Source organism: Notechis scutatus, chromosome 5 (genome assembly GCF_049901735.1).
Source record: "Notechis scutatus isolate UNSWTSFEM ecotype Mainland chromosome 5, rNotScu1.2, whole genome shotgun sequence".
NCBI classification, from domain to species: domain Eukaryota; kingdom Metazoa; phylum Chordata; class Lepidosauria; order Squamata; family Elapidae; genus Notechis; species Notechis scutatus.
In genome coordinates this window covers 112,445,093-112,517,181 of record NC_142013.1, presented here as the reverse complement: position 1 = coordinate 112,517,181, position 72,089 = coordinate 112,445,093, and the positions used below count along the sequence as shown (strand labels likewise).

Here is a 72,089-nt window from a genome sequence, read left to right as displayed (position 1 = left end):
AAGAGAAGGACCAGGGGAGACAGGATAGCAGTCTTCCAATATTTGAGGGGCTGCCACAGAGAGGAGGAAGGGATCAAGCTATTCTCCAAAACACCCAAAGGCCAGACAAGGAATAATGGATGGAAACTGAACAAGAAGAGGTTCAACCTAGAAATAAGGAGAAATTTTCTGACAGTGAGAACAATCAACCAATGGAACAGAAGTTGCCTTCAGAAGTTGTGGGAGCTTCATTGCTTGAGACTTTCAAGAAGAGACTGGACTGCCATTTGTCCGAAATAGTATAGGGTCTTCTGCTAGGGCAGGGTTGGACTAGATGACCTACAAGGTCCCTTCTAACTCTGTTAATCTGTAAAAACAATGTCCCAGGATGGTATGATTCACTTTTTGTGACCTTCTAAGAAGCATAGTCAATGGGGAACCTGACTCACCTAACTATGGTGTTACTAGCTTAACGCCTGCAGTGATTCACTTAACAACATTGTCAAGGAAGGTTGCAAAATGTGTCAAACCTCTCTTAACCGCTGTCTCAGGTGTCCAATCAGCATCATGTCTATTAAGCTGGGATGTATGGTTTGTACATGCGTAGATTGCTATTATTTCAGCATTAAAATGCTAGGTTTGTACATGGTTTTCCATTCAGTCCCTGATTTTCTTAGCTTCAGGAATTTGGGTTCAGGATAAGGACCAGAGGTGAGATTCAGCCGGTTCTGACCAGTTCTGGAAAACTGGTAGCAAAAATTTCACGTGGTTTGGAGAACTGGACAATTCCCCCTCTGACTGGCCCCACCCCCATCTATTCTCTGCCTCCTGAGTCCCAGCTGATTGGCTGGGTCTTCTTTGGTGGCCCTGCACAGGAGAATGGAGCTGGAAAGCAGGTTAGTGGGGTGGGGTGGGAAGGGGATTTTGCAGTGATCTTTTCCCAGGAGTGGGGAGGGAAGGGGGATTTTACATTATCCTTCCCGTGCCACACCCACCAAGCCACACCCACCAAGCCATGCCCTACCATGCCACGCCCACCGAACTGGTAGTACAAAATGTTTGAATCCCACCACTGATAAGGAAGAATAATTTTCTGCATCTACCTAACACGGAAGGAGAAAAAATTATCAGCAAATATTGACAAACGCTCTTGTTCTTATTGGTCAAATAGACTTACTGTGAAACAGGAGAAGAAAACAAGTACAAGGAAGCTGTGATCACACCCGTAGCATTTACTCCTTGACTCAGTAAACTTTGAACTCAACCAGTTTATTTCTGCACTGGTGTTTTGTCAGGAAATTGTGGTAAACTTCCAATTTCCTCCTACGCTGATTGTATTGGAACCTTGATTTCAACTTAGTTAAATTTAATTTTAATCTGGTTTCGTTCCCTTGGGGATCTTTTACTTGCATACATTTTCTTAATCGGTTCTTTATGTCTTCTATTTTGTAAACTGCTGAGTCTCTTTTGGGATTTGGTATTCTGTAAATGCAGCTGATGATAGTGTGTTATGATTAATATATTATATATGATATATATATAGACGAACACAATACAGACGAACACAATACAGAAGCCTGATGATGGCAGATGAGATTCTGCTGAAACGTTGCTACAACTTTAAAAGCACAACTACAATGACGTGGGAAAATACCCGAACAAAGCTGAATATCATACATGTAAGTACCCACAAAAAATTAAGAAAACAAATATATATATATATAATATATATATAACATAATATAAAATATAAAATAAATAAAATATAAAATAATATAAAATATAATAAATATTATATATATTATATATATTTTCATATTTATTATATTTTATATTATATTGTATTATATTGTATTGTATTATATTATATTATGCTACGTTACGTTACTTTACATTACATTATATTTATATTAATTGTGATTGAACCTTCCAGAGCAATACCTAAAGAACTTACTTCATATCTGCAGGTATTGAATTTATCAGACCTGAGCACCCTAATTTTACAAAAAACAAAACAAAACAAAACAAAACCCAACCCAACCCCAACCAGTTTTGGAACTGTCTATATTCTTGGATGCCATCTTAATAATACCCAGAACCAAGGTTAGAATGGGAATTATTACGTTTCTTCCAGTCTTAGACTGTGAATCTACCCAACTTCATCATAATAATACAAGGAGGAAGAGGAGAAGAAGCAAGAGGAGGAAGACATGAGAAGATATCAAAGGGTAACCATGTTAGAATTGTGCGGTGGAACTGCTTGCCTTCAGAAGTCGTGGGCGCTCCATCACTGGAGGTTTTCAAGAAGAGACTGGACAGCCATTTGTCTGAAATGGTATAAAGTTTCCTGATTGAGCAGAGACTAGAAAATTTCCAAGGTCCATTCCAACTTTATTATTTGGTTGAGCAGGGGGTTGGTCCAAGATCCTCCCAACTCTATTATTTTATTTATATATAAAAAAGCCAAGTACCACTCACTCATCACAAAATCTCCAGAACCGTAAAGCCTACAAACTTGAAATTTGGCCCGTTCCTCATGGCTTCTAGGGGCTCACTAAGAAAGGATTTTTTGAAATGACCATCAGAGCATTTAGAGTATTTCCTATATTATTATTAACACGCTCTGATGCTAAGGAGTTCTACTCCCCCTCCCCACCTGAAAAGAAATCTCTTCCAACTGCCAGTTGCCTCACATTCCGTTACCTCAGTTCAAACTGCCAGACTTTCCAGTCCTTCACTCAGGAGCAGCCTGGGCCTCTTTACAGTACTAAACATCGGTACCTCACCAAAATGTCTACACCTTCCACCTATGGAACTGCTTCCAGACTTAAGGTGGCGGGACCGATATTTCCTTATATGTTTCAATCACTGACCACCACTGAACCAACGGATTGTGAATTTCTCCTGCATAGCCCAATTACAAAGTTTCATCGCGAAGCATGGGTATCCAACTAGTGTTCTATATTCTATCCAGATGAAGTAAAGAGGCTGGATTAGAAGATATCAAAGGACCTTTGCAACTGTGTTACTCTGAATATTTGCAATTGGCAGAACCTTTTGGTGGGGATGACCAAAACCAACATGAACAGACACATTCTTACAGAAAACCCAATATTAGAGGCTAAGATGTAATGCCTTTAGAGAGACAATTATAATGCCTCGGTAAGGCCACACTTGGAATACTACATTCAGTTTTGGTTGTCACAATGTAAAAAAGATGTTGAGATTCTAGAAAGAGCACAGAGAAGAGCACCAAAGATGGTTAGGGGACTGAAGGCTAAAACATACAAAGAACAGTTGCAGGAACTGAGTATGCCTAGTTTAATGATAAGAGGGACTAAGGGGTGACATGGTAGCAGTGTTCCAATATCTGAGGGGCTGCCCCAAAGAAGAGGGAGTCAAGCTATTCTCCAAAGCACCTGAAGGCAGGACAAGAAGCAATGGGTGGAAATTAATCAAGGAGAGAAGCAACTTAGAACTAAGGAGAAACTTCCCAACAGTGAGAATTAATCAGTGGAACTACTTGCCTCCCAGAAGTTGTAAATGCTCCAACACTGGAAGTTTTTTAAGAAGAGATTGGACAACCATTTGTCTGAAATGATATAGGGTTTCCTGCCTGAGCAGGGGGTTGGACTAGAAGACCTCCAAGGTCCCTTCCAACTCTGTTAATCTCTTCTCTTCTACCTTCATATAGTGCAAAAGGTGTCTCAGTGTTTTTAGACCCATCAGCCAAGAGAGGTCCTTGCCCATATTGTTGCAAGAAAGGAGAAGGCCAGAGGCGAAACCCACCAGCTGACCACCAGTGTGCTAAGAAGCAACTTCAAATGAGGGATGAAGAAACCAGATTTCTGCTTTATCAGAAATCTTTTTTTGTTGTTTTTTGTTTGGCAAAAGATTGCCCAAAAATGCCTCGTACTTGCTTAAAATGAAGCAAGGTTATTTCTGCAACTTAGGCTTAGCAACCCGCGATAAGAAAAAAAAAAAAAAAAAAAAGCATGTTTGATTTATGCAACGGGCGCACACAAAAACATGAAACAATTTTTATTTTAGGCTACGAGGTTGTTCTCTCTCTCTCTCTTTCAAACCTCCCTGGAGAAGTTCTCCTGATTTTTATCATAAAATATTGATGTGTCAACCAGTTCTGAGCTTTTAATTTTCTGTTTTTTGAAGGTTGTAACGGGGAATAAGGGGAATAAGGTTGTAAGGGGATAAGGGGAACTCAGGTATATCAGCGGAAGATCTCAGATTTTCTTATCAATAAACTCCTGACTGCTTCAGAGTTTTGCAAATTTTTTTCTGACATCTGGTTCAGACATCAGATAAACTCTCTTGGCTTAGTATTATAAAGATGCCTTATTTCTTCTGAAACCATTTCTAACTGGGAAGCTGGAATCAAAATTTTGTATCATAATTTACAGAGGATGGTGAAGGGCTTTCCATCTTTATATACCACTTTATAATGCTTTGGTAAGGCCACACTTGGAATATTGCATTCAGTTTTGGTCGCAACGATGTGAAAAGGATGTTGAGACCCCGGAAAGAGTGCAGAGAAGAGCAACAAAGATGATTAAGGGACCGGAGACTAAAACATAGGAAGAATGGTTGCTGGAATTGGGTAGGTCTAGTTTAATGAAAACAAGGACGAGTAGGTGACTTGATAGCAGCATTCCAATATCTCAGGGGTTGCCACAAAGAAGAGGGAGTCAATCTATTCTCCAAAGCACCTGAAGGCAGGACAAGAAGCAACAGATGGAAACTAATCAAGGAGAAAACCAACTTAGAACTAAGGAGAAATTTCCTGACAGTGAGAACTATTAAGTATTTGATTTCTATTCTATTCTATTCTATTCTATTCTATTCTATTCTATTCTATTCTATTCTATTCTATTCTATTCTATTCTGTTCTGTTCTGTTCTGTTCTGTTCTGTTCTGTTCTATCCCATCCCATCCCATCCCATCCCATCATATTCTATTCTATTCTATTCTATTCTATTCTATTCTATTCTATTCTATCCTATCCCATCCCATCCCATCCCATCCCATCCCATCCCATCCCATCCCATCCCATCCCATCCTATTCTATTCTATTCTATTCTATTCTATTCTATTCTATTCTATTCTATTCTATTCTATTCTATTCTATTCTATCCCATCCCATCCCATCCCATCCCATCCCATCCCATCCCATCCCATCCATCCCATCCCATCCCATTCTATTCTATTCTATTCTATTCTATTCTATTCTATTCTATTCTATTCTATTCTATGCAAAAGATTTTACCGAGGAAAGATTAAATTAGATCACATTTACATTTTTTTTCTAGATGCTAAAGCATCTAGAAAATGTCTGTTCTGCATGGAGAAGCAGTGGGCACATTTAATTATTTTCACATCCATAGTCTTATAGAGTCTCCTGATGACCATTTTCTGTTAGATTTGTGATAGGTTGTCATGGGAAAAAAAAAACAATTTTAGGATGATTAGAGTTCTCTAAAACCATTAGAGATATTTTAGTTTTACTTTCCTGCAGAAAAGGTAGACATGACAAAACGGCAGATTCTTTGAGAATCAGACCATCAACACAGTTTACATAAACTTAGAACATAGAATAATAGAGTTGGAAGAGACCTTGGAGGTTTTCTAGTCCAACCCCTTTCTCTAGAAGGAGACCCTATACCAGTGGTGGCTAACCTTTTTGGCAACGAGTGCCAAAATGGGAGCGTGTGGGTGCCGGAAACTGGAAGCGCAGCCCCCCAGCGCGCATGCATAGGAGCACCGGGAACCAGACGCTTAGCTTCCTGGTCTGTGCATGTATACTGGATACTTGGTCTTCCAGTTTTTAATGCACATGCATATTCAAAGACCAGCTGGTGGTGCGTGCATGCACTCTGGGGAGCTGCTCTCAGTTTCCGGTGCTCTCACATGCATGAAGACCAGCTGGCCGGCTTGCATGCATGCACTCCAGGAAGCTGCTCTTTTCACTTTCCGATGCTCCTGCGCACCAAGTCCTGCTAGCTGGCATGCATGTGCACACTGGAACCTAGAGGAGCTACGGGCATCAGCTGGCATGCCTGGAGAGATGGCTCTCTGTGCCACTTCTGTCATGCGTGGCATAGGTTCTCCATCAGCGCTCTATACCATTCCAGACAAATGGTTGTCTAGTGTCTTTTTGAAAGCCTCCAAAGATGGAGCATCCAACACTTCTGAAGGCAAGCTGTTCCATGAAATGATTGTTCCTGCGGTTCTCATTGTTCTTCTTTCTAATGTTATTCCTGTGTGCTATGGGCAAGGCCCGCTTATTTGGGGTAGAATTGGTACGACTGAATGGAATGGAGCTTTTACAGACTGGATACCCTTCCTGATGCCTACACAGAGTTTGCAGCAGATATTTTCTCTTTGCACCAGAGTGATCTTCAGCAGGTTCTGACCAGTTCTGGAGAACCGGTAGTGGAAATTTTGAGTAGTTTGGAGAACTGGCAAATCCCACCTCTGACTGGCCCCGCCAACCCCATCTATTCTTTGCCTCCCGAGTCCCAGCTGATCAGCTGGGTCTTCTTTTGTTGCCCTGCACAGGAAAATGGAGCTGGAAAGCAGGTTAGTGCAGTGGGGAGGGAATGGGGATTTTGCAGTAATCTTCCCCCAGGAATGGGGTGGGAATGGAGATTTTGCAGTATCCTTCCCCTGTCATGCCCTCCCCCAACCCATTACCACCAAGCCACATCCACAGAACCGGTAGTAAACTTTTTTGAATCCCACCACTGCTTTTGTGCCCTAGCACAGAAACATCTGCTGCTACCTAGGATTGAACTCTCAACCTTCCAAGTGGGAGGCGTTTCCCCCCCTCCCCTTCGGCCACCCACCACTCTCTTAAAGAGATAATTGATAGGTCATTAAAAGAGCAGCTCCATCTGTCTTCATATTCAGAAGTCCAACAAGATCATTTATCCAGAAAATAACTTAAGATACACTTTAAAGGATGTTTCTAATTGTATTATAAATTGCAGCATGACTAACCCTTACAGTAAGATGTACACTGGCAAAATTACTCGAGCACTGAAGAAAAGGTTATTGAGCAGGTATTGAAAATCAAACATGCAAAAATGGATACATTTTTGGCAAATCATTTCATGCCCCGCTCTTTCTTGGAGCAATAGATTTACTGTTCTGGAGGCACTCAAGCCCCCATAATTTATTAGAGTCCATTTGGACGGCAGGAAAAAAAAAATCATTATCCACTGAATTCAGGTAGCCTAAATGACAATTCATATTTACCATGAACTTTTGAAAGTTTGCTCACCAAACAATCTGAAATGGATCTCTACCATAAATTTATGGTATTAGGTCTTGGAAGCGCTTTCCAAGAAGATGAAAGAAAGCGAAGAGAAATGTATTTGTGAAAGGCGGTTTTGAACTCAAGGTTGAGATATTTTATTATTTTAAAGAGATAAATATGCCAGCTGGAAGACGGGAGAAGAAGACAATTAGACCAATTATACAGAAAAAGTTGGCATCAGGCTGGTTATGTTTACTATTTCATTGCATAAACGCTAAATAAGATGTTATCGGGTGCACTTTATGGATTTATTTCTGAAAACTTTGAGTACAAAGTGAACGCTGAATTTGGCCGGCATGTAACAAAGGAAAGAAATAATGTGTTTGCTTTATTAGATAAGAGCTTTATCTGCAATATGAAGAAAACAGCTTTGTTGCAAATCTTAAGATCTTTATTTTTTTTCTTAAGTGTTCTATCGGCACAGCTCTTTGATGGTTATTCCTGCCTTTCTCGAAGAATTTCTTTCTCTGTTAACCAGCCTTACTGGAAATTAAAAAGGAAATGACTAAACTGTTTCAAGAAACCAAAAATCAGGCCAAGCTGTTTTGCTTTCTTGTTACTTTTCAGGAATCTTAATGTAGAGTTTTTCAGTGTATGTGAATGCCGGAGGAGGTGGAAGTTAGACAGAGATACAGTGGTGGCAGCTGACCTATCTGAACTTACTTACACATTGTCCAGTTCAAGGTTGACTGAGGTCGGTAAATAGAGGACCCAGATTGTTGGGGGCAATATGTTGATTCTGCAAACTGCCCAGATAATTCTGTAAAGCATTGTGGGGTAATATATAATATAATTTTAAGTGTTATTGCTCTTTTCTACTGCTAGTAGCTAACGGTTAACTTTCTTTCTTTGCAAGTAGATGCCCTCCTTGTGCATTCTGGACTTCTGTGCTGCCCTGCTCCCACCCCTCACATATAGCAAGAGTTCTACAGGTGTTTGTTCAAAACCTCCCCCCCCTCCCAAAAAAAAACAGGCCCTCAGAGAACACCCCAATCACACAGGTCTGCATTCTGAGCTCAGCACAGCAAGAGTCCCTGGGTAACTGAATCCAATGGGCACACACAAAGTCCAGAGAGAATAGTCCATGATTCAAATGGGTCAGGATACATGACATGAGTACACAAAGCACAGAACTGGGCACGGTGCTCCAGCAACACCATTAAGTTCGTGATACAATCAAGATCAAGTGAGGTACTAATGCCACTCTATAAAGCCTTAGTAAGATCATACCTAGAATCCTGCATCCAGTTTCGGTCACCACTCTATAAGAAAGATGTTGAGATACCAGAAAAAGTGCAGAGAAGAGCAAGAAAGAGGACTAGGGGACTGGAGGCTAAAATATACGATGAACAGTTGCAGGAACCAAGCATGGCTAGTCTAGTGAAGAGAAGGACCAGGGGAGACATGACAGCAGTCTTACAATATTTGAGGGGCTGCCACAGAGGAAGGGGTCAAGCTATTTTCTGAAGCACCTGACAGCCAGACAAGGAATAATGGATGGAAACTGATCCAGGAGAGATTCAGTCTAGACATGAGAAATTTTCTGATGGTGGGAACAGTCAACCAATGGAACAGAAGCTGCCTTCAGAAATTGTGGGAGCTTCATCACTGGAGGCTTCCAAGAAGAGACTGGCCAACATGCTATGGCTCATCTTGTTCAGCTTGTCTCTTGACCCAACTGAGGTGCTCCATCAGACTAGTACTATCTGAGCTCCGATCCTGACCAAGACTTTCCTCTGTAGATTCAAACCCACCCTCCTCCTCTGAACTCATATCTGGAAAGGGGTCCAGGGATGGATCCATAGCGACTTCTAATAAGCTGTGATGGCACAGTGGTTAGAGTGCAGTACTGCAGGCTACTTCTGCTGACTGCCAGCTGCCTGCAATTTGGCAGTTAGAATTTCACCAGGCTCAAGGTTGACTCAGCCTTCCATCCTCATGAGGTCAGTAAAACAAGGACCCAGATTGTTGGGCGGGCAAGAGGCTGACTCTGTGAACTGCTTAGAGAGGGCTGTAAAAGTACTGTGAGGTGTGATATAAAAGTCTAAGCGGTATTGCTAATATTTAAGCAGCCTACTTGAGACGAGGAGGCCTTCTTGGAAACCTTGAAGATCTTCCAAAGTCATTTAGCGATGGCTTTGGAAGGCAGCCGGGACGATGTCTATAGTGACCTTGAGCATTGGTGGGTTTCCAATTTTTTTTCTAGCGGTTTTATGAGCACACATGCGCTTTGTGTGTGCTTTGTGCCTGCACACAGGGGTTGAAGACCGATCTCTGTCCGAATGCTGGTGAGTGAGCTGAGGTGTTTTTTTAGCTCAGCTGAGGCATGGCAATCCACTCTGCCACGCGAATCAGCTGAAGTAAAAAAACAAGGGAATATAGGAGAGACAATGGCAGGGCCAGCTGGAAGTGGTATTTGCCAGTTCTCTGAACTAGTCAAATTTTCTGCTACTGGTACTCTAGAACTGGTCCGAACCGGCTGAATACCCCCTCTGACCTTGAGGCTACCATAGCACCGTGCACTGTTTTTGTACCAATTATTCCTTACCGCCCTCCATTCTAGCTTTTTTATTAACGCAATAATGTTCTCAGATTTGCTCCTGCAGGTTTTTCTGCTGTGCTTGGGTTAATAAATTGCATTATTGGTAAAATAATACTAAGGGACACCAGCACAGGGGAAAATACAAATGTAATATTGTGCAATGGTTATTACAACATCAGAGCTGCTGTAATAGATTTCTGTTCTTTCCTAATGTCTCCAGGAAAGTTCCCCCCTCCCACCTTATTAATTCATTCCTAGAACTCTTTCGTTCCTCTTCTTTCTGCAGTTATTATTATATTTTCCTTCTTCCAATTCTGCACATTTACAGGTTAGGTTTTTCACGTCTTCACCCCTCATGATTGCGATGCCTTTTAGAACATTTGAATTGCTATCATCATCATTATCATCATCATTATCTCTATTTTAATATCCCCTTCCCTACAAAATCATACCAAATGTTTACAGAACACTGCAGCATAAAGCGAAGCATTCATACAGAAGAAGTCTATAGGATAGGAGGTTGCAAAAAAAATGTAGGCACCTGAAAAGGTAAATTGGTGAAAGTACAATATTCCAGAATAACAGAGTTGGAAAGGATCTTGGAGGTCTTCTAGTCCAACCCCCTACTCAAGCAAGGAAAACCTTATACCATTTCAAACAAATGGTTGTCCAGTCTCTTCTTGAAAACCTCCAGTGACGGAGCATCCACAACTTCTGAAGGCAAACTGTTCCCCTGATTAATTGTTCTCACTGTCAGAAAATTTCTCCTTAGTTCTAGTTTGCTTCTCTCCTTGATTAGTTTCTACCTGTTGCTTTTTGTTCTGCCTTCAGGTGCTTTGGGAAATAGGTTGCTCCATCTTCTTTGTGGCAGCCCCTCAAATATTGGCAGACTGCTATCATGTCAGCCTTAGTCTTTTTCTTCAATGGACTAGACATACCCAATTCCTGCAACTATTCTTCATGTGTTTTAACCTCCAACACTCAAATCATTTTTGTTGCTCTTCTCTGCACTCTTCCTAGAGTCTCAGCTATCTTTTTTATATTGTGTGTGACCAAAGTTGGAGGCAGCATTTCAAGAATGGTCTTGCCAAGGCAGTATAAAGTGATATTAACACCTCGTGTCATCTTGATTCTACCCTTCTATTAATGCAGCCTAGAATTGCATTGGCTTTTTTGGCAGCTGCAGCACACTGCTGGCTCACATTTCAATGATTTTCTACTAGGACTCCAAGATCCTCTCACAGTTACTACTATTCAGCCACGTACCAACTATTCCATACCTGAGCATTTGATTTTTTCTTGCCTAAATGCAAAAGTTTACTTTTCACTAATTCCAGAATGTACTGTAGCACCACAAGGAAAACCCACCCATGAATGATGGCAAGATGTCTGGAACTCACCACCTGACTCTGTTGTCACCTGCTCAAACTCCCACTCCTTTACCCTCAAACTAGCCTCTATTGACCTCATCCCATTCCTAAGAGGTCTGTAAGGGGCGTGCATAAGTGCACAATTGTGGCTACCATCCCTGTCCTATTGTCCCCAATTATTAGTTCCTGTTTCTTGTATTTAAACTTATGTTTATTCTTGTTTCTGTTATATTGTTAGCTTTTGACAAATAAAACAAACAAACAAATAAATAAATAAATAAAGAGCTAAGCATAAGCAGTAAAATCTCTCTCTATGAATCCAGTGCTTGATTGCATCAGTAGCTATCAAGGTAGGCCATCAATATCTTGATTCTGAGCCGCTTAGTGCCTTAACCATCATCACCAAAAACTTGAGCCTTGAACCTTGCCAATTGCTTCAAGAGACATAGCACTGTCGTCCAGGTTGGAGCTCAGGATGAAACACAGGGGCAACTATTCAGTGGTGGGATTCAAATTTTTTTTATTACCAGTCCTGTGGGCGTGGCTTGGTGAGCATGACAGGGGAAGGATACTGTAAAATCTCCATTCCTACCCAGCTCCAGGGGGAAGGTTATTGCAAAATCCCATTCCTTCCTCACCCCACTAACCTGCTTTCCAGCTCCATTCTCCTCTGCAGGGCAACCAAAGAAGACCCAGCCGATCAGTTGGGACTCAATGGGAGGCAGAGAATTGATGGGGGTGGGGCCAGTCAGAGGTGGGATAGGCCGGTTCTCCAAACTACTCAAAATTTACACTACCAGTTCTCCAGAACCGGTCAGAACCTGCTGAACACCACCTCTGGATCTATTGTATTTCCCATCCCTACCTTATCATTTGTGGGTTTTGTTTTTTTTCAGATGGCACAATTTAAAAGTGAAATCATTCTTTAACACTTTGGAAGAAGCCTCACTGGGTTTGTTAAGAGAGGCCCTCAATATTTTGCTAGGTAGTGGAAAAAAATCACACGCTGACCTCTTTTTCAAGCCACTTTTTCTCACCAGCCAAATCACATGCGATTATTAGGAGCTGTCATTTCCCCTCTAAGTGGATGAAAAGAAAAAGCGAGTTGAATATAAAGTCCTGATTTGAAACAGCCCCAATGAAGTCATAAATATGGAAACCTTCAAGGGCACATTTTCTTCCTGATATTAGAGGATAGATGAAGCAGTATGAGATTAATCGCGTAATCCAGCTGGGCATTTCCATACGCTGTTTCTTATGAGAACACAGTAAAAAAAAATGGCCTCAAATTGTGTTAAGAAGTTTACAAAGCTTGGATGCATTTGCTTAATGAGCTCTCGTTGAAATTAACAACCGCTTGAAGAAATGCAAGTTGTACATAAATAACCCTTAGGTTGTTTGCTTTTGTAGCCCTCTTTTCCTAACATGATTCCATAAACCGAGTTAATTAATTTGAAATCGGCTATTTGTATGTAGGGACTTACGAGTCCGTTCAGTTGATAAAAAAACATCTCGGTCATCTTCCTTGGAAAGTCACGCAGGTTAGTATTTAGAATACTAATATACTAAATACTTTAGAATCCTAAATAGAATGAGTATTTAGAATAGAATGGAATGGAATAGGATAGGATAGGATAGGATAGAAATTAAAGAATAGAATAGAATAGAAATCAAATAACAGAATAGAATAGAATAGAATAGAATAGAATAGAATAGAATAGAATAGAATTAGGAATAGGAATAGGAATAGGAATTGGAGTGGAGTGGAGTGGAGTGGAGTAGAGTAGAGTAGAGTAGAGTAGAGTAGAGTAGAGTAGAGTAGAGTAGAGTAGAGTAGAATAGAATAGAATAGAATAGAATAGAATAGAATAGAATAGAATAGAATAGAATTAGGAATAGGAATAGGAATAGGAATAGGAGTAGGAGTAGAGTAGAGTAGAGTAGAGTAGAGTAGAGTAGAGTAGAATAGAATAGAATAGAATAGAATAGAATAGAATAGAATAACAGAGTTGGAAGGGATCTTGGAGGTCTTCTAGTCTACCCCCCTGCTTAGGCAGGAAACCCTATAGCATTTCATACAAATGGTTATCTGATTTTTTTCTTAAAAACTTCCAGTGTTGGAGCATTTACAACAGCTATACAAAGTATTTGCACAGTATGTTTGCCAAATATTTAGCTTAACGTAGCTGTGCCTTGGACTGCAAAGCCTTTCAACCGGTCCGTCTTAGTGGAGATCAACCCTGACTCCTCTTTAGAAGGCCAGATCCTGAAGATGACTTTGGCCACCTCATGAGAAGGAAGGACTCCCCGGAGAAGAGCCGAATGCTGGGAACGATGGAGGGCAAAAGAAGAAGAAGAAGAAGGGGACGATGGAGAATGAAGGGGCTGGATGGAGTCCCTGAAGCAGTCGGCGTGAGCTTCAATGGACTCCAGGAGATGGTAGAGGACAGGAAAGCCTGGAGGAACGTTGTCCTTGGGGTCGCGATGGGTCAGACATCAGATGCAACTTTGCAACTAACAACAACAAGAAAATTCGATGGATCCTGGCTGTTAGGTTTGGATAGCACCCCAAAGCTTTGATTAATCACACTGACAACCTGGATTCACACAACAATCCATTCAATAGGATTAAGTCTCCAGCACATGGATTAGTCTTTAATTGCAGAGACTTCCTTGCCGTTCGTGGGAGAAAAAACACATCCCCCTCCAGTGATTACTTGCAACCTTTTAAAGGATTTATTGCAGTAGGTCTAACCCAGTCGTTGGGGGGGGTCAAATTTTTTTACTACTGGTTCTCTGGGCATGGCTTGGTGGGCCTGGCAGGGGAAGGATACTGTAAAATCTCCAGTCAGAGGCGGTTTTTGCCGGTTATCTAAACTACTCAAAATTTCCGCTACCGGTTCTCCAGAACTGGTCAGAACCTGCTGAATATACCACCTCTGGTCTAACCTAAGTAGAATTCTGTGCCAAGGAGATTCTGCCAGTCCCGGTGATTTCCACAGCCTTTTAAAGTATTTATTGCAAGAGATCTTCCACAGTGATTGAATGGTTTTGTTCTCTCTCTCCTTTTAGCTGCTGCAAAAGATGTTTGTTACAAAATGCAAATAAGCGCAGCTCTGTTTACTTGATGAACTCGATAAATGACAATTAAAAATGCGCGATTTCCCTGATTACCTTGGTTTGCATTCCTTTTTTTGACCCTTCTCCAAATTAATGTGGGTGAAAAAAAAGGCAGCCGTGCCGTCTTGCTTTAATAAATCAATGAGTAATCTTTTCTCTCTGAGTATTTGGTTTAGCTAGTAGCCGGAAACAAAAAAAATAATGTCTGAGCAATAAGTAAAAATGACTGTCTTGGAAACTTGGGTGTCTTGTTAAAAACTGGGTGAAACCTATCAACTTTTAAAAGTACATTCTTCTGATGTGGAAAGATAGCTTGTTAGAAAAATACCTTGCTTGAACTCTTTGTTAATGGACCTTCCTTGACAAGGTTTTCTTTGAAACGTGAAAATTACAGATCAAGAGTAAGCAAGGATTGAGTAAGAGTAAGAAGAGATTGGACTGCCATCTGTGAGAAATAGTGTAGGGTCTCCTTCTTGGGCAGGGGGCTGGACTAGATGACCTACAAGGCCCCTTCCAACTCTGAATATCTGTTATCTTTTAAGGGATCTGTATCAATCTGTCCTGGGCCGTAAGACATGTCACATATCCCTTCTTCTTCTTTTTTCCTATTAGGGACTGTTAGGTGAAAAGTTGGTTAGGGGAAGACACTTCCTTCATAGCAAGTGGTAGCTAGGAAGGAGAAGGTGTTTGCCAGTAACAGTCCCTAGGGTTTTGATCATGGTCCTTGAGGGAAGATTAAAGCCTGTGGATTGTAAGACAAGATATTGTTCCTGCTGAGAGGTGTAATCTGTACACTGAGGGGTCCTTGATGCTCTCAGAGCTTGGTGGTTTTCTTGCATAGGTTTCATGACCCAAACTAGATATCATCATCATCATCATCATCATCATCATCATCATCATCATCATCTCATCCTCTCTCTCTCTCATCTATCTATCACTTGTCTATCATCCATCATCTATCTATCTATCTATCTATCTATCTATCTATCTATCTATCTATCTATCTATCTATCTATCTATCTATCTATCTATATCTTCTCTCTCTCTATCATCTATTTATTTGTTATTCTATATCTATCATCTATCTATCTATCTATCTATCTATCTATCTATCTATCTATCTATCTATCTATCTATCATCTATCTATCTATATCTTCTCTCTCTCTATCATCTATTTATTTGTTATTCTCTATCTATCTATCTATCTATCTATCTATCTATCTATCTATCATTATCTATTTATCATCTATCATCTGTATCTATTTGTTATCCTCTCTCTCTCTCTCTCTCTCTCTCTCTCTCTCTCTCTCTCTCTCTCTCTCTCTCTCTCATATTAACTGGTATCCTGCTACCTCTTGTCAATTTCCTGGGTTCAGAGTGAAGCCTTCAGAAGGAAGTATTGTAAATGGAAAGATAAAATGCAGTAAAAATAAAATCGGTTGTATTGTGTCAGAGATTGGGAAACTGGACCTTTTGTTCCAAGCATTGGGAAATAGTTGGCTGTGTAAGGCTTTGATAAGGCTGCAGCTTCTTTCATTTCAGGGAAATGCATATGAACAAAATGATTAAAATCCTTTAATCAATATAGATATATTGTACTCTCCTTTATGGGAAATCAAGTGGAAGTTTGAGAAATGATGCTCATATCGGAGACTTTTGCTGAGATTCTAATCAAACAAAAGGCACACACACACACACACACACACACACACACACACACAATGAGAGAGAGAGAGAGAGAGAAGAGAGAGAGAGAAAGAGAGAGTGGGGGGAGGGAGAGACGGGGGAGAGAGAGACAGACAGACAAATAAAGCATAGATTGAGAGATAGATAGATGGATGAATGGATGGATGTCTTGACAGGGAAAGAAAGAAAGAAAGAAAGAAAGAAAGAAAGAAAGAAAGAAAGAAAGAAAGAAAGAAAGAAAGAAAGAAAGAAAGAGAAGGGGGAGGGAGAGAGAGAAGGGGAAAGAGAGAGAGAGAGACAGACAGATAAAGAGATAAATTGAGAGCTAGATAGAGACATAAAGATAGACAGACAGATGGGTGAATGGATGGATGTCTCAATAGGTAAAGAGATAGATAGTTGACAGATAGATGACAGATAGATAGATAGAGAGAGGGGGGTATTGTTTGTACCATTGGCTCATCGCCAATTGAAGAGAGGAATGATGCTATTTTTCTCAGCCACTTACAAGAAAACAGTTCTACTTTGTCGGTTCCTAATTAACTTGGGCCTCTTCCATTTTCTTTTTCTTTTTGCTTGCTTCGCCCATATGCTCGGAAGGACATGTGCAAGGAATGGAAGACGTAGGAAGAGCCCTGGTCGGTCTCATGTGTGTGTGTGTGTTTCACGCCGGAATGGGGAAGGGCTGGTAGGCTCACCCTCTAGAAAGACAAGGCGTCCTTCCCTTAACCCTCAGTCGAAGTTACAACGATGCTGGAGGATAAAAACGTGACTTACAAACCAGAAATCATTGGAGCATCCCTACCACCTCACGATAAAAATTCACTCTGTATTTATGATGGTTGCTTAGCATCCCAGGGTTTGTGATCCCATTTGCAACCTTCCAACAAGCAAAGCCTAGGAAGGAAAGCCAAATTCTGTACAATTCTCTGAACTGCAGCAATTTGCCTAACAACTGTAGCCAAAATGGTGGAAAAATCAGGCGTGACTCACTCACTTGCTAACCGTCTTGCTTAGCAATGGAACCAATTCTGGCCGTAGGTAGAGAACTGCAGTCTCTGTATCACTACTTGCCACATTTTTTTCCCCACTGATGCTTATTAGCTTATCTACCGATTATATACAACCGGTAACATCCTTCTTTTACTACCTTGTGTAAGAAAGATTGAATATTATCGGGAGGGAAGAACCTGTTAAGCGGAGGAAATCAGATCCCAGGCCCTTCAAATAAATATCATCATCTCCTTTTATGACTGCATAATCCCTTGTGGGATGGAGTCTGGGCAACTGAATGGAGCAAGCAGAGTGTTTAATGGCCGGATACCTTTCCTGTCACCAATACAGAGTTTTGTTCAGCAGATATATTCTCCTTGTGCCCAGAGAGAGAAATATCTGCCTCTACTCACAGCCTCCTGATTGTGAGAATGAGAGCTCCACCTTTAGGTCACCGCATCTCCTTCCCCCTATTAGAGCAGGTCACATTGTCCAATCGAATCTCTTTGTATTGTTATGAGAAAAAGTTTTTGGATTTGGCAATTGTCTGCTGAAGGGGCCTTGGCTCTCACTCTTGTCTTCTTGATGTCTGGAGCAAGCTGAGAAGTGATAATGGATGCAACAGTAAAACCATGGTTTGAACTTCACACTACTCTTGTTTTAGGTTATGCTCTGGTTTCTCTTTAGTTTGTATAAATCTTTTGTTCTACTTTGTTGCTGGTTGGCATTTTGAAGTCTGAAAAAAATAAAATAAAATGAGGGTCTGAAAATGGGACAAGGACAATGTCAGGGGAGACAGAAGGAAGTTTACAGCTCTTTCTGAGGCTGCACATTGCCAGACAGGAAAGGCTCTACGTCCCCATAATCAAAGTTTACTTTTCTATCTCTCTTTGTTCAGGAGCGTAATTTTTCCTTGTTTTCTGAGAAAACAAACCACTAAGGAAATGACCTGATTAGCTTCAGGAACAAAAGCACTTTTCATTCAGATGAAGAGAGAAAAAAATAATATTGAGGAACCTTCTATATTGGGTCTTGTGGGAGTCGAGAATTCAACTGTCTTTTGGTCTTGACTGAAAACATCGCAAAGGGTAAGTGTGGAGGTGTGTTTCTGTGTGCCACTACTTGTACAATAGTGGATGAGACCTGCTAAAATGTACAAGGTGGAATGAAGACTCCAGCACAGTGCAAAGGAAACATTGACTTAACAAAGTTTGAAAGGTCTATCCAGGAGCGGGATGCTGCCAGAATAACAGCTGACTTGGTGATAGTTCATGTCATGCCTCTGTCGGAATCTGATTCCAAGGGGGAGGCTGAGCAGCTGACGGGGATTGGGAGTGTGGCTCCATTGGCTGTGGAAGAAACTGGGGAAGGGCAAAGTCCAGCTGGGCAGAGCAGGGGAGAGGCAAAGCAAGGGAGAGGGAGTTCAGAGGAAGACCCAGGCCCACCCCTCTTAATCCTAGGGCATGCAGGGAGGAACAGAGAAGAGAGCAATGTGGGTTGTGTGGCTTACGGGGGAGGAAAGGGCCCTGATTCCCTTCATTAGCTGCAGCTGGGAACACAGTGTTTAAAAATGGTTAAAAGTGGTTAAAAACTTGCGCACAGCAAGTTGTAGGGAGAAAATTGTGAATTATCTGGTATTGTTGAGGCTTATCTGGGTTCCTGGTGTCTTCCTAACTGTGCGTGTTTTGCTGGCCTTTCAAGTCTGCAATTTCTTCTCCTGCCCTGTCCAGTTAATTGCTGCAGCGTGGTTTGTGTGGATTTTTATTTACAGTTTCTATGTACTTTGTTTTCGGACTGAATTTCCTCCATTTAAAGACTGTCCTTGGGAGAGTTTTTTCTCCAGCCGAACGTAACCTGGACATTTGGGGGCAAAGTTGGAGGTATTAAAGGGACTCTTCTTACTTATGTGACTGTGTTGCCTTTGTGCCATGCCCCTTTGTGTCATCACAGTTCATGTACCTGACGCACGCTGTGCACGCATGAACAGCAACGCAAAAATCCTTGCCTGCTATGTTACTTTGGGAGAGTAACACAGGTGAGGAGCGCCAATCCGCTCTTCCCTGCTGATCAGCTGGGCTGATAAAGGTCAGTGCAGTGCAGGGGTGGGCGGGCAGGTCCACATGATCATTGGAGCAAATTGGTTCACTCCCAGCTGACCTTTGGAGCTAGCGGTTCACCCAAACCAGTCCAAACCAGCAGAATCCCACCCCTGGGTCTATCCAATAAGAAAAAAGACCGGTTTTGCCAGAAGCAGGGCCAGCCTTCTCTATGGAGTAGAATTTGGCTCTTCATATCTAGACTGCAACGAACCTGACAATGACTGGGGAGAGGAGCAGGAGAGAGATTTGAGGGGGGGTCACTTTGATGCATCTAGCAGCTCCATAGATCAGTGTTCCCCCCCAATCTTTCCAGCTTAGGGATGGTTTCATGCGAGTGCCAGATATGCGTATAGCTCCATTTGTGTCATTCCCTTGTTGGAGTCTGATTCTGAGGGGGCGGGGATTGAGCAACTGACAGGAAGTGGGAGTGTGGCTCCGGTGGCTATGGAAGAAACCGGGGAAGGGCACAGTCCAGTTAGGCATTCAGAGGAAGACCCAGGGCCACCCCCTCTTCATCCTAGGGCACAAAGGGAGGAAAGGAGAAGGGAGCAACATGGCTTACGGGAGGGAAGAAGGCCCTGATCCCTTTCATTAGTTGCAGCTGGGAGAACAGGATATAAGTGGGGCATTTGCACACTGCTCCTTGCTGGAAGCAAAGCGTGCATTATCTTGGTCAAGCTTTATCTGGGTTTTGGCATCCTCCCAACTGTGGGTGCTGTGTTATCCTTTGAAAGTCTGAAATTTATCATCCTGGCTTGCTCAGTTAATTACTTCAGCATGTGGTTTGTGTTGGTTTTTTATTTTTATTTCTAATGATCTTTACTTTGGGTTCGGACTGCATTTCGGCTCTTCATAGACTGTTTTTTTTGAAAAATTTTATATCCAGCTGAGGATAATTGGAAATTAGGGCCAAGTTGGAGGCATTAAAGGGAATTTATTCTACTTTGGTGACTTCGTTATTTTTGTGTCATGCCCTGGGTCATCACATTTGTGCGAGCAGCAGGCACACGCCCTTGCTATTCACACAAATGGAGCGGTGCACATGTGTGCACTCGCCTGCTACTCCAAGTGGAGCTGCATACGTGTGCACTATGCTGGCTTGCCACTTCCGTGGCCTGGTTCTGAATGGGCCATGGCCTGGTACTGTGCCACAACCTGGGGGTTAGGAGACCCCCTACCATAGATGTCTCCACTTCATGTTTGGCAGATACAGACAAACTGAGACCCTTATCAGGGTTCCCATTAATAGACCCATAGCAAGCAAAACTCCGAGGTGGGTGGATTCCTCAAAGAAAAGCTTTATTGGATATGTCACATTGGCACAGATCTGGTGAAAACAGTTCCCAAGGTCTTCTGAAGGTTCCCACAGTTTTCACCTAATTAAAAGTAAAAGCTTGTCACTTTCTCAAAACAATCAGTCACATGGTCCAATCACAGCACTGCCTGGTTGCCTAGTGACATCATTCCGTTTTCCTTTGACCAGGTTTGAGAATGTCCTTGATTCCCAAGAGAAAGTATTTTGTTTTGGCTACAAAACCCCAGCTATCTCAAATCTCCTCTCCCTATCCCTCAGCTCCAGTATGGCCACAGGTCGGCTTCAGGGTTGACAACTTTCTCTTCTTGTGATGAGTTGAGAAGAATAACTACAAAGGGTTTTAAGACATGGTACTTCCTTGTCTAGAAGCTGGAGTACAACGAAAACCTACCTGGAAATTCTGCAAGCAATATAGAAATATTAATCAACCAACGGATATAATCTAATGACTTGGGTTCTTGTATCTTCTGTGGATACTTTATCCTTGGACTTCAAGGAGATCAAATCAGTCATCCCTAAAGGAAATCAGTCCCGATTGTCCTTTGGAAGGAGAGATGCTGAAGCTCAAATGCTTTGGCCACCAAAGGAGGAGATACGACTCCTTGGAGAAGATCCTGATGTTGGGAAAGATGGAAGGTCAATGGAGAAGGGGATGGCAGAAGATGAGATGGTTAGATAGTGTGATCAAAGCAATAAATTTGGCAAACTCTAGGAGAGCATGGAGGACCAGGGCTTGGCAGGCTATGGTTCACAAGGTCATGAAGAGTTGGACACAGCCAATCAGAATGGAGCTTGAAGGGACCTTGGAGGTCTTCTACTCCAACCTCCAGCTCAAGCAGGAGACCCTATACCATTTCTGACAGATGGCAGTTCAGTCTCTTCTTAAAAACCTCCAGTGATGGAGCACCTACAACTTCTGAAGGCAACTTCTGTTCCATTGGTTAATTGTTCTCCATGTAGTGATTGAGCAACAAAATTGTGTGCGTTACTGATTTAATTCAAGTGCAGATCGCTGATTTGTCTCAAGGCTCTATCCCTAGATTATTCTTGAAGGTGTACTTTCAGGGACTGAGTCTACTCTAACTGAGTTGCCATAAAGAAACCGATAGATTGACTGTGATTTCAACAGAAGCTTCCTGAATTTACATCTAAGGTTCAAGAGCATACAACTGTCCCATTAGCTCAAGGGGCACATCACACACTAGGAAACATGCTGAGAAGTGCACAAAACTATATTTTAGAAATATTGTACGAGACTTTTCCATGTTCTTAAGGAACGGAATAATGCCTGCAAACCATAGATTTAAAACCACAAATAGCAAGGTTGTGAAAGGATGCTGAAAAAGGCAGAGTAAAGATAAGTGTGCTGGATGTGGAAAGCCTGAGTTGGGTGTGGTGGGTTTTGTGGTTTTGTTGATGGGGGGACATGGTGGCTTGCTTCTCTCTTCCAAGAATGTCCCAAGAACATACACGATACTTAAGGAAAATCGCCTTTGTCTAACATTTTGTCAATTTCCTCATCAGTACGAAGAGGAACTACTCTTGGCAAGCCATACATTTTCAGTCCATTTCTTACAGAAATTGGATCTGAGATTCTTTAATTGAACTTGCAATTCCATCATGTTGCTTCTTGTGGCATAGTTTGAGAAGAGAAGCAAAAAGGATTAGGAGAGTGAAGGCTAAAGCATATGAAGAATGGTCACAAGAACTGGGATTGTCTAGTCTAACGAAGAAAAGGACCAGGGGTAACATGATAGCACTCTTCCAATATTTGAGGGGCTGCCACAGAGAGGAGGAGGGGGTCAAACTATTCTCCAAAGCACCTGAAGGGCAGGACAAGAAGCAACAGATGGAAACTAATCAAGGAGAGAAGCAAACTAGAACTAAGGAGTAATTCCCTGACAGTGAGAACAGCTAATCAGAAGATGTGGGTGCTCCAACACTGGAGGTTTTCAATAAGAAATTGGACGACCATTTGTCTGAAGTAGTATCAGGTCTCCTGATTGAGCAAGGGGTTGGACAAGAAGACCCCCAAGGTCCCTTCCAGCTCTACAGGGAGGACAATTAACCAGTGGAACAGCTTGCCTTCGGAAGTTGTAGGTGCTTCATCACCGGAGGTTTTAAAGAAGAGACTGGATAGTCACTTGTCTGAAATGGTATAGGATCTCCTGTTTGAGGAGGGGGTTGGACTAGAAGGCCTCCAAGGTCTCTTCAAGCTCCATTCTGATTGGTTATGTCAAACTCTTCATGACCTTATGGACCATAGCATGCCAGGTGTTCCATCCTCCACTCTCTCCCCCAGAGTTTGCCAAATTCATTGCGTTGATGTCACTACTAACCATCTCATCCTTTGCTGTCCCCCTCTCTTTTGGCCTTTCATCTTTCCCAGGGTCTTCTCCAAGTAGACCTCTCTTCTTGTTTGGTAGCCAGGGGAGGACAGATCTCCTGTCTTCCATTGTCTTCCAGACTTTGCCCATTGCACTGATGACCCCATCTAACCATTTCATCTTGTGCCATCCCCTTTTCCTTTGGCCTTCCATCTTTCCCAACATCAGGGTCTTCTCCAAGGAGTCCTCTCTTCTCCTTGAGTGGCCAAAGTATCTGAGCTTCAGCTTCAACATCTGTCTCTTCCAACTCTCTTATTCCATTATTCATGTAATGGCCTTTAGCATGGTGGTCAATGCATCCTAAACTATGATTCAGAGATATGCATTTCCCAAGTGGCGATACAAATTTAGAAGGCTGAAGGGCCAACAAACCAATCTTGATTATCCCCACTAAGTGCATATTCTTTTGTGGGGGGAGGTAGAGAATATTATTATTTTTTTCTTTCTTGACTTGGCTCAGTCCATGTTGCAATCTTTGTCTGCTGATCAATGGGGTCCAATGGGAACTTTTTCCCCTCACCGTTACTAAAGCTTAATTTTAATCAAGATGTCTATGTTTGCAATCGCTATCACAATTAGTTGATTCACACAGGAACCTCACCTTTCACTTTAGAATGTGATTAGCAAAAGTATTATTACTGTTGCAACAAATGGATTTTGCATACAAGAGTGAGCTGCAGCAAATGCATGGAGCGTTGCACTTTTGCGTAGAATTTGACTGTTGTATTGTACTTTTTAATTAAAAAAAGACCCCCTCTATTACTCTTTTTTTAAAAAGCCTTTTTCTCTCTTGAGTCTGCACCAATTTAATCTGGTTTTGATGCATCGTAAATAATGCTTCCATAGAAAATATGGAGAGAAAAACCCATACTTCTTGCCATAATGATTTTTTTTTTTGCACATTATAACTTCTGAAATAGGACAATCCATAAAAAATATGAAATATAGGCAAAGTCCTAGATATAATTCTGGATACCAGCGAGAATAATTAATAACATTAAGATGCAGTTTTGCAGTCTGGGGAGGATGTTTTTAATTTGTTTACAGAAATTAAACAAATGGGAAATTACGTTATATGTGTTGTGTTGATATCTCTCTCCCTCCTTTCTCTCTCTCCCTCTTTTCTCTCTCCCCCTCTCTTTTTTTCTCTCTCTATCATCCAGCTCTCTTTCTTTTCTCTCTCTCATCCATCCAATTTATCATCTGTCTGTCTGTCTATCTGTCTATGTATCTGTCTGTCTGTCTGTCTCTCTCTCTCATCTATTGCTCATCTATCATCTGTCATCTATTATCCATCTCCCTTCTATCTCTCATCTCTCTCTCTCATCTATCTATCTACCTACTATCTATCTATCTATCTATCTATCATCTATCTATCTATCTATCTATCTATACCTACCTACCTACCTATCTATCATCTATCTATCTATCTATCTATCTATCTATCTATCTATCTATCTATCTATCTATCTATCTATAATCCATGTTTCTATCTATCATCTATCATTTTTCTGTTTCTATCATCTCTATCTCTCTATCAGCAAGTTTATATGCCATGTAAAAGTTTGCCAGTATTGAAAATCTCTCTCTCTCTCTCTCTCTCTCTCTCTCTCTCTCTCTCTCTCTCTCTCTCTCACACACACACACACACACACACACACACACACACCCCTCATCTCTATATTGCATAAAATGATGGATCTTCCATTTCCTGCATTTTATTATCTTTTAGAAGCACTTGGCTAAAACTCTGACCACCATGACTGGCTTTGATCAATAAGGAACATGGAACAAAGAACTGTGAGGTTGTTTTTACAGTTTGTGGTGGAATGTGACTCATTTGGCAAGCGTTGTCACCCACCTGTATTGGCCCCACTGTGAATAGGAGTTGGGTAACTTCCTCCTTCTGACCTCGAGCTTCTGGCAGGGAAATAACCTGCCCGCCCTATAAAGAGGCCTCCTTCTCTCAGCTTTCTTCACACCTGCCAGCATTGAGAAGATGAAGTTCCTTGCAGCTGCTGGACTGCTACTGCTGCTGCCGCTTGTGCAGAATGTGATTGCTGACACTACACTCCCAGCAAGGGGAGAGGAAGTGGTAAGCAAAGTTTGTAGCCTGGTGCTGGTGAATTATAGTCCTAGAATGACACCCAGTTAAGCTAATGAAGGTCAAATTGGGCTCTTAATTTTGCAAAAGACCAGGAGCTCTGATGTGTGAGTTTATTATTCTGCAACCATATGCTGCAGAATAGAGAAGAATACAACCTCTTGCCTATTTTTTTTTTTTATCAACCCACCAGTGTGTCTCGTGCACAATACTTGAGACAATCTCTCCAGCAAGAATTCTCAATCCATAAATCAATGCAGAGAAGGTGAGAGTGGGATCAACTGTGGAAAAATATGTCTTTATTTCAGTTACACGCATTGATCATTTTTTAAGTGAATAGAGCAGCCTGCCTCAAAGGGGTTCTTAGCAAGTTGACGAGAATCTTCCCATGAATGGTTATGGCAGCCGGGAGGATCAAGAAGAGGAGATGAAATCTACAGCAGTTCCTAGGTGTCATCTGCAGACAGAAAGGTCAATTTGCCCAGTGTATTCAGAAACAACAAAGGGAAGATGAACAGAGTTGGAAGAGACCTTGGAGGTCATCTAGTCCAACCCCCTGCCTTCAAGCAGGAGACCCTACACCATTTCTCACAAATGGCAGTCCAGTCTCTTCTTGAAAGCTTCCAGTGATGAAGCTCACACAACTTCTGAAGGCAAATTCTGTTCCATCAGTTGATTGTTCTCACTGTCAGAAAGTTTCTCCTTATTTCTAGGTTGAATCTCTCCTTGACCAGTTTTCATCCATTACTCGTCTGGCCTTCAGGTGCCTTGGAAAATAGCTTGACCCCCTCCTCCTCCCTGGGGCAGCCCCTCAAATACTGGAAGACTGCTCTCCTGTCTCCCCTGGTCCTTCTCTTCACTAGACTAGCCATGCCCAGTTCCTGCAACTGTTCTTCATATGTTTTAGCCTCTAGTCCCTTAATCATTAGTTGCTCTTTTCTGCACTCTTTCTAGAGTCTCAACCTCTCTTTTTTATAGTGTGATGACCAAAACTGGATGCAGTACTCTAGGTGTGGCCTTACTAAGGCTTCATAGAGTAATATTAGTACCTCAGTTGATCTTGATTGTATCTCTCTGTTAATGCAAACTTAGGATGAAAAGGACGACATAACAGGCCTGTGATATGAACATTTTGGGGTCTTTTCTAGAATAATTTATATGCATGAGAAGATGGAGAAAAGATAACTTTCTTTCTCTCCTTAGGAATCATTTTTGTAGAAGGGGTTAATTTTTGGCTGGCATAATCTCCTCTCTTAATACCCAAGGACTTTCTTTCTTTCTTTCTTTCTTTCTTTCTTTCTTTCTTTCTTTCTTTCTTTCTTTCTTTCTTTCTTTCTTTCTTTCTTTCTTTCTTTCTTTCTTTCTTTCTTCCTTCCTTCCTTCCTTCCTTCCTTCCTTCCTTCCTTCCTTCCTTCCTTCCTTCCTTCCTTTCTTTCTTTCTTTCTTTCTTTCTTTCTTTCTTTCTTTCTTTGGAAACTGCATTAAAACTATAGATTTATTAGATGCAGAGAAGGCACCATCGGATGTGTTCAAACCGTAAACAAAGAGGTCAGAAAAGTTCATGCCTGGGGCAAACTTCTGAATTTCAAAATGTCTTAGAAAGAAGAGGTCCCCTACTTTAGATGGAGATGAGAAGATGGACAGAGAGGTCACGTTCTTGCCTCTTTCATCCTTCTAAGTTCTTGAACATCTCAAGATGTTTTCCTCACAGTATTTTGATTTGCACCAGAAACTATACGAATGCAATGCATTTTTTTTTAATTTTCCACCATGCATTTGAGGGACTGTGGGCTTTCTCAGCCATGTTATGGCCTGTTGCCACGTGCATTTTCTGCAAGGTAGAAAAGAACTGCTCACCAGTTAGGAAAGGGTTCATAAAAGGGTTGTTTCCATGCTTGAATTGCTCCCAAAAAAACCCCACATACATGCTGCTTGATTACATCTTCTTCCCTCTTTATCAGCAAGTGCCATTGTAGAAATTGTGCTTAGAATCCCAGCTTCTCAACTTGGAAACTAAGTTCTTGGATGCTTAGGGCTTGAATGGAAGGGGACTTGCAATTCCCAAGGAATTACAAGGTTGTCCCAAATCCTGCAAGGATGTGCCTCTGATGTGCCAAAGAATGCAACTCAACTAAAAGATGCTTCTTTTTCATGTTTCTCCAGGAAACTGAACATTGATAGAGCTACTTTAAAGAGCTGACCCATCCTTTGTGTTGTATAAGCTAGAGAAGCATGGGGTTCCTCATAAGAGGAAAGATTAGCACTGAATTATTTAAATTTGAGGATGGGAATAGAATAGAATAGAGTACAGCAGAACTGGAAGGGATCTTGGAGGTCTTCTAGTCCAGCCCTCTATTCAAGCAGGAGATCCTCTACCATTTCATCTAAGTGACTGTCTAGACCAGGGGTGTCCAACCTTGGCAACTTTAAGACTTGTGGACTTCAACTCCCAGACTCTTCTTAGAAACATCCAGTGATGGAGCACCCACAACTTCTGGTAGCAAGCTGTTCCACTCATTAATTGTCCTCACTGTTAGGAAGTTTCTCCTTAATTTCAGGTTGCTTCTCTCCTTGGTTAGTTTCCATCCGTTGTTTCTTGCCTTCTCTTCTGGTGCTTTGGAAAATAAGTTGACCCTCTCTTTGTGGCAGTCCCTCAAATACTGGAATACTCCTATCATCTCACCCCTAATTCTTCATTTGTTTAGACTAGCACAAACCCAAATCATGCAACAACCGTTCCTCATATGTTTTAGCCTCCAGGCCTTTGATTATCTTAGTTACTCTTCTCTGAACTTTTTCTCAACATCTTTTTTTGTAGCAAGGTGACCAAAAGTGGTTGCAGTATTCCAGGGGTGGTCTTACTAGGGTTTAGTAATGTAAATGTAGTAATTTAGGTTAGTACTAGGCTTTAGGATGTGGACAGGTTAAGACCAGAGACCTGTCCAGGGGTGGGCTTAAAATATTTTAACAAAGGGTTCTCTGCCCGGTTGCTGGGTGGGGTGGCCATGGTGGGCGTGGCCTACTCGGCCTCCTGCACCATGGTGTGTGTGTGTGGGGGGGGAATTTTTGCTCTCTCTGAGCCTCCAGGAGGGCAAAAACAGCCTCCTCAGTCTCCGGAGACTCTCTGGAAGCTGGAAACATGCCCATTTCTGGCCTTTCCAAAGTTCCATGAGGCCTATTTTTCCACCCTCCCTGAATCTCCATGTGCACCCTGCACTTTACTGCACCCAAAATGGGCCGTGTGGGGACTCCTGGGAGGGGTGGGGTGGGCCAGGAGTGGGATTTGGGGGTTCTCTGAACTGCACAGAATCTTAGCTTGGGGCTCACCCGAATCTCTGTGAACCCCCAGTAGTCCATCCCTGGACCTGTCTTTAAGGGAAACACTATCCCAAGCTCCAGTGCAAACATCACATAGGAAATGAGAGAGATGGATCGCCTTAGCTCTGCTCCAAGGGTATTAAAAATGCATGGCATTATCTTTTCTCTTTCTCTCACTTCACGTAAACATCCAGCCAACTCTCAGAGGAAAGGTAACACCCAATGCTTGCCGTCTTTTCTCCATCAGATCATCGAATAGCCCAGCCCTTGCCAGTAGAAACACTTTAGGGTTGCTTATCACTGTGTGAAGGTAGCGTTTTTATGCCCAGGATACACAGAGATAGTCACTTTGGTATAGAGCTTAAAGGCAGTGAGGTAGAAACTGGGAAACTATGAATTTTAGTCTGCTGTGAGACACAGTGCCAACTGCGTAAGCTTGAACAAGTCTATGTCTCTCTCCCAGCCCTGGGAAGAAAGAGGTCAGGGGGGTCCTTGGTGCTCTCTGAGCTTGGTTATTTCCTTGCAGAGATTCCATGACCCAAACTAGGTAACACCATCAGTTCTACTGTAGAGGAGAATGGGGTTTACAGGGAGGAGGAGGAGGAGAGGAGAAAGAAGAAGAAGAAGGAGATGGGGGAAGAGGAAGAGAAGGAGAAGAAGAGGAGGAGGAGGGAAAGAGGAAGAAGAAGAGGAGGAGGAAGAGGAGGAGAAGAAGAGGAAAAGGAGGAGGAAGAAGCAGAAGAGAAGGTGGAGGAGGAGGAGAGAAGAAGAAGAAGAAGAAGAAGAAGAAGAAGAAGAAGAAGAAGAAGAAGAAGAAGAAGAAGAAGAAGAAGAAGAAGAAGAAGAAGAAGAAGAAGAAGAAGAAGAAGAAGAAGAAGAGGAGGAGGAGGAGGAGGAGGAGGAGGAGGAGGAGGAGGAGGAGGGAGGAGGAGGAGGAGGAGGAGGAGGAGGAAGAGGAGGAGGAGGAGGAGAGGAAGGAGAAGGAGAAGGAGGAGGAGAAGAAGAAGAATGGTTGTTTTCTTGCAGATGTTTCATTACCCAACTAGGGAACATCATCAGTGCTAGAAGAGAGTGGGGTTTTCAAGGAAGAGGAAGAGGAAGAGAAGGAGGAGGACTGTGGGGTCCTTGGTGCTCTCTGAGCTTGCTTGTTTTCTTGCAGTCATTTCATTACCCAAACTAGGTAACATCATCAATGTCAGGAGAAGGAGGTCAGTTCCAAAACAAATAGCCAAGAAAAAATTGCACGGATTTGACCTAGTGGTTGCCAGGAATCACAAGTAACACAAACATACAAAAAACATAAAAACAAACAAACAACCTTCCCAGAGATAGGTGCATCACTCCTGGCTGGATTTGAAATGCAGAAATTCAATACTCAATGTTCCACACTGGGCTGGTCATCAATTAAAAACAGATCAATAACGACACTTGTATCTATCTATCTATCTGTCTTCTAGTATCCAACTACTTTGCGGTATCTGCCTTCCGTATTTCCAGAGCCAATTGGTCCTGCAGAGGTAAATGGTTTTAAGATTCTCTTTCTTTTAAAAATTGCAGTTTTTGCCATGAAACTGAATGCTGAATGAATTAAAACTAGTCAGAGTAGGGCAAAATAAGCAAGTTTATATGCCACACAAGACTTTGCCAGGATTAAATCTGTCTGTCTATCTATCTACCTATCTACCTGTCTACCTCTCTATCTCTGTCTCTATCTCTCTATCTCTATCTCTATCATAGCTATCATCACTATCATCTCTATCATCTCTACCTCTACCTTTCTCTCCTCTCTCTCCTCTCTATCTCTGTGTCTCTGTCTTTGTCTCTCTCCTTTCCTCCCTCCCTCCCTCCCTCTGCCTCCCTCCCTCCCTCTCCCTCTGTGTGTGTGTGTGTGTGTGTGTGTGTGTGTGTGTGTGTGTGAAGCAACAGACATCTTGCAATATCTGGAACTAAAATTATATTTAGTATACTTGCTAAGCTTTCATCAGACTCTGCTGACAACATCAGAATATTAAACTACCATTATAGAGATCTATGACTTTATATATAATTAACCAATTTAACCCTTGCTTGCATAATAGGCCCTTCCAACCGCCTCCCACTGTAATTAACTCTGTTGTTTTATATATATGTTTGTATGTATGTATGTATGTATGTATGTATGTATGTATGTATGTATGTATGTATGTGTGTGTTTCCATCTATCTATCTATCTATCTATCTATCTATCTATCTATCTATCTATCTATCTATCTATCTATCTCTCCACCCAACTACTCATCTATCATCTATCCATCCATGCCTATTTTTCATCTATCTATATATCCATCTATTATCTATCCATCCATCCCTATAATTTCTCATCTATCTATATATCCATCCATCCATCCATTATCCATCTATCTATGATCTATCTATCTATCTATCTATCTATCTATCCATCCATCCATCCATCCATCCCTATAATTTCTCATCAATATATCCATCCATCCATCCATTATCCATCTATCTATGATCTATCTATCTATCTATCTATCTATCTATCTATCTATCTATCTATCTATCTATCTCCATCCATCCATCCATCCATCCATCCATCCATCCATCCCTATAGTTTCTCATCTATCAATATATCCATCCATCCATCCATTATCCATCTATGATTATCTATCTATCTATCTATCTATCTATCTATCTATCTATCTATCTATCTATCATCATTTATCCATCCATCCCTATAATTTCTCATCTATCTATATATCCATCTATCTATCCATCCATCATCCATCTCTATTTATGATCTATCTATCTATCTATCTATCTATCTATCTATCTATCTATCTATCTATCTATCTATCTATCTATCTATCTATCTATCATCTATGGTATAAGGTTTCCTACTTGAGCAATGGAATGGACTAGAAGACCACCATGGTTATTCCTTCAGTGATAATGGCTTCAACCTTTGATGGCCTCAACGGCTTTGTCTAATTTGATTTTTAAATGCATCTAAAAGGCAATCCACAGCACTGATTTATAGCACCATCCAGCCACCACTGTGCTGATATATCAGTGATGTGTAGAGCCTTAATAGTGCCACCATAAAGGTGAGGCCCCTTGATAAATCACTAATACTGAAGACCGCTAAGCAAATAACCTGTTGCAGAAACTCTTGCACTGGTTGTCCCAAAGAAGTTCTTTTTCTTTCCTTAAAAAAATGTAAGAGGGAACTGAAGAAGCTTCTTGGATGACAAGTACAATGTTTTCAAGGAAAAGGTGAGAGTGAGAAAAATCAACCAGTGGAACAACTTGCCTCCAGAACTTGTGGGTGCTCCAACACTGGAAGTTTCTAAGAAGAGATTGGACAACCATTACTCTGGGATGCTGTAGGGGAGGGGTATCAAACTCAATTTCATTGAGGGCCACATCAGGGTGGTGTTTGACCTTCGGGGGCCAGGGTGGGTGTGGTCAGGATGGGCATGGCCAATTCAACATCACTCGTGTTGGGGGCACTTGTGGTGGTCTGAGTGTTCTGCCAGTGAAAATGGGTTCCCGAGCTCCGTTTTCAGCTGTTACAGCCTCAACTCTGCCAGCAAAAATGGAGCTCAGCGGGGCTGAATGTGCTCCTCCCAAGCTCCATTTTTGCTGGCAAAGGGTTGTAGGAGGCCATGGCAGATGAAAACGGAGCTCGGGAGCCTGTTTTTGCTGGTGGTCCTTTGCAGGCCGGTCCTCCGCTGTTTCCAGGGTGGCCCCATGGGCTAGTTCTAAGTACTCCATGGGCCAGATCCAGCCTCTAGATGTTGAGTTTGACACCCATGCTATAGGGTCTTTTCTGGCTGAGCAGGGGGTTGGACTAGAAGATCTCCAAGGTCCCTTTGAAGTTGGTTATTCTATTAAACATTGGTGGCTTTAGGCTAATGAGAAATTACCTTTTGCTAGCAGCTCTTCTGTCCCAAGGACTGGCCCATGGATTTCCACTGCTCTCCTCTCCTCTGCCTTCTGCACATCAGGCACTGTGCCCGGCTGTTCCTTCTCTTCCTCATCAGCCACCTCCAGATCTGGGGGTTGTTGACTCTCCATCTGAGGGCTGACAGACAGCTCAGGCTCCACCTCTCTCTGCCAGCTCTATTCTCTCTTCCCCCTCGGAGCTCTCAGGTTGCCTTCATGCTGTGCAGCCCTCTTGAGCTCTGTTTTCACTGGCAGAGGTTGGTAGGAGGCCGTGGCAGCTGAAAATGGAGCTTGGGAGACTGCTATGACTGGCGGAAGCATCACGGGCCAGTCCTCCACTGTTTCCAGGGCAGACCCATGAGCCAGATCTAAGTACCCCACAGGCTGGATCTGGCCCACAGGTGCTGAGTTTGACACCCCTGCTATAGGGTTTTTCCTGCCTGAGTTGGATTGGAACAGGGCTCGCCAACCTTTTGGACCTCAGGGACCACCAAACTCATCATTTTAAATCCTGTGGACCCAAAAATTCCCCACCCCATTTTCTACCGATCGATCATTCTTTATTTTGGGATCACAGGATACCATTTCCATCTCCGTTCTTAGGGGGAGAGAGAGAGAGAGAGAGAGAGAGAGAGAGAGAGAGAGGGAGGAGAGAGAGAGAGAGAGAGAGAGAGAGAGAGAGACTGACTGACTTTTGGCTTCATGCAAGGAAAGCAGCAGCAGCAGCAGAAGTCTTTCTTTCTCTCCCCCAAACTCCGCCAGAAATGAGTCTTTGCTGGCACAGCCTCTTGGGGCAGGAGGATCCCAAAGACTCATTTCTGGCAGAGTTTGGGGGAGAGAAAGACAGACCTTTGCTGCTTTCCTTGTGTGCAGCCAAAAGCAGAAGAAAGAAGCAGCCCTGTAGCCAGGCCAGGCACATGGGGTGACTGGGGCAAGTTTCCCCCTCTGCCCTTTCCCACATCCTCTCACTACCTCATGTTGTTCGCAATGCCTTGTGTTCCCATGGGCCATGTGAGTGGTGCAGCCTTGTGTTCCCACACAGCCTGGATTAATTGCTTTGGGGGTGACATTTCTCTGTGTACCACCAAAATTTACTCACGTACCAGCAGTGGTCCCTGGCTCACTGGTTGGAAACCACTGGACTAGAAGAACTCCAAACTCCCTTCCAACTCCATTCAACGTTGATGGCTTTAGGCACAACCGACTAATGAGAAATTACAGGTATCCAGACCAAGGAAACATGTGGCCATTTAGCATGACCAAGGAAACATGTGGCCATTTCATGAAGCTGTTTCGATGCAAACTTTAAAGGAGTGTTTTTCTTGGCAGACCGAAAAACTGCTGAGCTGAGCAGAAGCAATAGATTTGCAGGGAAATCAACTCTATAGGAAGCACGATCAGGATCTTAGGCCCCCAAGTGGCAGCTGAGTTCAGCTAGATGCTCTCCCTCCATCAATTGTAATGGATTAAAGTCCCCTCCGTTCTTTTCTGCCTGCTTGGTATTGACTGGCTAAGTGAGACCACGGTGCACTAAATCAACGTAGATATATGATACCAAGTTGCTTTCAATTAAAACGCAAGATTCTCCAGTCTGGAGGAACAGCCTTTTTTTTAATTAAAATAAATAAATAAATAAAAACAACATTAAAAAACTAGTAAACGAACTACTGTAGATTCCATTATAATCTTTTGGTTTGGGAAAGAGATCATTTGAAAAGCATTATTCGTGGGAAAAGACTGTTTTGCTTTGTAATTTTTATTGAGTTATTTTGCAATGCAATCTTCGAGCCACGGCTCTAATTATTCTAGCCAAGTTGGGTGTTCTTTTTTATTTTATTTTGTGAACAGGGTTTATTTATGTCTCAATAAGTTTCTAGGATTCATGGTTGTGTTTTCCCAGGGTGAGCATCAACAAAGAGAAACACCCCTGACTAGGTAGATTACTGAAATTTCCCTCTTTTAAATCTTTTCCCCCCCAGCCATTTACCAATGTGACCGGCGTTGTGGATGATCATGGAATGTGCCAGTGCTCGGTTTACCTGCCCGATACAACATTTCCTGTACAGAAAGTGGAAAACCTTGAAATTCTGGCTAAGCAGCTTTCCGCAAAATTTGACAGTGAACTTTCAAAAGTAAGTAGTTTTAGCCTTTTATCATTAGGAGACCGAGCTGAAGGATAGCAGATTGATAGAAAGTCCTTGATGTTTAAGTAGACCTTAGCAGGGGGTCATGGTCTTGTTTCACAGGTAGCTTCCTGGTTGTTGGAGGAATTTCTTATGGAGGAAATCGGAGAAGGAACATGGTCTCTTCATTTCTTGTGCTATTGGGGGTGGGGGTGGGGAACATGGCTAATTTGCATAGTCTCACAATGAGTGTGTGGAGAACTTTGCGTGTGAGTCAAGACAACGTCAAGGAAAACCAAGTTTGGAAGCTGCCCAGAGACACCTACTGAGGGAAATGGGTGGCATGAAAGTTTAATAGAGATAGATAGATAGAGATAGAGATAGAGATAGAGATAGAGAGATAGAGAGATAGAGAGATAGAGATAGATAGATAGATAGATAGATAGATAGATAGATAGATAGATAGAGAGAGAGAGAGAGAGAGAGAGAGAGAGAGAGAGAGAGAGAGATGTATAGCTGTATAGAGAGATAGAGGTAGAGATGGATGGATATATGCATAAATAGATGACTGGATACATAGATAAGATAGATAGAAGACAGACAGACAGACAGACAACCAGATAGAGATAGATGGATAGATGGATAGCTAGATGATAGATAGCTAGATGATAGCTAGCTAGATAGATAGAAACTGATAGAGATAGATGGATATGGATAGATGGATAGATAGATAGACAAGTAGACAGGTAGAGATGGATGGATGGATATGGATAGATGATAGATAGATAGATAGATAGATAGATAGATAGATAGATAGATAGATAGATAGATAGATAGATAGATGTAGATGGATAGGTGGATAGTTGGTTGGGTGGATGGTGGATAGGTGGATGGTTGCAAAGACAGACAGACTGACAGACAGACAGATAGATAACAGTCAGAGAGATGGATAATTGGATAGGTGGATGAGTGGATGAGTGGATGGGTGGATAGATGAACGGATGGATGGATGGATGGATGGATGGATGGATAGATAGATAGATAGATAGATAGATAGATAGATAGATAGATAGATAGATAGATAGATAGATAGATAGATGATAGATTCAAAGAACCCAAGGATTGCCACTTTAGAATGCATTTTCTAGAAAAGATCTGGACATTGCAACAGTGACCATTAGCTGTGTACTTTCATTTGTCCACCTCTGAGCTTCTTCCATAGGAAAGACATGAGGAAGATGAAGCCAGCTCATGTCATACTATCTTCCTCTACTGTAGCAGTTGGAGGAACTACAAAAGGGTTGAAAACACTTTGGAAAGGACCCACCCACCCAGAAGTCCTGACCTCAGTCTGGCTCCATTATCTGTGTTATTTATGAAGGATGTCAGAGAGAAGCACTTAAGCCTTTCAATTATCCATCACTCTTCTCTTTCTAAGATACCGCAGGTATCTTAAGTAGAACTTACCAAGTTCTTAGTTTTCCCTTGAATGGTATACGTTTCCCAAGGCTACAGCACAAGTGAGGGAGGGTGTCAACATTGAATAGTCTCAGCCAGGTTGGTCAATAATGGAGAACGTCGGTGGTTGCCACCCAACAACATCTGGAGAGATCTTTGAAAAGTCACATTAACCATCAATTTCTAGAACAATACAATGCTGTTAACCTTTTCTATGAAAGGTTGAAAACACGCTTTGACTTGTTCCATTGTCATCCAACCTTTTGGGTTGTTTTTCAAAATCTCAAAAAGGCATTTAATTAATTAGTAGACTGTTGTGGCCCGCCAGCTGCCAACGGACCTGGAGGCAGAATCAGACCATGAGGAGGTTGGGGGGAGGATCTTGGGCCAGGTCTGAAGTCTAGGGAAGGCTTTGATGGATGCTCTGTGTCGGACGCAGAGATAGAGCCAGGGCTGTCCGACATTTCCCAGCCATCAGAGAGGCAGCTGCTTTCAGAGGCTGGTATCATTGGGGAGGAGGAGCAGCTGGTGCCCGTTCCAGATGCACGTATGCACAGAGCTGTTAGGAGAGGGGAACAATGGAGGTCAAGGAATCAACTTTGGAAGCAAAGCACACGTGGATGCTGAATGGCCCCTTCCTGGCTGGGGGAATAAATAGAAGGAAACACCATGTGCTATTCTTCTGAAGCCGTTCTGACCAATGTGGTTTCTGCCTTCAATCGATACTGATGAGCCAGCTGTCGCTCACCAGGCCTGTTGGTCCATGGGAGGTTATTTGATTCCCTCCAACCCCCATAACAACATAAAAGCCATACTGGGTAGGGCCCCCAAATCCGCCACCTGGAGACGTGCTTTGGTGGGGCTTCCAGGCTCCCCCTAAGAGAATATTCCTCAGCCTTTGCTAAAAAATATTTTAAGGCAGGGTGGGAAAACAGACTCTCCGCCATTCTCTCTGAAGCTGGGTGATGGTGAGACGGGTTTTCCTAATGCCTTTTTAATTAAAACTAAGCTCCTTAGTTAGACGCTGTGTTGTTGTAGGCTCTGTGGAGTCGGCCATTGTTTTCTTTGTAAAAATTTCAAGGAAGGAAACCCACCATCAATAATTCCCTGGCTCTTCAATCTCCAGAAAACCCAGGGTGAGAAGATGGGGGGAGGGGGGCCCTTCCCAGAATATTTGAAGTCTGCTTGATGAAAAAAATATGCAGGGTTTCAATTAGGTGTCCAGGAGTTTTGTGCCTCTGCTCCAGCAACCTGGCATCCTTGGCAAGGAATTGAAGTGTCCTTGAATTAATCAGAAGGAAAAGACAGAGCACTCAATTATAAATTCTCAGCCATAAATATTCATCATTTTCTCACCCAGTATAATCAGAGAGACGTTTACCCCGTTTTGAAAGAAGAAAAACACACACACACAAGCACGCATACATGACGGAAGGGGCTGAAGGAGTTGGAGACTCCAGGACCCCTAATTGAAACACTGCATATTTTTCCTCAAAATATGGAAATCAAACTGGGAATTAAAAATGGTTGTTTTTTTTTGATCCTTACCTCAGAAGCAGAGGTGGTATTCAACCAGTTTGGACTGGTTCTGGTGTACTGGTAGCGATGTGAGCTCTTCGAACTGCTAGGAAATTTTTTTTGAAACCCACCCCTGATCTGATGATATTCAGCCGGTTCGCACCGGATCGGGCGAACCGGTAGCAAGAATTTGGTGTGGGTTGCCGAACCGGTAGTAAATTCTGGCTGGCCCCGCTCCCGATCTGGTTGTCCTCCCTCCCGATGCTCGCTTACCCGCCCGCCTGACATTCGCCTAAGGTATTTCTTTTTTTCCCCCTCCCGACAATCAGCTGTGCAAAGATCAGCCATGCTGGGATTCCCCTTGCTGAGGCCCAGGAAGGCAAAAAATGGAGAGAGGAGCTCAGCCGCCCCACTTCTATTTTTTATCTTCCAGAGCCCCAGATGAGCCTTAGGGGAGCAAAAACACCCCCCCAGAGGCTCCTCTGAGGCTAGGAAGCTCCCCAAAATGGGTGGGGGGCGGCAAAAAAGCAAAAAAAAAGCCATACCCACCAAGCCACGCCCATAGAACTGGTAGTAAAAAATTTGAATCCCACCACTGATTGGAAGTGACGGGAAGGGTGTGTGACCCAGGGCGACACCCTGATTTTTTTGGGGGGTGGTAACTGGGCCTTTGTTATAGATTCCCTCAAACACAGTTGTTAGTCATTCTTCCTTGCTTGTATTATACAATAGGGAATGGCCTTGGTTGAATAGAGCAGCATTCAGATACAAGCGCATTGAATTTGGAGGTGCCTTGTATTGCTTAGGAAGGAAGTGAATGGAGCCGATGTGGGAAGCAGCTTAGCAAGGTAGATTTATGAGTTTATCTGGGATCTTCAAATCAAAACCCTAGCCATGGTGCTTCCTTTTTAGTCAATGACTGCCCTGGCCATTCGTTTTCCACAAGAGTTCCTTCAAGAATAAAGAGAACATTCTATTTTGCAACGTATCTCTGATAAATCTCCCCTTATAAATCAAGAGTGGGGTGAGTATGGGCCTGGAATCAGACTCAGAGATACTTTTCTAAAACGATAACTTTATTTCAGGGATGACCAAAGACCATATATCCTCTCCTTCTGCTATCCCCAGAGGTCAGAATCAGAATAGAGCTGGAAGGGACCTTGGAGGTCTTCTAGTCCAGCCCCCTGCTAAAGAGGATACCCTATCCTCTCCTTCTGCTATCCCAGAGGTCAAAATCAGAATAGATTTGGAAGGGATTGTGATGACCCAGGCACAAAGACAACACAGTCAGATCAGCCATAAGAGTCCCTTTATTATCTCCAACTTTGCCCCCAATGTCCAGGTTACCGTTGGGCTGGAGAAAAACTCTTCCAGGAACAGCCTTTGACTGTAGAAAATTCAGTCCAAAACAAGGTACACACAAACTGTAACTCAAAATTCAAACAAACCAAACTGAAGTAATTAGTTTGGCAAAAGCGCAGCAAAACTCACACAGTTGGGAAGATGCCAGGAACACAGATAAGCCGCAGTGATACAAGATAAAATCACATTTGCTCCCAACAGCTTACTGCATGCAGCTTTCCTTTTTTTATACACTGTGTTCCCAGCTGCAGCTAATGAAGGGAATCAGGGCCCTTTCCTCCCCCGTAAGCCATGCAACCCATGTTGCTCCCTTCTCCGTTCCTCCCTGTGTGTCCTAGGATGAAGAGGGGGTGGGCCTGGGTCTTCCTCTGACTCCCCTCTCCCTTGTTCTCCCTCCTCTCTGCTCTGCCCAGCCGGACCTTGCCCTTCCCCAGTTTGTTCCACAGCCAACAGAGCCACACTCCTGCCCCCTTTCTCCTCTGAGTCAGATTCTGACAGGGGCATGGCAGGGACCTTGGAGGTCTCCTAGTCCAGCCCCCTGCTCAAGAGGGAGACCCAGCCTATACCATTTCAGACAGATAGCTGTTCAGTCTCTTCTTAAAAACCTCCAGTGATGACACACCCACAACTTCTTGAAAACCTCCAGTGATGGAGAGCCCACGATTTCTGCAGACAAGCAGTTCCACTGGTTAATCGTCCTCACTGTTAGGGATTTTCTCCTTAGTTCTAGGTCAAATCTGTCCTTGATTAGTTTCCATCCATTGTTTCTTGTCTTGTTTTCTGGTGCTTTGGAGAATAAGTTGACCCCCTCTTCTCCGTGGCAGCCTCTGAAATACTGGAAGGCTGTTATCAGGTGGTCATTTGTAGAGGCAGATTAAAGGTGTTTCGCAAAGCACAACCAATTTTGATGTCAATGATCTTTGAATTATTTGTAGAAAGCCGTCAATCAAGCCACAAAAAACCAGTATCCTCCAAGCTTATATAAATAATATACAGGTAGTTCTAGATTTATGACCATTCTAGACAAAAGTGAGTTGTGGCCACTTTTCAAACTTACGACCCATTGTGGAATCCCTGTAGTCGCGTGATCAAAATTCAGAGGCTTGGCCACTGGCATGGACATATGGCGGTTGCAGTGTTTCAGACATCACGCGATCCCCTTTTTGCGACTTTCTGATGAGCCAAGTCAATGGGGAAGAACTGCATTACTAGCTTAACAGCTGCAGTGATTCACTTAACAACGGTGGCAGGAAAGGTCATAAAATGGGGCAAAATCCTCACTTAGTAACTGTCTTGCTTCACAACAGAAATTTTGGATTCAATTGTAGTTGTAAGCTGAGCGCTACCTGTATAGCGCTATAAATGATACAATCGCATAATGCTATTATTATACGTAGATGTAGTTAGGGAAAGCATTTTCTCACTTGATGGGAATTTTCACAAGTCATGCCAGTGAAAACAAGCTTATTCCCCCCTCCACACACCTTTTGAGGCAGCTTTTGCTTAAACAGACTGGGCCATTGCTTAACTTATAGAGTAAAGTAGAGTAGAGTAGAGTAGAGTAGAGTAGAGTAGAGTAAAATAGAATATAGAATGGAATGGAATGGAATGGAATAAAGAGTGGAATAAGGAATAGAACAGAACAGAACAGAACAGAACAGAACAGAACAGAACAGAACAGAACAGAACAGAATAGAATAGAATAGAATAGAATAGAATAGAATAGAATAGAATAGAATAGAATATAGAATGGAATGGAATGGAATGGAATGGAATGGAATGGAATGGAATAGAATAGAATAGAATAGAATAGAATAGAATAGAATAGAATAGAATAGAATAGAGAACGGAATGGAATAGAATGGAATAAGGAGTGGAATAAGGAATTGAATAGAATGGAATGGAATGGAATGGAACGGAACGGAACGGAACAGAACAGAATAGAACAGAACAGAATAGCATAGAATAGGAGAATGGAATGGAATAGAATGGAATAAGGAATGGAATAAGGAATAGAATGGAATGGAATGGAATGGAATAGGATAGGATAGGATAGGATAGGATAGAATATAGAATGAAATGGAATAGAATAGAATAGAATTCTTTATTGGTCAAGTGTGATTGGACACACAAGGAATTTGTATTCAGTGCATAAGCTCTCAGTCTACATTAAAAAATACATTCATCAAGAATCATAAGATACAACACTTAGTGATAGTCATGAGTTACTAATTAAGCAATCAAATCATACTAGGAAACTAAATAAAACAATATAAATTGTAAAGATACAAGCAACAAGGTTGTAGTCATAAGTGGGAAGAGAAAGGTACTAGGAAGGATGAGAAGAATAATAGTAATACAGCCTTAGTAAATAATTTGACAGTGTTGTGGGAATTTGTTGTTTAGCAGAGTGATGGCATGGGGGAAAATGTCCTTGTGTCTAGTTGTTGTGGGGTGCAGTGCTCTATAGCGTCATTTTGAGGGAAGGAGTTGAAACAGTTTATGTCCAAGATGTGAGGGGTCTGTAGATATTTTCACAGCCCTCTTTTTGACTCGTGCAGTATGCAGGTCCTCCATGGAAGGCAGGTTGGTGGTTATTGTTTGTTTTCTTCAGTTCTAACTATCTGTTGAAGTCTGTGTCTGCTTTGTTGGGTTGCAGAGCCAAACCAGACAGTTATAGAGGTGCAGATGACAGACTCAATCATTTCCTCTGCAGAACTAAATGAAAAGAAAAATAGCTTTGTTGTTTTTCAAATCTGTTGGGGCCAGTTGTGTGGCAAGCACACCAGCCCAATGCAGAACGATGCATTATCCAATGTGAGCTGGTCAGGGAAATGCATTTGGTTGCTTCGCTATGGGGAGACTGATTTAGTTTTGACAGTTTTTTAATATGGAGAGGAAAAAAACAACACAAGAGAACGTTTCAGGGTTGCTCATTGTATCTCAGGGTTAAGACCATTTTGGAAGTGGTGTTTAATGCACATTTCTTCTGAATGAACACGCCATTCGAGTGGCTGTTTGCCAGATTCAAGTAATTGATGTCTTTCATAAATGCATCACTCTTTTTGAAAATGGCTCAGAGACAAAGGAAGGCGAGGACACAGCTTTTATCCAAAAGGATGTGTGTGTGTGTGTGTTTTTTCAACCATCACAGCACAATCATCATGTGCGGTGTTCTTACAACTTGTCCTATATTGCTTTTGCAATCTCTCACCGAGGATTCTGCCCCTTTCGTCCCTTTTGCCGAGGATTTGCTTAATGCTATTTGTTATCTTGACACGGCCATCCATTAAAATACTTCAGTTTCCTGCAGTTTGATTCTGTCCTCGGAATCGCTTAGAAGGGAAGTAAACTGCAACATAGGAAAAACAGACTTTAGGGTTTAGTCAAAAGTAGATGCCCGGATGATATTTTAGGCATGAAGCATCAGGATCCCACACGGACTTCCAGTTGAGATAGCAATAACACTTAGATGTATATGCTGCTTTACAATGCTTTACAGTCCTCTCTAAGTGGTTTACAGAGTCAGCCTCTTGCCCCCAACAACCTGGGCCCTCCTTTTACCCACCTCAGAAGGCTGGAAGGCTGAGTGAACCTTGAGCCTGGTGGGATTCGAACTGCCCATTGCAGGCAGTTGGCAGTCAGCAGAAGCGGCCTGCAGTACCACATTCTAACCACTGCACCACCATGATCAAGCCTGTATACATGAATCTAGTCAACTAAGGGTCAGCACTAAATTGGCACTGGATAAGGGTCAATGGCATTCAAGAGGAGTTCAATGTGGACTGTTTGTGGGGACGTAATGATTCCAGGCCAATTCCTCTCTTGACTCTGCCTGCTATTTTCCCATCTGAGGTTTTACTCATGGTACAAAACCAGGCATGGGTTTGTATCTCCAGGTACATGACAAAACTGAAATAGAAAACTGGGACAGCGGTAAATGTATAGGGTTTGGGTTTTCCATTTGTTCAGATTTTTCTGTTTTTAGTGGTAGAAGGTTGTAGGGTGTCCTGGGTGCTTTCCAAGCTTGCTTTTTTTTCTTGCAGACATTTCATTACCCAACTAGGTAATATCATCAGTACAAGAAGGGTGTGGGGTTTGCAGAGAAGGAGAAAGGAGGGAGGAGGAGGAGGAGGAGGAGGAGGAGGAGGAGAAGGAGGAGGAAAAGGACTGTGGGGTCTCTGGTGCTCTCTGAGCTTGCTTGTTTTCTTGCAGACATTTCATTACCCAACTAGATAACACCATCAGTGCTGGTAAGGAGTGGGGCTCATTGTCAGTTTATATTTAGTGTCTTGCCCTGTTGGTGGGGATGGTGTCAGAGGTTCTTTGGTTGGGCTGTTTACTGTTGGCTTCTTTGGCAGTTTCTTTCTTAAGGAATTGTTTGCCTCTTGATTGTTGGTCTGAGGTTCATCTTGCAGTTTATCTATGCTGATCTGGATGCTAACTGCTGATGGAAAGGTGCTTAGGTCTTTTTTAATTCCCTTTTTGGCTTGTTGATTGTTTCAAATTGTAGCTTTTCTCTTAAAAAAAACCCATAAATTTACGACTTGTATAGCACTTTTTATGTGGGTTTCTTCCCCCTCAAATATCAAGAACTTACCCAGCCAGGATTTGTTGCTGTCACCAGAGGAGATTTGACACTGGGAAGTTATCTACATCTTCATGAATTCAAACAAAGTGATTAGCTTGTTTTTGGCTTCAGGGGATAAGTCAGAGAATAAACGGGGATTTAATCTTAGGATAATAATCTGAGTTTGGTTTTTATTGACTTCTTGGTTGCAACTGTGGCTTGGGTTGAGTTCATTGGTGTCCACAGAAGGGCAGGGGATTAAAATGTGAGCCATGGCAGAGCAATGAAAGTATATATAAAAAGAGGAAATCTTGCATTGTGGTGTCAAAATGCACTTTTATCACAATCCCAAAGGTGCTTTCTTCAAGGGGCAACGGGACTTTCTGGTTTTTCTTTGAAGAGGTTTCGCTTCTCATTCCAGAAGCTTCTTGAGCTCTGAAGAAGCTTCTTGGATGAGAAACGAAACGGGGCAGGGAGGGAATGCTGCCTAAAAGTGGGGAAGATGGAGAAGACAAGGACATTTCCAGAGCATCAAAGAGTGGGCTGAAGTTTAAAGAGGGGGCAACATTGACAGATCGGATCTTAGAATCTTGCAAGATGTGCTTATAACTCTGGTCCATAAAACTGGCAAAGAGCGAAGCTCTGAATTTCGGTCAGTTTTAAGATTAGGTCTAATGGGACAGTTGTCCAAGGCAGCAGATGCTGGGAGGTATCTCAGCGGGCTTTTGGAGGACAGAGATCTACACTATGCAGGCTGCTCTTTATTTCTAAGATGGCTGCTGGACTTTAGTTGGAATAGATGAAGCTGGCCCTCCGTGGAACTGAAGAATGGTTCGGCTCCCATGCCTGCCAGTTTCTGAGCATGGACTACAGGCATCTATCATTCCATTCCTCATCTCAGTCAGGAAAAGCTCTTGAACCAGCTGCGCTTTGGGTGGTTCTTTGATCCATTGCAGGATGGCGTACCTGCAGCTTACCATCCTTCAGGCAGCATGTTAAGCTGTTGACCTGAAAGTCCTGGAGATGCAGAGCTGTAGATTTCACGGCCAATTACCCCATGTCTAATCCATCACAACAACATTAGGCAGAGGCAGTTCTTCCCAAAAGCTCCAGTCTGTTTCATCCGGTTAACTTTAAAAAAAAGAAAAGAAAGAAGAAGCAATAAAACAGAGGAGAGCTTGGGTTAAAAAAAAAAACTGTGACATTTTATTTTATTTATTTATTTAATTAATTTATATTGCCACCTATTCGCTCATGGTGACTCGAGGCGGCTTGCACAATGTAAAATGTCATGTCCCTGGTGGAGACTGACTCCAAGGGAGAGGACGAACAGCCGACAGGGAGTGGAAGTGTGGCTCTGGAGGTTGCGGAGGAGGCTGGGGAAGGGCAGAGGCTGGCTGGGCAGTCAGAGGAGGACCCAGGCCCACCCCCTATCCATCCTAGGGCACGCAGGGAGGAGAGGATCAGGGAGAGACGTGGTCTCCTTGGGAGGAGTGGGCCTTGATCCTCTTCATGGGCTGCAGGTGTGAGAACTGAATAAGCGTTTGGACCTGCGTACTGGCAAACGCTGGAAACAAAGCGTGTTTTATTTTGGTCCGAAGTTATCTTGGTTGGTGTCCTTCCAAAAGACTGTCCCTTGTTATCTCCTTGAATTTGGTAAATACTTCTCCTGTTCCATTGTGGAGATTTCGTCATTGTAGTTTGTTTGGTTTTTTTTTTTATTTCACTTCTATCTTCTCATTAAGTTCGGACTGTATTGCTTTCTTTTGAAGATAATTTTCGAGTACGTTTTATCTCCCAACTGAGTATTATTGAACAGTGGGGCCAAGTTGGAGGCATTAAAGGACATTTGTTTACGTTTTGGATTTTGTTACATTTGTATCCCACCCTGGGTCATCACATGTATTAAAAACAAAAAATAAAAATAAAAAAAACAATAAAAACTAACAAAAAGAATCAAATGAAATAATAAAGTACAATAGAACAAAATCTGGGGGGGGGGGGCAATCACCCCCCAACTCCCACTCCCCGCCCCGATGACAACAGATCACACGAGTCGTTTGATGGTCTTCATCCCGCTCTGGGTTCCCCAGGCCCCTTGGCAGAACCAGGTCTTCAGTGCCTTCTGGAAGAGAGCTAGAGTGGGGGCCATTCTAATCTCTGGGGGGAATGATGTTCCAGAGAGAGGGAGCCACCACGGAAAAGTCCCTTCTTCTGGGTCCCATCAGGTGTGTCTCCCTTGGGGATGGGACCCACCATCATTCCCGGCCTCCTTGGTCTGGTGGGTTGGGTGGATGTGACAGGCAAGAGATGGTCCCTCAGATAACCTGGTCCCAAGCCATGAAGGGCTTTAAAGGGGACAACCAGCACCTTGAATTGCACCTGGAAGCCAATCGGCAACCAATGCAGCTCCTGCAGGAGAGGTGACACATGTGTACACTGAGGTCTACACACAACCATGCGGGCTGCTGTATTTTGCACCAACTGGAGCTTCTGGATGCTCTTCAAGGCCAGTCCCATGTCAAGCACATTGCAATAATCAAGATGGGAAGTGACCAGGGCATGAGTAACTGTGAGTAGGGACCGTTGGTCCAGGGAAGGGCGTAACTGGTGCACAACCCACAGATTTTTTTGCCTGCACTTTTTGTAGTCTTTGGTTCCAAAAAGCGGGAAGAATGTTTCCGATCAATGATAACCCTTTTCCCCCCTATTCTACAGATTATTTACTTTATCGGGGGCATTTCATCTGTAATCTTAGCTATGAGTTTTAGTCTATAAATAAAGACGGCATTAGATAAGCTTCTGGGCTCAGTTGCCGCAAATCATCTTTTGATCTTGGTGAGATTCCAAAAAGGTGACAGGGGAAAAACTTTTGTCTTCTAAAAAGTATCCTTCGAGACATGAACTCAGATGGAATGCCTTTCTTTACCTTTCTTTACAGGTGAGGCAGTACACCCAATTAATTGCGCTGTATGAAGAAAAGATTCTAAATGTAACCGTCAGGATTGAGCACATGGAGAAATCCAGCATAACTTACACATCGTTGGATTTCGAATTAGTCAGACTGGAAATCACCGAGATGGAGAGGTTGATCACTCAGCTGAAGGCGTCGCTTACTGGAAGCAACGTGTTTGTGGAACAGTTGTATGTCGAGGTAAAAATCATTTCTTGGGCTTCCTCTTTTGATTTCTTTGAACCTCCCACGTCTCTAATGGGATTGCCTGTCGCTTCTGAAACAATAATCAGGAGTGAGGCTGTAATTCTTCCTTTTCATTCACTCGAGGCCAGTTTTATACTGGCCTTCCAAGCAGGTAATGATTGGAAGTCCTACCTGGGCAATAGCGGATGCTAAAGAGAAGAGTAAAAAAAAGTGAGACAATGGAACGAATTAAAATCTGGGCCACATTTTGGTACAGAGAAGTTCCCTGAGGATGGGATTCAGCCTAAATCCAAAAGCTTGGGAGTCTAAACCTCTGGTCCCAGTGCCTGACCCAGATTAGATCCTGAAACATTATCCAGGGTCAGTAGGTAGAGATTCTCAATTTTCCAGGTCGTGGTTCTCCCAAAGGTGCTTTTTTTTCAGGAGGCGAAGATGTTTCACTTCTCATCCCAGAAGCTTCTTCAGCTCTGACTGGATGATGGTGGGGAATTGCAGACATCTGGTCATTTGCATCCTTTTAGAAGGTTCATTGAGGTCACTTGGAGGTTTCTCTGTGTCCTCAGGGTCCCCTGAGCAGTGCAAATGGTTCCTGTAGTCTTCAATTTTTCCCACTCTGGAAATCCATTCTTACTCCCGCACCATTCAAAGGGTCTTTATCCCAAATTGTATAGCTCTTCAAACTTTTAGCTATACAATTTGGGATGAACACATTTGAATAGTGTGGGGTAGGAATGGATTTCCGGGGGGTGGGGGGGTGGAATTGCAGACTACAGGAAACAATGATATGCCAATGTTTTCTTTTGGAAATTCAACTGACTTCCCAATCTAGCCTGTGGATCTGCTTTTTCGGGCAGTTTCCCTTAAAGCCCTTCCGATTACGGGTAGTCCTGAATTTACGACCAGAACCGAGTCCAAAATGTCTGCAACTAAGTGAGAGAAATTTGTTAAGTGAGTTTTGCCCCATTTTTTTGGACATTTCTCACCACGTTTGTCAAGTGAATTGCTGCCGTTGTTGAATGCGTAACACTGTCATTAAGTGAATCTGGCTTCCCAAATTAGGACACTGCAACCATCATAAAGATCAACTGATTGTCATGCATCGAATCATGTGACTGTAGGAATGCTGCAATGGTTGTAACCAAGCAGGAGACACTTCACACCATTAATGGTTGTAATAAACCAGAGGTGGTATTCAGCAGGTTCTGATCAGTTCTGGAGAACCAGTACCAGAAATTTTGAGTAGTTCGGAGAACCGACAAATACCACCTCTACTGGAGATTTTACAGTTTCCTTCCCCTGCCACGCCCACCAAGCCACGCCCACAGAACCGGTAGTAAATTTTTTTGAATCCCACCACTGGAATAAACGGTCAAAAATCGCTTTCCCCAGTGCCATTGTCACTTCGAACAGTCAGTAAATGAACTGTTGTAAGTTGAGGACTCCATGTACTGATCCTGCTTAGCTTTTTCAAGATCAGCCAAGAATATTTAGGTGGTGATATTTACCATCTGATCATAGCCAGAGGTGGTATTCAGCCGGTTCAGACCAGTTCTGGTGTACCGGTGGTGGAAATTTTGAGTAGGTCGGAGAACCAGCAAATGCCACCTTTGGCTGGTCCCGCCCAGTCACCCCTGCGAAGCGCACTCTCATAGAACTTGGTAGGAAAATTTTGGAATCCCACCACTGATCATAGCAGATAAGAGAAATCCACACAATTCAACAAATAATAATAGAATAAATAGAATAGAATTCTTCACTGGCCAAGTGTGATTGGACACACAAGGAATTTTTCTTTGGTCCAAATGCTCTCAGTGTACATAAAGGAAAAGATACATTCATCAAGAGTCAAGAATCATCAGGTACAACACTTAATGATAGTCTTAATAAACACAACAATTTGCAAAAAAAAAAAAAAAAACCGAAAAGAACTTCCTCAGCAGCTGCCAAACATCTGCAACCTTGAAAATAATCCAAATAACCGTTGTCATTTTACCCAGATTAAGAATTTGAGCGTCATGGTGAATGAACTGGAACGGTTCGATAAGAATAACATCCTTGCAGTTCGCCGGGAGGTCGCCTCTCTGCGGGCTAAGTTGCAAGAGTGTGAAAAGGATCGAAACCAGACCGTCAAACATCCCTACTTCCCACCTGGTAAGCAGTCTTTAAATTGGTTGAAATTCGTTGAAATGGAAATGTGAGGAGCAGGGCATGGATCCAGGAAAGGAAGTTGGCCTGGGTTCAGTCAGAGTTTGCAGCACATCCGACAAGTGCACAAGTCAATAATTCAGCAGGATTCGTTTTACGTAAGAAACTTCTTTATACACGATACCGTACAGCAGAAATCAGCATACAAAATCAGAAACACAGAAAGTAATATTCACAGAACCAAGTCATTTCAGAGGATTGAAGCATTTCATAGGAGGGACTAAATTTTTTATACAGTCCAGCAAGATTAAGCCACACCTAGGCTCCAAATTGTCACTTATAGGTCCATACAACAAATATATGTCACTTTTCCAAACTCCCCAAATGTTACTGTTACCAGTCTATCCAAACAGTCCCCATTGGCTGACCTGTTACCATGTCTATTCCAGATCATAATTACTTATATACTGACAGGTTCCTGGCTCAAAGTTCCTGCTGTCCGGCATCCACCCCCATTTAAATCTCTAGCCGCATCTCTCGCTGTTTAAAGAAGATTTATTAGGAGTGAACATGTCCGTGCTACCTGGGTGTAGCTGACTCTGAGACACATCATTCATTTCACCCTTGACCCTGGTCTTCCCCCACCCCCTGGATGTATATTCTCCAATGGGACACATCCATAGCCAAGAGTCATCAATCATGCTCTCCAGTAACAATCTTGCGCCTCAGAAGCTTCAGTGAATTGATATTTTCTATGAAAGCATTTAAGGAATGCACTACTTCTCCCGCTCCCACAGATAGCAGATAATCAGAGTTGGAAGGGACCTTATAGGTCATCTAGTCCAACCCCCCACCCAAGCAAGAGACCCTACACCAAATGGCAGTCCAATCTCTTCTTGAAGGTCTCAAGTGATGACGCTCCCACAACTTCTGAGGGCAAGCTGTTCCATTGGTTGATTGTTCTCACTGTCAGAAAGTTTCTCCTTATTTCCAAGTTAAATTTCTCCTTTTTCAGTTTCCATCCATTATTCCTGGTCTGGCCTACAGGAGCTTTAGAAAATAGCTTGACCCCTTCCACTCTGTGGCAGCCCCTCAAATATAGGAAGACTGCTATCATGTCACCCCAGTGCTTCTTTTCATTAAACTAGACATATCCAATCAATCCGTTTGATTGATCAGAGCCTCCTCCAGTCTGTCTGGTTTTTGGCATGTTGAAATTCAGAATTTGCTGCCAACATGGTCCTTGGTTATAATGCCTGGCAATTGACAAGGTGTTTGCAAGTGGCCAGGTTGAAGTGGTCTATGGGTGGCTTTGTAAATTGAATTAATAAATTAATACTCACTAAAGAAATAAATCTTAACAAAATCCGATACATAGGTCAGAACCAAGAAAAAGAATGAAACTCACGTACCCATTACATCAGAAAATAATTTGGCATAAAAGCCATTAAAAAAGGCTGAATAAACAAATACAGCAGGCATTAAATTGAGACATTCCATTTCTCCCCGCCTGAAAATTTTTGAAGTTATATATGGGCCTCCTGACACTAATAGCTATTGACAGGCTATTTCCTTTATGAATTTGTTTCATCTGCTTTTAAAGCTATTAAAGTCAGCCATTATTCCTTCTTTTTGGAAGCAAATACTGTAATTCATGTATACGCTGTGTGATAAAGTAGCTCCTTTTGTCTTTCCTGAATCAACAACCATTTAGCAACATTGGGTGACCCGCAATGTTGCTATTATGACAAAAGAATAATAAAAATAAGCTTTTGTCTATTTTTTTTTTTTTTGACATGATGCATAATTTTACACATCTCTGTCAAGTCGTCTCTTTAGACGTGCTGTTCCCAACCCACCCACCCACCCAATTTAAAAGTGCCACTGGTTATAACCCTGGGGAATTGTTCCAAATTATTCATCATTTTGATGGTCCTTTTAGGCATCTCTTACGCATCTTCTCCAACACTACAATGATTTCTCGGAGACACCAGCGATAAGAACGGTGCAGAATTCTGAGTGTGTAACATTCAGTAATCACAAGCTTAAGAACTCATGCTGGCAGCTTTCCACAAATGTAGATTCAATATAGAATGGAATGGAATAGAATAGAATAGAATAGAATAGAATAGAATAGAATAGAATAGAATAGAATAGAATAGAATAGAATAGAATAGAATAGAATTCTTTATTGGCCAAGTGTGGTTGGACACACAAGGAATTTGTCTTTGTGCAAATATTCTCAGTGTACATAAAAGAAAAGATACATTCGTCAAGAGTCAAGAATCATCAGGTCCACCATTTAATAATAGTCAAAGGATACAATAAGCAATCAAATCCTACTAGGAAACAGTCAATATAGACCATAAGGATACAAGCGACAAAGTTACAGTCCTACAGTCACAAGTGGGCAGGGATGGGTGATAAGGAGTGATGAGAAGATTAATAGTAACAATAACACAGACTTTGTAAATAGTTGGACAGTGTTGAGGGACTATCAGTTCTCCAAAACTGGTCAGGCTTTGCTGAATACCACCTCTGGAGGGAGCCACCACAGAGAAGGTCCTGCCACATATATCTCCTTAGGGGACAGGGCCCACATCATTTCTTGCCTCCTTGCTCTAGTGGGTCAGGTGGATATGACTGGGAAGAGATGGTCTCTCAGATAACTTGGTCCCAAGCCATGAAGACCTTTAAAGGTGACAACCAGATTGTCAATTGGCTCAGTGCATTTCATGTTATTGGTACTCCAGGACTTATGGAGAACATGCTAACTCAACATTGAAGAAGGGGCAATCTGGTGTCACAAAGTACTGGCTTCCTCTTTGTCTATTATTTGACCTAGATAATTGAGTATTTTTAAAAAAGCACTTGCTTTAATACATATCTTTGGAGTAATGTACTATTATATTTGTGGGGTTCTCAGTGCTCTCTGAGCTTTGGTTGTTTTGTGGTAGATGTTTCATTACCCAACTAATCAGTCATCAATGCTGGGTGTTTTTTAACACTGGTAATGTTACTCAGTTGGGCAATGAAATGTCTGCGAGAAAACAACCAAGTTCAGAGACACCGAAGACTAAGTTTCATTACCCAACTAATCAATCATCAGTGCTAGAAGCTTTTAGCACTGATGATGTTACCCAGTTGGGTAATGAAACGTCTGCAAGAAAACCATCAAGCTCAGAGAACATCAAAGACCTCACAATTCAACTCTGTGCTATAAATATTCTCTTCTATTATACCTCTCCATTGTGAGAATGCCTTCCAATTACCCATAATTGACTGCAGGATTCATTGGACTTCGTCAAAAGGGGTGCAGAACAACAGGTCATTCCTGTCTACCTTTGTTGAACTTCTCAAAGAGCCGTATGTTTACTTTTCACCAAAGAAATAAATCCTGGACGAAAGTGGGAGCTGTAGAAAGAATTTTAGTTAGGAATCTCACATAATACCTAGAGCCATCTCTGGAAGATATATTAGATAGATAGATTAACAGAGTTGGAAAGGACCTTGTAGGTCATCTAGTCCAACCCCCCCTGCCCAAGCAGGAGACCCTACACCATTTCTGACAAATAGCAGTCCAGTCTCTTCTTGAAAGCTTCCAGTGATGAAGCTTCCCCATCTTCTGAAGGCAACTTCAGTTCCATTGCTTGATTGCTCTCACCGTCAGAGAATTTCTCCTTATTTCTAGGTTGAATCTCCTCTTGGTCGGTTTCCATCCATTATTCCTTGTCATTATTATTCCTTGTTTGGGTGCCTTGGAGAATAGCTTGACCCCCTCCTCCTCTCTCTGGCAGCCCCTCAAATACTGGGAGACTGCTATCCTGTCTCCTCTTGTCCTTCTCTTCCCTAGACTAGTCATGCTCAGTTCCTGTAACCATTCTTCATATATTTTAGTTTTAGTATTAGTTTCTGCATGAGAAGATGTAGATTGTGTGTGTCTTCCATCCACCTTCTGCTCAACTACCATCCATATTATTTATATATTTTATTAGATTTATATGTCTTCCCATCTCCAACGTTTGACTCTGGGTGGCTAACAATATTAAGAATAATAAAAACATCAAAATACACACACAGCAAGCAGGGAAAAAGATATAAAACTACCAATCCCTCTGCACAAGTAAGATGAAGGCTTTGGTCCCAGGCTTAAGCAAAGAGCCCTGTTTTTGAGGTCTTATGGAAGGCCAAAGGGATGGAGCCAAATTAATCTCCAGAGAGATGATAGTCCAAATATCAGCAGAAAAGGCTCTCATTTTGGGTCCTGCTAACCAATGTTCCTTAAAGGCCTTGGAGGATGACTCTTCTGCTGGATTGGAGGACATGTGTAGAAACAACCATGGAGGGAAGGACTCATACACATCCAGACCAGTGGTGGTATTCACCCGGTTCGCACCGGATTGGACGAACCGGTAGCAAGAATTTGGCGTGGGTCACCGAAACGGTAGTAAGTTCTGGCTGGCCATGCCCCCCACCCGGTCGCCCTCCCGCCCGATGTTTGCTCACCCTGCCTGCCCGCCTGGCATTCGCCTAAGGCAGTGGCCCCCAACCTTTTTTGTGCCACGGCCCGGTACCGGCATCACAAAATGATCCGCGGCCCGGTACCGGCATCAGCACTCATGACAACACAAGGCGAGCTGAGCGACCGGCCAGCCAGCCATCCCCCGCTTTTCCCTGCCACCTTCAATTCCTCCTTTGTACCTTTGTCGATGGGCTTCGGGACGGCTTCGGGACGGTCGCTCGGCTCGCCTTGCCTTGGGTGCTGAAAGAATCCTCGCGCCTTAGTTTCATTCGAAGCCGCCCCCTCCCCTTTGATGAAACTAAGGCGCGAGGATTCCTTCAGGACCCAAACGCCGCTTTCCAACTGGAAAAGCTCACCTGGAAGCACTTTCTCATCAAAACAAGATGGCGGCGTCCAGCAAACCGGCGGCCCGGTAGAAAATGTTCCGTGGACCGGTACCGGTCTGGGGCCCGGTGGTTGGGGACCCCTGGCCTAAGGTATTTCTTCCTTTTTTTTAAACCTCCCGATAATCAGCTGTAGATACGATCAGCTGTGCTGGGATTCTCCCTGCTGAGGCCCAGGAAGGCAAAAAAATGGAGGGAAGAACTCGCCCCCCCCTCCATTTTTTTGCCTTTCAGAGCCCGAGAGGAGCCTTAGGGGAGCAAAATGCCCCCGAGGCTTCTCTGAGGCTAGGAAGCTCCCAAAATGGAGCTTGGAGGGGTCCTGCATGCCCCTCCCATGCTCTGTTCCTTTTCTTCCTGAGCCCCAGAGGAGCCTTAGGGGAGCAAAAACGCCCCCCAGAGGCTTCTCTGAGGCTAAGAAGCTCCCCAAAATGGGTGGGGGGGCTGCAAAAAAAGCCATGCCCACCCAGTCACATGGCCACGCCCACCCAGCCACACCCACAGAACTGGTAGTAAAAGTTTTTGAATCCCACCACTGATCCAGACCCAAGTAATTTCCTTTTTCTGGAGAACTTCTTCAGGGGTAACACATCAACGGATCTTGTTCTATTCTAATGCTCCCAATAGCCCCCTTCCCAAATTCCAACCACTCAAGATAGCTATTACTACATCATAGCTCCTAATAATTATTGAATAACAGAAGAGACTTTAGAGATCTTGTAGTCCAACCTGCTGCTCAAGTATCATTTCAGACAAATGGCTGTTCCAGTTCTTCCTGAAAACCTCCACCGATGGAGCAACCACAACTTTTGGAGGCAAGTTGTTCCACTAATGAATTGTTCTTGCTGTCAAGAAATTTCTCCTTAGTTCTAGGTTGATTCTCTCCTGGATTAGTTTCCATCCATTGCTTCTTGTTCTGCTTTGGAGAATAAGTTGACTCCCTCTTCTTTGTGGCAACCCCTCAAATATTGGAACACTGCTATCATGTCTCCCCTATTTCTTCTTTTCTCTAGGCTAGACAAACCTAAACCCTGTAACCGTTCTTCGTGTGTTTTAGCTTCTAATTCCTTAATCATCTTTGTTGCTCCTCTTTGCACTGTTTCTAGACTCTCAGCATCTTTTTTATATTGTGGCGACCAAAACTGGATACGTGGTATTCCAAGCGTGGTCTTACCAAGACATATGATATGAACCAGATCCTAGGTTTATTCCCTTATGTCTATAAAAGAGAGCTCTTTTGAAGGAATTGCTTTATAAAAGAATATTTCTCTGGAATCCAAAAGTCATACGCCACATTTTCTCTCTCCAGAGACTTCGGTTCTTATACCAGCAGAAAAAAAGGAGAAAAGAAATGGGGGGTAGAGACCCTTTCCTTTTTCAAACACAGCTTTAAACGACTTGCTTTCCAGGTGATTGTTTTATTTTCTCTTTGAAAGATGGCAAACCTTTTGCCTGCTGGGTCAAAAGTGTGTAGGGAAAAAAAGAAGACACACAAAAGAGATGTGCAACCTCTAAAGGCTTAGAAACACTTCATTCTTTCAAAGAATGTCTAAGAAGTTTTTCAAAAACATTTAAAAGCCATCATTTGAGTTCTTGTGAGGGGTGACAACATGTCAGAGAAGACTTTCTGTAACTTCTTAAACATCCCCTCCTGTCTTAAAATATTTCAAATGTAACATTACAAAACAGTTACTCAGGGAGGAAAGTGGTAGTTTATTACAGCAATTGTCCAGAATGCCATACACATTTTGTAAGCTCAAATTGAGCTACAGAACCATTTTTTCTAGAAGATTCATAGCAGCAGACGAATGCTTCAGGGCACCAAAGACTATAAATAGCAGAATACAAAACATCTAAATACTTAAGCCTAAGTAATTAGATTATAAACAATGTTATGAATAAAATACCACATACCAAGTGCTAAACAAATAATACTCACTAATAACACATTATATAAACTTGCAGTCATTCGAGAAAACAGGAAAACAAAACAGCATAGAAAGCACAAAAAGGTATTGAGGATGAAATGAAAAGAAGGATTAGGGGTGTCATGACAAAAGTTTTCCAGTATTGAAGGTTGAATAAAGGGTCAAGCTATTCTCCAAAGCACCTGAAGGCAGGACAAGAAGCAATGGATGGAAATGAATCAAGGAGAGAAGCAACTTAGAACTAAGGAGAAATTTCTTGACCGTGAGAACAATTTATCAGTGGAACGACTTGCCTTTGGAAGTTGTTGGCGCTCCATCACTGGAGGCTTTCCAGAAAAGATGGAACAGCCATTTGTCTGGAATGGTGTAGGGTGTCCTGCTTGAGCAGGGGATGGTAGACCTCCAAGGTTCCTTCCAACTCTGCTATCTATATTTTAAAAAAGCAAAATACCACTCACACGTAATCACAAAATCTCCAGGACCGTAAAGCCTACAAACTTGAAATTTGGCACATATGTTCCTCTTGGCTTCTAGGTGCTCACTAAGAAAGGATTTTTCAAAATGACCACCAGAACATTAGTATTTCCTATATTATTATTATTAACATGCTCTGATGCTAAGGAGTTCTACTTCCCCTTCCCACCTGAAAACAAATCTCTTCCAAAGGCAAAACACAAGCAGAGGAGAGGAGTTTCAGTTTCAGTTTCACAGCCCCAAGCAGCTTTAATACAGAACAGTTGAGTTAAGCCACGCCCAGGCTCCTTGCTGTTTCTTCCTTGCTCACACAGCAACTACTATTTAAGTTTTCAGGCAGCTCTCAACTCTCTCACACAGTGACAGGACACTAGCCAGATGAATACCAATAGATGCTGGTAGGCAGAGGCAGAATTCCCCCCCACTTATTTTCCTCCCCCAAAACTAAGCCCAAGCACGTAGTTTTGTAGCGAAGCACTGGTGTAGAGCTAGTTCTGTATAGGTGAGACCAGAGGTGGTATTCAGCAGGTTCTGACCAGTTCTGGAAAACCAGTAGCGGAAATTTTGAGTAGTTCGGAGAACCGGCAAATCCCACCTCTGACTGGAGATTTTACAGTATCCTTCCCCTGCCATGCCCACCAAGCCATGCCCACAGAATGGGTAGTAAAAAAAAAAAAATTGAATCCCACCACTGGGTGAGACCCTAAAATTAGAAGAATATTTTTCTGGGTAAAGCAAGGACAGATGAAAGAAAGGCTGTGACTCTCTTAGTGATTGTCCTCATGAAATGTGGACCTTCTGTTAGCAAGCCAACTTATGATGGTAGGTCACAAGCTGCTGTAGAAAGGACCTAGAAGGAGGCAGTCCCAGGTTTCTCCAGGCCAAAAGAGCAGGTTCGTGCTGCAAAGGGGGGCTTTGTTATACCTGCCCGCCAAAAAAATTGTAGAGAAGAAGACATAAATGTGGGCTTGACCAAATGTTTCTACCTTATGTTGGGCAGATAACCCTGAAGAGGTAATTCACAGGTATGAAGGCTTTCCAGTTTATATCCTGCTGATAGAGATGGTCTAGCTTTCCCTTATTCTGCCAGGAGAGTTCTGTTGAACACCTGCGGTTGGATTGTGACTCTTTATAACACCCCACCAGGAGAGTTGAACCCAAGATGACCTAGATAATTTTGCACCTGACTTTTTGGAAAGAGGGGAGGGGGAGAAATCACCCAGCTGGACCAAGACCTTCAGGGAGATGCCATAAAAGTAAAGCTTGAACCAGGAAGAGAGGCAGCGTAGATTCCAGAGGGATCACCCTCCAGTTTCTAAATAAAGTCCCGCATTAAAAATGCAGGAAGCTACGCAAAATAGGTCTGTTAGGAATATAGACGGGATAATATCTTGGGGCTTTAAGAGCCGTGGAACATCTGGGAATTGCATTGGCTTTAAAAAAATTGATGGCCGCGGGGTTGTTCTCTCCACCTTTGCTATAAAAGAGGCACTGTTTTCAACCTTGCCAGAAACAAATTCGATTTGTTGGTGACCGATTCAGGTCTGTTGGGTGACATTCAGTGGTGGCATTCAATGTCTTTTACTACCGATTCTGTGGGCGTGGCTTGGTGGGTGTGGCTTGGTGGGTGTGGCAGTGGAAGGATACTGCAAAATCTCCATTCTCTCCCCATCCCACTAACCTGTTTTCCAGCTCCGTTCTCCCGTGCAGGACAACCAAAGAAGACCCAGCCGATCAGCTGGGACTCGGGAGGCGGAGAATAGATGGGGCTGGCGGGGCCAGTCAGAGGTGGTATTGGCCGGTTTTCCGAACTACTTCAAATTTCCGCTACTGGTTCTCCAGAACTGCCTGAATACCACCTCTGGTGACATTGCCAAGAAATTTAAAGGAAATACCTCATCTCTATTGTTATTGTTCTTCATCTACCAGTGATGTTTGTGGGGTCTAAGCTCCTTTGAAAAATGCACACTTTTGGTTTCATAATAGTAGAGGACTCACAAAGGTGCTTTTTCAAAACGCAACTGTACTTTGTTTTTGCCTTGAAGATGTTTCACTTCTCATCCAAGAAGCTTCTTCAGTTCTGACTGAATGGTAGGGGATGGAAGGATTTATATTCAAATGGCTGCAAGGAATATAAACCGTTCCATCCTCCACCAGTCAGTCAGAACTGAAGATGCTTCTTGGATGAGAAGTGAAAGGTCTTCAAGGAAAAACAAAGTCCAGTTGCCTTTTGAAAAAAAAAAAATCTTTGGGTCAACCATAACCTGGATGACTGAGAATCTCCATAGACCAGGGCTCCCCAAACTTGGCAACCTTAAGACTTGTGGACTTCAACTCCCAGAATTCCTCAGCCAGTTATGCTGGCTGGAGAATTCTGGGAGTTGACGTCTACAAGTCTTAAAATTGCCAAGTTTGGAGACCTCTGCCATAGACAATAGCAGGGTAATTCCCCTACACTAATCCACAAAGACCCATAGCCATCTTTCAAGGCCAACCTGGAATAGGAAAGTTACAGAACCACAGCCTGCTATCTATGGATAGAGGGTTTGAATTCTGGTTTGACGATTATTGGGTTGCCTAGCTATGGAACAGAAGTAGGTGAATTCTGTTTTATTCCTTTCTGAATTGAGATATCTGCAGATTCAGAAGGATTTTTTTAAAAAAGGAAAAGCAGAAGGCTTTGTTAGACTTATTAATAACACATGAAAATGCTTCCCTGCACATGGAGGAATTTTGCATAGATAGTATTCTCTCTTTGTGAAGGGTTTGTTTATCTGTGTGCAGCAAGAACCTCATGCAGGCAGAGAAGAAAAATTTTTCCGGTAATGATGATGAGATGAGCTTTCCGCTGATTTTAGCAAACAGATTTTCTGCATCCCACCCACCAACCCACCCACTGACTTCTAGTTTGAAAATCAGTGCATATATATACACAAAGCCCCTCTTTCTCTCCCTCCCCTTATTTACAGCTGACTGGAGAATAAATTAAAGGAGACACCCAACCATATTGTCCATTTTCTATCCTGGAACCAGACAGTTCCAGCCAAATGTTCGGAGTGCATTTTTTTTCCTTTCATCTTCTTCTTTCTACTCTGTCCGTAGGAAAATTATTTTTGCTAAATTTCTCCTCTTGGAGAATGAGAGGGGGGGAGGGAGGCGGTTGCACCTGGTTGTTTTGCATTCTAAGTAAGCAGCTCTGAATCCTCTCCTGGCTGTTTTGTATTCCTCCTTTGAACAGGTGAGCAGGTAGTTAAGGACGCTCTCCAAATAGCCATAAACCTTCCCTGTTGCCAGCTGATTGTTGGCTGCCGTTGGTTTTAGGTTCGCTGAATGTTTATTATTCCTGAGCCATGCTGAGTCTTTATGCTTTGTCCTACTTCCAACACATTTCTTTTGTTCCTCTTTCTTTTCTTTGACATTCAGTGGTGGGCACAAAAGGTGCCAGGTCACCCCAGCGCCACCTAAGCTGAGAAATCTAATGAGAATAGGTGAAGCTAATGACTATGGCAGAGCTTTAGAAAGGCCAGTTTGTGAGAAACAGCCAAACTTCTCCTGTGGTTCTCTTCCATATCGGTGCTCATTCAGAAAGGGAAACAGACTTTGGCAGATGCCAAATTGCATTTGCTTTCTGCAGTGTCTTTTGGCCATTCCTTGACACTTCCATCTGTTTAACGAAGGCAGCTCCACAAAGCAGAACAACCTTTTGCTATGATAACGGATGATTGCCACTGTTCTGACATCAAAGCTTTTGCCTGTTTCCATTCTTAATGGTCATTGGTTTCTATGGCCCCTACCCAACTGTGCATCTGTGGGTCCTTTCGGAAGTAGAGGTCCTGTGAAAGCAATATTCTACAGGTTGTGGTTCAGCCACTAAACCATGTCTGACTCTTTGCAAGTCCATGGACCATATCATACCATATCACACCTCCACCATCTCCTGGAGTTTGTCCAAATTCATGTGCATTGTGTTGATGATACTATCTAGCCATCTCATCCTCTCTTGTCCCTTTCTTCTTCGGCCTTCCATCTTTCCCAACATCAGGGACTTCTCCAAGGAATCCTCTCTTCTCATTTGGTGGAGGACAGCTCTGACTATCCTCCACTGTCTCCTGGAGTTTGCCCATTGCATTGATGACACTATCTAACTATCTCATCCTCTGCCGTATCCTTCTCCTTTGGCCTTCCATCTTTCTCAAGTTCAGGGTCTTCTCCAAGGAGTCATCTCTTCTCATTTGTTGGCTAATGGAGGACAGATCTCCTATCCTCCATTGTCTTCCAGATTTTGCCCATTGCGTTGATGACCCCATCTAACCATCTCATCTTATATCATCCGCTTCTCCTTTGGCCCTTTATCTTTCCCAACATCAAGGTCTTCTCCAAGGAGTCCTCTCTTCTCATTTGGTGGCCAGTGAAGGACAGGATTTCTTGTCCTCCATTGTCTTGTGGAGTTTGCCCATTGCGTTGATGACCCCATCTAACCATCTCCACTTCTGCCATCCTTTTCTCCTTTGGCCTTCCATCTTTCTCAACTTCAGGGTCTTCTCCAAGGAGTCCTCTCTTCTCATTTGGTGGCCAGTGTTATGCTATTGCTATAAAAACCATTCCTACTGCCAAGAGTTCAATCCTGACCAGCTCAAGCTGGACTCAGCCTTCCATCCTTTTGAGGTTGATAAAACAAGGACCCAGATTTTGAGGGGCAATGTGCTGACTCTGTAAACTGCTGAGAGAGTGCTATAAAGTGGCATATAAATCTCCAGAGCTATTTCTATTGTTATTGCTGTCATGGGGTTCTCCAAACTATGAGCCATACTCATCTTTTTCTACATACTGATATATCTACTCTGGGTTAACAATGCGTAAAAACATGGATAGTGAAGTCTACATATTTAGGGAACATTCTTGATTTATGCGGTGGAGGTTCAGTTCTTGGTTATTGACTCTTGTGCATGAAACTTTCCCAATATTTCTGTGTCAGCATTTGAGCTATTTTGTATTTGGATTTTGAGCTACAGCAGGGTGGACATCAACACGCTGGTTACAATAAACAGAAAATTGAACAGTGCAAAGAAATGAGAAATGTTGGCATTCATGTCATAAGCATTTGGCTATTTCCTATTGAATTGGTGCTTTTATTGAATTCCTCAACCTGAAGTTTCACTTCATTAAAGGTAAAGGTTCCCCTTGCACATATGTGCTAGTCGTTTCTGGCTCTAGAGAGCGGTGCTCATCTCCGTTACAAAGCCAAAAGTGCCAACACTGTCCGAAGACATCTTCATGGTCATGTGGCCGGCACGACTAAATTCCGAAGGCGCATGGAATGCTGTTACCTTCCCCACAAAGTGGTCCCTATTTTTCGACTTGCATTTTTACATGCTTTCGAACTGCTAGGTTGGCAGAAGCTGGGACAAGTAACGGGAGCTCACTCCATTACCCGGTGCTAGGGATTCGAACCACCAAACTGCCGACCTTTCTAATCGACAAGCTCAGTGTCTTAGCCACTGAGCCACTGTGTCCACTTCATTAGGCTTACATTTAACAAAATTAATCATCATCCAAACTTTAAAACCTGTACAGGAAATAGTGGCTTCCCCTGACTAGCATATTCTTTTTCCATTTAGGATAAAGGCTTTTTTCCTAAAGTATTATTATTTCTGTTAACGAAAGGAGAGTCTACATTAGATATTAAAACTTATAAATTAAATTTATCAAATAAATTTATCGCTTTAATCATTCATGGACTATTCCATAATTTTTTAAAAAAATCATCCAGAAGTATTTAGGTGTGAGATCACTTTAAAAAAAAAAAAAAGAATTCTTGTTACTTTAATGTAATAAAAAAAATCTCATGGCTAAATAGATTATATATATAAATTTATGAAACAAGGCATGAATTATTAAACCGAAGCCAAGCCAACGCTTAGCTTAGTGACATGAAAAATTGTGCCAGACTAAATCTATGTGACTGGCTGTGACATTTTCTTTTTTACCTTAACAGCAGGATACAGGTGTTTCCTTTTAAGTATATTTTCAGATTTATGCAAGTCATTAATAAGCCTTTAATTTGAAAAGAACGTTCCTGATTTAGGAATATTAATTCAGTCAATGTGTTGACAGTTAAGGACAAACTATAAATTATGGCGGCAATATTACCTTATATCTCGGCTGTCTGAAAGGCTGCTATTGATTTAAAAGCTGGTAAGCTTCAAGGCATTTAGCCATAAACCTGGCTCATAAAATGACTGTAATCTGTATTGGCTTTTTTATTGTGCTGATGGAGGTATATTCAGAAAGGTATGTATGCCAAAAGCTAATGTTGATTACCTAGCGATTCAGAAGTGTGAGGAATATGAATTTGGAAGATCCCTGTTCGAGTCTCTCTCACCCATGAATTTACTAGGCAACCCTAATTCTTTTACATTACTACTGTGTATCCCCCCAAAATAAGACCCTGTCTTATATACAGTATTTTTTGCCACCGAAAAAGGCATTAGGTCTTATTTTCAGGGGAAGTTGTCTACTGACTCACCTCACTTGCGTGCATTGCCCCCAAGCCTCCTTTTCGCTGTCAGAGGCCTTCAGGAACTTGTTCTTCTGTGGCCAGCAAGGCTTTCCTGAAGGCCTCTGCAGCTGATAATGGGGCTCTGGATCGATCCTGAGCTTTGTTCTCAGCTACAGAGGCCTTCAAGAAAGCCTTGCCAGCCTTGCCGGCTGCAGAAAAAATGGGCCAGCAAGGCAGGTGTCAGGGTGTGCGAGACCTGGCTACAACTGTCCAAAGGTAAGTAGTAGGGCAGTTCCACCCCCTAGCTTAATTCCCACCCTAGCTTAATTTTTACCCATGCATCCTAGAGTGGACAGGGTCTTAATTAGGGCTTTTTGTGTGTGTGTGTGTGTGGGGATACAGCTTGTATTGGACACACATGTAAAAATCAAGCTAGGACTTATTTTTGGGGTAGGTCCTATTTTTGGGGAAACAGGTAATTGTCAACTTACAATTGAGCCCCAAATTTTATCTCGCTAAGCCAGACAGTTGTCTTGCTCACATTTTATGGCATTTCTTGCTCCAGTGGTTAAGTGAAATGGCTGCAGGTTTTTTTTAAAGTTAGTTACACGATTGTGGTGTTTAATCTGGACTCCCCGTTGACTTCGCTGGTCAGAAAGTCACAGAGGTGGGTCATGGGACCCTGGGACACTGCAACTGCCTTTTTTTTGAAGATGTTTCACTTCTCCTCCAAGAAGCTTCTTCAGTTCTGAAATGAAGAAGCTTCTTGGATGAGAAAAAAGCATCTTTGGGGAAATTTACCAACAGACATTAAATCCTTACCCACATTCTCTCCCCCCCGCCCCCCCAGAATTTTGTATTTATATTTGGGTTTCAACCTATCCTCCTCCTCCTCTTCCTCCCCCTTTTTTCTTTCTCTTTCTCTTTGATTCTCCTTCTCCTCTTCCAACTCCTCCTCCTCCTTACAAAATAACTTGAGTTGGAAGGGACCTTGGAGGTTTCCTAAGTCCAACCTCCTGCTGAACACCAGGGGAACTTAGAGCATGCAAGACAAACGGTTGTATAATCTCTTCTTGAAAACCTCCAGTGATGAAGCACTCATAACTTCTGAATGCCAATTGTTCCACTGGTTAATTGTTCTCACTGTCAGGAAATGTCTCCTTAGTTCTAGGTTGCTTCTCTCCTTGATTAGTTTCCATCCACTGCTTCTTGTCCTGCCCTCAGGTGTTCTCTCTCTCTCTCCCTGCCTCCCTCCCTCCCTCCCCCCGTGTGTGTGTGTGTTTGTGTGTGTTACTTCCATTGTTTCCTCTCCTCCTCCTCCTCCTCCTCCTCCTCCTCCTCCTCCTCCTCCTCCTCCTCCTCCTCTTTCTCCTCCTCCTCCTTGCCATTGTCTATCCATTGCAGGAGGAAGGCCTCTTCTGCATGTTTCCAACCCATATGGTCCTGAGCTTTAGTTTGCCAATTCGGCACGCCATCCTTGCTGTTATCCTCTCTCCAACTTATTTTAGGTCTCTTCCATGGATGCTTTTGATCAAGTGGGATCCATTCTATGACTGCCTTGGTCCACCTGCTGTCAGTTGTCCTCTCTCTGCGACCCGCCCTTTTCCATTTCAATGCTTTCCTTCTTTTGTTGGCATTGTATACTTTCCTTTGTCCTCTAATCCAGGCGGGGGTCTTTTTTCTTGTCTTGTGATCCAGGCATGGATCTTTATTGATTGTGAGGTTATTCAACTTATAAAACTGAGATAAATATCTGTTACAAACATTGCATGCCATGGATAGCTACCAAAACTGAAGAAAAGCCTAGAGCTAATTCCTTTATAATTCATGGATGCTTTTTTACATATCAAACCTTTCTTGATCTCCCTCACCTGCTATGCAGAATACTGTAGTGCATGCCAATTGTAGAGAGAGAGAAGAATGAAATGAATCACAGTTCAATTGCTTATTATAAAAGCACTCAACAGAGAATACGCATTTGACTCTCATCGTTCCCAAAGGTGAATTCTGATCAATATATAAAAAAAGATACCTCAGGTCTGTTTCTTAACTGCAATAGATCCACAAACTACCCTGTTTCTCCAACAATATGGCCTCCCCCAATAGGAAATCCCAGCATGTTTTATAGGCATGAAATGAAATTAAGCCCCTCCCCCAAATTAAGGCCTATATTAAAACATGCGAAATGGGGGGAATGGTGGGGGGGCTTGCTGTTAGGAAGTACTTTTGTTGCACACCCGGATATGGTGCTGCCTGTGTTGACCCCAATACGAAGTGCCCCACCAACGCCGAGGTCAACATCCAAGCCATCGCCGCCTGCCTGCCTGAAGATGCAAGGGGGGGGGGGAATTAAGTCACCCCCGAAAAGACGGCCTAGCCATTTTTTCGGGGCTCAAAAAAAAAGAAAGACCCGGCCTTATTATATGAGAAACACGGTAGGAAGCCTCTGAGATATAAATTGACAGTTTTGGACGTGGTGCTTCTTATAAGCATCAAAGGCCAGTAATGCGCTCATCTATTGGATATCACACCAGTGTAAAGCCAGACAATTCCTGTGCTTCTTGCTGTAGTTCCAGCAGAAAAATCAATGTCAGAGCTTCTCTGTTTTTGGCTGGCATTATAATGCAAGATTAGATGCATTGGATGTATTGAGAGAAGACAAGAGAAACCATTACAATAGCTTCATCCCCAGATTCATTGAGACAACACAAGAGAGACCATTACGATAGCTTCATCCCCGGATTCATTGACACAAGACAAGAGAGACCATTATGATAGCTTCATCCCCGGATTCATTGACACAAGACAAGAGAGACCATTATGATAGCTTCATCCTAGGATTCATGAGACAAGACAAGAGTGACCATTACGATTGTTTCAACCTAGGATTCATGAGACAAGACAAGAGTGACCATTATAATTGTTTCATTCCTGGATTCATTGAGACAAGACAAGAGTGACCATTACGATTGTTTCAACCTAGGATTCATGAGACAAGACAAGAGTGACCATTATAATTGTTTCATTCCTGGATTCATTGAGATATCCTCGGATTCACTGAGACAAGACAAGAGAGACCATTATGATAGCTTCATCCCCAGATTCATTGACACAAGGCAAGAGAGACCATTATGATAGCTTCATTCTAGGATTCATGAGACAAGACAAGAGTGACCATTATAATCGCTTCATTCCTGGATTCATTGAGATAACACAAGAGAGATCATTGCAATCGCTTCATCCTCGGATTCATTGAGACAAGACAAGAGAGACCATTATGATAGCTTCATTCCCGGATTCATTCCAACAGTTGGAACTACATCCCAATGTCTTTGCTTCATCTTTGTTATAGTGATAGCGATTGTCTTTTTGAGCCCACTCTTCTCATCTGTTTTGCTTGGAATTATTAATTTATTACAAACCTCACCTTGAAGTAGCTTTCCTTTAGATCTATTGCAACCTAACTGATCAACAGGTAAGACACCTCATGGGTAGATATGTTGTGACCCTGGGCTGCATGTGGTCTTCACATCTTTTTAAAAGCCAGTGAAGCTTCTTTTGCTAAAAAAATCTCTCCTTAGGCAGGGAAACAGAGACATGTTCTATGATAGTCAATAGAGTTTTTTCTTTAAAAAAATCAAATAAATTCTCAGAATCCCACAAGCTAGGAGTAGGGGGAAAACACCATGCCTACCATCTAATTTATATCTCTATTCTGTCCATTATGGTCTTTGCATGCCTAAAAAAAAAATTCAAGATTTTGGAAGTAAAAAAGAAAAAGTCCTTTTGTAAGTTTGACAGGGGAAAATCACGGCGAGAGAAGTGAGGGTAAATTGGAGAAAAACAGTTAATAAATGGCACAAGATTAGAGGGAAGCTTTGGCAAGATAATGATGATGATGATGATGATGATGATGATGATGATGTTATCCATTCAGTTGTATCTAACCCTTGGCAATTCTACGGGCTGGGTCTCTCCACGTCTTCCAATCTTGCACTACTTCTTTTAATTGTTCTGTGCCATTGTGCTCTGGCTGGTTGATAGTCTTGCATAGTCTGTAGATTAGGGGTAGGGTTCAAAATGTTGTTTCTCTGCCTGGTTGCTAGGTGGGCATGGCCATGGTGTCCATGGCCTAGTTCAGAGGCCTCCAAACTTGGCAACGTTAAGACTTGTGGACTTCAACTCCCAGAATTCTCCAGCCAGCATTGCTGGCTGGAGAATTCTGGGAGTTGAAGTCCACAAGTCTTAACGTTGCCAAGTTTGGGGATCTCTGGCCTAGTTGACCTCCTGCACCATCCTGGCCCAGGGAGTGAAAACAAGCCACGGGACAGCCATTTTCACCCTCCCCGGGATCCGGAGGCTTTCCCCGAGCCTCTGAGATGGCAAAAATGGCCTCCCCGGGCTCCAGAGGCTCTCTGGAGGTTAAAAAAGGGCCCATTTCCTGCCTTCTGGAACTTCCGGGAGGCCAGTTTTTCACCCTCTTTAAGCCTCTGGGAGCCTCTGGGAGGGTGAAAACAGGCTCCCTGGGTTCTAGAGGTTCTCTGGAGGCAGGATATGGTCCTGTTCCTGACCTTCCGGAAATTCCAGGAGGCCCATTTTTTTTGCCCTCCCTGAGCCTTCACACAGGCCTCGCACTTACCTGCGATTCAAAATGGGCCATGCTGGGACTCCTGGGAGGGGCCAGCCAGGGGTGAGATTTGCTGGTTCACCAAACTGGCTATGAAATTAACAATCGGTTCATCTGAACCTTTGCAAACCGGTAGCCGCCCACCCCTGCTGTATATGTTGTTCCTGTCTATGTGTCTACCAATGGCTGATTTGTCAGAGTGCCAGACTTTTAGAAATTCCCTGGCTTTTTTGGACTTGGCCTGGTCTAGGATGGTCACATTTTCCCATTTGAAACTAGGGTTCAATCTATCTATAGGTTGTGAAATTAAAGAATTTTCATCAAGTCTTCTTTGGTGGCCTGGTTTCTTTTTATTGCTGACTCTTCCAACCATAATTGTGGTCTCCAGTAAACTCCCCTATATCACATGGCCAAAGTAAGTGTGACACAGTTTCATGATGTTATTCTTCCAGTGATGTGTCTGGTGTTATTCAGTCCTTGTTTGTTAGTCAACTTTGCGGTCCAAGGAACTCATCGGAGCCTTCTCCATCATTACAGCTCAAATGAATCAATTTTCTTCTCGTTTTCTGTTTTGAAGGTCCAACTTTTGCAACCATAGGTAGCTACTTCTTGTTCTTCTGCCATAATCATCATGTCAACTCATAAAACATTTTGTATACACATTTTATAGTTGTCAACAGAAAGAAGGGGGAGAGTTTCAAAGAGCAGGCAGCAGTGTGGAATCGAAAATACATTCCATTCATATTTTCTTCAGAGACTGATTAGATGACTGAAGCTTCTGCCCTACAAAAATCTAACTGGAGAGCATGATTGGTGACTCTTGGCTATGGACGTGTTTTGCTGGATGATACACCCAAAGGGGTGTGGGGGGGAAAGCAGGAGCAAGGGTGACAGTGAATTATGTATCTCAGAGTTGGCTACGCCCAGGCTAATGCTGGTCGTAGAATGTTAACTTCTAATAAATCCTTTTTAGTTTTGGGAGTGTGGCTTGAGGCTCATGATTTAATTGGAGTAACTGCCAGAATCCTGACACATCATTGGACGTTGGTGACCACGGTGGCAATCCTAATTTTATCAACAGCTGCACGAAAAAGTGCTGCTGAATTTTGTCCAAACCAGTCCCTTAGATTTTGAAGCCATAATGTTCTTCTTCTACCTGAACCTCGTTTGCCTTCAATCTTTCCTTGGAGGATTAATTCAGGTATGCCATATATTTCCAGGTGTCCCATCACATATCCAAAATATTCTAACTTTCGCTCTTTTATGGTTTTGATGATTTCCCTTAGCTTTCCCAGGTGGCTTATCACCTCCTTATTTCTGATTTTGTCAACCCAATTTATATGTAACCGCCGCCTGTAAATCCACATTTCAAATGCTTTTAGTGGCTTTTTGTCAGAAAACCAACTCTCCACTCTGTAGAGCAGGATATAAAAGATGTAGCATCTGACAAGCCTGATTTTCAATCTGACGCTTATGCCTAGATAGCTACAGGGAATGTTGAATATTCTGGAGACATGAATTTATTTGTAATCTCCCATGTATAAACATTCTATTTTTTCTTCTTCTTGATTATAGGAAACTGTGGTCATGGCCCAATTATGAACATCAGTCAACCCTACGTGATCCAGCTGAATTGGAGAGGGTTTTCTTACAAATACGGCGCCTGGGGAACATATTCCTCTCCTCTTAACCCCGGAAAACAGATGTATTGGGTTGCACCTCTAAACACCGACGGAAGATACCTGGAATATTATCGACTCCACGATTCCTACGATGACTTATTGCTCTTCAAATACTCCAGGCAATACCAAGTTCTATACGGTGAAGGCAGTGGAACGGCTGTGTATAATAATTATATGTACTATAATGTATATGGCTCAAGAGATATGGGTAAGATAGATTTGGCCACCAATAAGCTGGAGTTGAGGAAGCCTCTTCCAAATGCTGTTTCCAACAATCGGTTCTCCTACGCAGGGGTATCTTGGCAAGACATAGATTTTGCCGTGGATGAGAATGGGTTGTGGGTGATTTACTCCACCGAAGCCAGTCAAGGTAACATTGTCATTAGCAGGATTAATGAAACATCTCTAAATGTGATTAACACATGGCAAACAAAGCAATATAAGCCCGCGGTCTCTAGTGCTTTTATTATATGTGGGGTGCTCTATGCCATCAGGCCTCTCAACACTAGGAAAGAAGAGATATTTTACTCCTTTGATACCAACACTGGGAAAGAAGGGAAACTAAGCATTATTCTAGATAAAGTGCTGGAAACCATTCAGAGCATCGACTACAGCCCTATAGATCGGAGGCTGTATGTCTACAACGATGGGTACCTGGTTCGCTACAACTTAAATTTCGCGCCCCAACAATTAGTGTAATTTCCCAGGGAGATTAAAAGCTTCAGTCTCCAAATCCTCCAAACTATTGAGAAATCCAAAGATAAACGGGAACAAAGATTTGATCCACTTGCAAATCATCATCAAGCATAGCAAAGGGAGTGGTGCAGTGGCCTAGCGGATGGAGCTCTCACCTCACAATCAGGAGGTTGTGAGTTCGATCCTAGGTAGAAGCAGATATTTTTCTGTCTGGGCACACTGAGAATATATCTGCTGAACAAAACTCCACAGTGGTGACAGGGAGGGTATCTGGCCATTAAAACACGCTGCTAGCTCCATTCAGTTGCGCAGACTCCACCCCGCAAGGGATTATGGGGCCATTAAATGATGCTGATGACGATCAAGCATTGCAAAGAAAATGGAATGATCGCTTCATTAAAAATATTATTTTTTAAAAAATCCAAAAACAGGTTTTGAGTAGAGGTGACACAATAAATATATCAGGAGGGAGTTGAAAAAAATTGGTGTCTCCCCCCTCCCAATTGTGTGCTTTTAAACATGGGTTATACGCTTCTGTTTTCTGAAAGAAAAAGTCCCAATTTATCTTCTTTGGGGCCAAATTTGCTGCAGGTTTTGGTGAGAACTGTTTTTGTGTGAAAAGAGGCTTAGGGGCATTTATATCCAACCCGACAGACCTAACCAGTTTCAGATCCAGCATTTTCCTAATTTTGTTGGCCTTTGTTCTTTGATTATGTTTTTTTTTTTAATACCACAACATTTTATGCAAACACATAACAGTTGGATTACTTTATGGTCCAGGGTGTGGTTTGAACCTAGAAAAAAGGTTAAACCAGCTTCAGCATGTTGGGTTTAACTCTTTAAGCCCAAGACCATATATTTTGGGTAGATAGGACAATCTATTTTAGTAGACTTTGGGTCACATAAAAGAACAGACTAGTTTCATTAAAAACTGGTAGTCCTAGACTTATGGCTACAATTGCTCGTCAAAAGGTCGCAAAAGGGTGTCACATGGGGCATGTGATGACCCAGGGTGGGATACAAAACAAACACAGTCACAGAAAACAGGTGAAGCCCCTTTTATTCCTTCACTTTGCTTCCAAGCTCCAAATATCTTTGACGGAAGACAAAAAAACTCCCACACAGTTACATGAAGAAGGAAAGAAGCAACACAAACCAGGCAAGATAAGGGCTGGAGGATGTCCACAGATAACACACACTGGGAAGGACACCAAATTCAGAAAGGAATTATAAACTAGAGATATTTACACGCTTTGTTTCCAGCGTTCGCCAGTATGTAGGTCCATACTCTTATTCAGTTGTCACAGCTGCAGCCCATGAAGAGGATCAAGGGCCTCTCCTCCCAAGTAGACCACTTCTCTCCCTTATCCTCTCCTCCCTACCTGCCCTAGGATGGAGAGGGGATGCGCCTGGGTCCTCCTCTGACTGCTCAGCTGGCCTCTGCCCTTCCCCAGCCTCTTCTACAACCTCCGGAGCCACACATCCACTTCCTGTCGGCTGTTCCTCCTCTCCCTCAGAGTCAGTCTCCACCAGGGGCATGACAGCAACGGTCATAAATATGAATCAGTGGCCAAGCATCTTAATTTTGATCACAGGATCATGGGGATGCTTCAGCGGTCATAAGTGTGGAAAATGGCCACATGTCACTTTTTTCAGTGCCGTTGTAACGGTCGCTAAATGAACTGTTGTAAGTCAAGGACTACCTTTACTTAACTTAGGATAGTTGCCTTGAATGGCATTGATTGACTGGGGTGGGGATTAAGATAGCAGTACAAAGGGGTGGGGCTTCGATCATGCTGCCATGGCAACCATTTTGAATCTGAGGCATTTTGGTCCCATTCAGTTTTATTAGCATCTATCTGTCTAGATCAGGGGTCTTAAGACTTGTGGACTTCAACTCCCAGAATTCCCCATGGCTGGCTGGGGAATTCTGGGAGTTGAAGTCCACAAGTCTTAAAGTCTAGATCCACCATTTTTTTGGCAATTGTTGTGTATATTTGCTAATGCATGAAATGTAATGTTTGTATATTTTTGGGGACTGAATAAAAATAAAAACAATGCCTTATTCTCAGCCACTGGATTTCTCTCTTTCTCTATTTTTTTTACTCTACTTTGCCATGCAAATAAATGGATATTTTCTTTGCAGGCTTAACATTTCTCCTCATGGGGCGAAAACCTGCTTTTCTCCATAGCTCCAACATTCAGGCTGCAATCATTGCTTGCTGAGAAAATGTGTTTTCTATCACAATGTGTGTGCTATCTGAATGTGTGTCAGGGGTTCTGACTGGGTAGAATTTACAACTCTTTGCCACGGAGCAAAGAGGCTTCCTGGGGTGTTCTTGAAACATTCCTGTGGAATTAAGGCGACCGACACCGCATATTCATTCATTTCAGTGGGGTTTGCTTAAGAAACCTCTCAGGGAGTGTGTGTGTCATGTTGTTTGCAAAAGGTCAGTCCTGGCATAGGTTTGTGGGAAGCTATTTTCCCCCTCCCCCATGCTTCTCCGTTGTGCCGAGAACGTAAAAAATAATGGCAACTGGAATGTTTAATTGGGGATTCACTTACCGTTTCTTCTGGCCAATCCATTTATCAAAGCGTCATAACAGAGTTGGAAGGGACCTTGGAGGTCTTCTAGCCCAACCTTCTTTTCAAGCAGGAGACCCTAGACCATTTCAGACAAAACGATTGTGTTAGGGTTCCAAGTAACAGCCCAAGCCAGGGTTCCTTAAAGTATAGATTTATTAGGCATGTC

The 72,089-nt window shown here is 42.7% G+C and overlaps 1 protein-coding gene across 1 annotated transcript; it reads left to right on the top strand.

Moving 5' to 3' along the window:
* Window positions 1–24,796: 24,796 nt before the first annotated feature.
* OLFM4 (olfactomedin 4) lies at window positions 24,797–69,739 on the top strand. The gene is made up of 6 exons (XM_026679362.2): window positions 24,797–24,920; window positions 29,705–29,764; window positions 34,172–34,324; window positions 46,165–46,377; window positions 48,381–48,534; window positions 68,534–69,739. The coding sequence occupies exons 1-6, from the start codon at window positions 24,825–24,827 to the stop codon at window positions 69,337–69,339; spliced, it is 1,482 nt and encodes a 493-aa protein (XP_026535147.2). The 5' UTR covers window positions 24,797–24,824; the 3' UTR covers window positions 69,340–69,739.
* Window positions 69,740–72,089: the final 2,350 nt, after the last annotated feature.

Coding starts and splice junctions, on each gene's coding strand:
- OLFM4 (XM_026679362.2), top strand. CDS start 24,825: ATGAAGTTCCTTGCAGCTGCTGGACTGCTACTGCTGCTGCCGCTTGTG. Junction 29,765..34,171: donor AGCCAATTGGTCCTGCAGAG/GTAAATGGTTTT, acceptor TTTCCCCCCCAG/CCATTTACCAATGTGACCGG. Junction 34,325..46,164: donor TTGACAGTGAACTTTCAAAA/GTAAGTAGTTTT, acceptor CTTTCTTTACAG/GTGAGGCAGTACACCCAATT.